Source organism: Coptis chinensis, chromosome 1 (genome assembly GCF_015680905.1).
Source record: "Coptis chinensis isolate HL-2020 chromosome 1, ASM1568090v1, whole genome shotgun sequence".
NCBI lineage: Eukaryota > Viridiplantae > Streptophyta > Magnoliopsida > Ranunculales > Ranunculaceae > Coptis > Coptis chinensis.
In genome coordinates, this window is record NC_141456.1 from 6116803 (window position 1) to 6188601 (window position 71799).

The 71799-nt window shown below is 37.6% G+C and overlaps 3 protein-coding genes, 1 long non-coding RNA gene, 1 other non-coding gene and 3 pseudogenes across 8 annotated transcripts; 4 read left to right on the forward strand and 4 right to left on the reverse strand.

Annotated features, from left to right (window-relative positions):
* The first annotated feature begins 806 nt into the window (after positions 1–806).
* On the forward strand, positions 807–878 carry TRNAH-GUG (transfer RNA histidin (anticodon GUG)). The gene has a single exon. It is a non-coding gene; the product is annotated as a tRNA-His (tRNA).
* Positions 879–9202: 8324 nt separating this feature from the next.
* LOC147521664 (H/ACA ribonucleoprotein complex subunit 2-like protein) lies at positions 9203–11572 on the forward strand. The gene is made up of 4 exons (XM_086579689.1): positions 9203–9443; positions 9977–10046; positions 10700–10805; positions 11271–11572. Exons 1-4 carry the CDS (start codon positions 9314–9316, stop codon positions 11430–11432), a joined length of 468 nt encoding a protein of 155 aa, XP_086435815.1. The 5' UTR covers positions 9203–9313; the 3' UTR covers positions 11433–11572.
* Positions 11573–18183: 6611 nt separating this feature from the next.
* On the forward strand, positions 18184–21794 carry LOC147521665 (protein CLAVATA3 INSENSITIVE RECEPTOR KINASE 5-like). The gene is made up of 11 exons (XM_086579751.1): positions 18184–18520; positions 18609–18741; positions 18883–18954; positions 19040–19183; positions 19326–19397; positions 19533–19592; positions 19697–19792; positions 19894–20045; positions 20135–20476; positions 20562–20941; positions 21184–21794. Exons 1-11 carry the CDS (start codon positions 18418–18420, stop codon positions 21505–21507), a joined length of 1878 nt encoding a protein of 625 aa, XP_086435877.1. The 5' UTR covers positions 18184–18417; the 3' UTR covers positions 21508–21794.
* Positions 21795–22347: 553 nt separating this feature from the next.
* On the reverse strand, positions 22348–24132 carry LOC147521666 (F-box/FBD/LRR-repeat protein At1g13570 pseudogene; annotated as a pseudogene). Its single transcript, XR_015198772.1, has 3 exons — positions 22891–24132; positions 22652–22810; positions 22348–22551 (listed from the first exon to the last, which is right to left on the reverse strand). The product of XR_015198772.1 is annotated as an F-box/FBD/LRR-repeat protein At1g13570 pseudogene (transcript).
* A 3081-nt stretch (positions 24133–27213) lies between these two features.
* Positions 27214–36159, reverse strand: LOC147521667 (inorganic pyrophosphatase TTM2-like; annotated as a pseudogene). Its single transcript, XR_015205563.1, has 11 exons — positions 35993–36159; positions 35723–35837; positions 34804–34999; positions 34580–34693; positions 34317–34492; positions 33541–33735; positions 32749–32856; positions 32530–32679; positions 28176–28296; positions 27822–28079; positions 27214–27644 (listed from the first exon to the last, which is right to left on the reverse strand). The product of XR_015205563.1 is annotated as an inorganic pyrophosphatase TTM2-like (transcript).
* Positions 36160–51875: 15716 nt separating this feature from the next.
* Positions 51876–58015, reverse strand: LOC147521668 (mediator of RNA polymerase II transcription subunit 18-like; annotated as a pseudogene). Its single transcript, XR_015205590.1, has 7 exons — positions 57833–58015; positions 57169–57323; positions 56415–56478; positions 56180–56279; positions 52986–53044; positions 52543–52898; positions 51876–52139 (listed from the first exon to the last, which is right to left on the reverse strand). The product of XR_015205590.1 is annotated as a mediator of RNA polymerase II transcription subunit 18-like (transcript).
* A 694-nt stretch (positions 58016–58709) lies between these two features.
* Positions 58710–61194, reverse strand: LOC147521669 (heparanase-like protein 3). The gene is made up of 8 exons (XM_086579961.1): positions 61053–61194; positions 60765–60948; positions 60496–60644; positions 59853–60083; positions 59579–59768; positions 59380–59505; positions 59197–59296; positions 58710–59111 (listed from the first exon to the last, which is right to left on the reverse strand). The coding sequence occupies exons 1-8, from the start codon at positions 61135–61137 to the stop codon at positions 58725–58727; spliced, it is 1452 nt and encodes a 483-aa protein (XP_086436087.1). The 5' UTR covers positions 61138–61194; the 3' UTR covers positions 58710–58724.
* Positions 61195–67665: 6471 nt separating this feature from the next.
* Positions 67666–69085, forward strand: LOC147521670 (uncharacterized). The gene is made up of 3 exons (XR_015205702.1): positions 67666–67723; positions 67827–68102; positions 68775–69085. It is a non-coding gene; the product is annotated as an uncharacterized LOC147521670 (long non-coding RNA).
* The last annotated feature ends 2714 nt before the right edge of the window (positions 69086–71799 follow it).

Consider the following 71799-nt stretch of genomic DNA (forward strand, 5'->3'; position numbering starts at 1 on the left):
GTTTTACATTACATGTATGTGTTATATTTTAATTATCTAAGTTGTATCAATTTGTTTTCATTAAATTAGTTTTCAATAGGGGATAGATTATAACATAATATATGTATATTTGTAATTGATTGAAGGATAGGTATATAAGTCATACATAAACACAAATCCAACCTAACAACATAATTAAATATAAAAAATATAAATGTTTTAAAAATATTATCTATTCCACCGTCTGTATCTCTCTTTTTCTAAGGGCATAAGAGTTTGTTTTGTATATTTAGTTAAAATTGATATATATAAAAGTATGATAAAGATAAATAAAAAATCACCAAAAAAATTAAGTAAACTAGTAACGTATAATTTGGCTCTCTCAAAAACGAGGGCCGAAGAGCGGGTTAAGGGCTTGAGTTTTCACGACCCTACTTAACCCGACCCATAATACAAAATAAGGACGGGCTAACCCGACCCTCAATCATAAAGACTTTTATGGTTTAAGGGCGCCCGGTCCAGCCCAACCCTTTTAACACCCATAAACCAAAGTAGTTTAGTTGTTTTAGATAGACACAAACCATTAAAAATGATCATATATTAATATATTAAAACTAAGATGATTGAGAAACTGCGGTCTTCCACCCCTTAATTAAGTAGGCATCAGCAAACACAACCTCCAATCAAGGGTGTGATGTAGTAGGTGCAGGACAAATTTGTGATGTTAGTGATTGGAGGTTGCATCCATGGCATAGCCTGTCCTCAGAGTGCATTTAGTACCTAAAACTAATAAATATATATAAAATAATTGTTGATACACAATGTGGGTGGCTGTAGTTTAGTGGTTAGAATTCCATGTTGTGGCCGTGGAGACCTGGGCTCGAATCCCAGCAGCCACATTTTATTTCCTTTTTCCAAAAAAATTCTCCACCATTCACATGACACTAATATATATTTCATTTTTCCAAAAAAATTCCCAACCATCTAGGTCACAAGACACTAATATAAACGAATTGTTTCCTTTTTCCAAAAAAATTCTCAACCATCTAGGTCACAAGACACTAATATAAACGAACGTTCCAGATCTCTTCACTTCCAATCGACATTTTATCTTATTTCAATTCTTCATTAAAAAGACCAATAAACCCTTTCTCATTACCTAAAACCTTCAACACCAAAAAATACAAAAATAATAAAAATAATAAAAATAAAAACTCTCCTTCATTAAACCTTTCGTTTTTTTCCCATCACTTTGCAGAGAAAGAGATGGGTAGTGATAGTGAAGCAGAGAAATCATCATAGAAAGAGAGAAAGAAGATAACAGCTTTAGCTCCTATAGCTACACCTTTGGCTGGAAAAAAAACTCTTAAACTTGTTAGAAAAAGTATAATTTAACCATTTCTTTTCACACTTTATCTTATTAAACATATTTTGATGTTGTGCTATCTTTTTTTCACGTATATATTTTTTTATATCATACTTGTATTTTATTGAGGTTGAGTGGATACTTGTTTTGAAGTTGAATTTAGTTTTTTTTAAGGTGGGTATTTTGTTTAACTTGTGTATATTGAGTCATTTGTTGAAATAAGAGCTGTGCTTCATTGTATAGTGGAAAATATCAAATTGCTTGGCATTGTTGGAATTATAAACTAGAGCACTACTTAATTTAGTGACATTTAAGTTGCAGCTAGAAAAGTGGTATTAGAAAGTTTGAACCTTGTTTCTAATTAGTGCGTGAATTTTTTTTTTTTTTAAACTTGTTGCGAAAAAAAATGCCAAATGTGGTAGGATGATGCTCATGTTCTGTTGTGTTTGATGCTTCTGCCCCTTTTTCGTGGTAGACGATTGTGTATATGGGTTTAAGTTTGCTTATTGTGTAACATTTTTTTGACATTGTTATTTTCCCGTTGGGTGTAGCTGCTGAATCGAAGTGCTTGAAGAGAGGAGTAAAGGAGGTGGTTAAGAGCATCCGACGTGGTAATAAAAGTATGATAAAGATAAATAAAAAATCACCGACAAAATTAAGTAAACTAGTAACGTATAATTTGGCTCCCTAAAAAACGAGGGTCGAAGAGCGGGTTAAGGGCTTGAGTTTTCACGACCCTACTTAACCCGACCCTTAATACAAAATAAGGACGAACTGACCCGACTCTCAATCATAAAGACTTTTATGGTTTAAGGGCGCCCGGTCCAGCCCGACCCTTTTAACACCCATAAACCAGAGTAGTTTAGTCTTTTTTGATAGACAACAACCATTAAAAATGATCATATACTAAAACTAAGATGATTGAGAAACTGGCGGTCATCCACCCCTTAATTAAGTAGGCATCAACAAACACAACCTCCAATCAAGGGTATGATGTAGTAGGTGCAGGACAAATTTGTGATGTTAGTGATTGGAGGTTGCATCCATGGCATAGTCTGTCCTCAGAGTGCATGTAGTACCTAAAACTAATAAATATATATAACATAAGTGGGTGTTTGGTTCTCATTTTTTCAAAAAATTATTTTTTCTTAAAAAAAATTTGTATGAAAAAATATTTAATCTAAAAACAGTTTTTGAATAAACATGTTTGGTTGTGATTTTTCTTAAAAACTATTTTATCAAATCAGATTTCGCATTATATTTCTCGATATATGTTGGCATATTGCGGCATAAAGTACTAAAGTCTAAAACATCGAGGCAATTCATCTGCTTTTAGAGCCCAAAGTGTTTCCCTCAAAGAAAGATAGTTTTTTAACTTGAAAAACAAGTTTTACCTAATTATCATAAAACTAGTTTTTGGGACCAAGACAAATAATAAACTCAAAAATATAATCATACTAATTAAATTCATGTAATTAAGTAAATCTTTGTTGCCCCCCCCTTAAAGACAAAACGTTGTTGTCTACTCTTATATCTCAAAGACATAAACTACTCTTATATCTCAAAGACATAAACAATGATTATATAATACAATCAAGGTGTCTCATGCCTAATAATGAACACTATACATATCCACATAATCGTATGACATGACATGCATTCTCATGGATAGAAAGTAGTTCAAGTAAATGGAATAAACAAATAGAACCTGAGGAGCAAATTGTTGTGAAACACGAGATGACAGAGCAACATTCCTTGCTTCGTCGCAATAGCTAGTTCTCAAGCAAAAATAAATTTGTAAATAAGTTAAATGAGTTAATTTAGTAGCATGCTTTTAAGTGATAGAAGGGTGATTAATTGCTAAGATCGAAAATCTATGGCGCAGTTATGCTATGTATCTAGTATGCTTTCATAAGCAACTCTGTCGAGTTATATAGCATTTAGACATATACTTCCATCCTAAGTTCGAAAATACAACAGGAAAAGAAGATGCACATACAATGATAAGGTGATTCTCCAGAAAGATGTCTCTATTAGTCATACCAACAATAAATACATCTGATTGGTGGGTTGTGTACTATGTTAACCCTTTATGGAATTGTAGAAGCCTCGTGGAAGAGACCAGTGACTTTACTCATCCATATGTGATTCATATAAAAGTACAACATCAAAACTACTCAAGTGTTTGTCGAGGATAATTTCCATTCAAAATAACCACAGTGGTTCACCAAAGGACAAAAGGTTACAAACAAAAATGCAGTTCTAGATGTTTCTTAGAAGTAAGAACTGATAGCGAAAATTGATAAAATTCTTTTTAATTCGACCACCTGCTGCCAAGTTGTATCTAGGGGAGGCTGCCTACTAGCATCACTTGCATCAAAATCCAGCACCCCATAATCTCTACTAATTCACTCCTGTCATCCATCTTGTCATTCTCTTTTATGGACACCATAAAAGATGTCCAGATATTTTAAGTGTGCACATAGTTGTAGGAATATGAAGAAGCACTACTACAAAAATGCACATTAGCCACGGTTGGTCATTTGCTATATACCACTGTTTCCCTAATAACAGTGGTTTATACTCATTTACCACGGTACAAAACAATTTCCTGGTTTTGGAACAAGTAAATACCACTGATGTTGTAAAACAGTGGGATATAATACACCATATACCACGGTGGCATGAAATATGTTTTTGTATTCGTATATCCCACTGTTTCCTTGAAAACAGTGGTTTATATTTTGGGCAAAATTACACCTACCGTGGATAAAGCAGATTTAGAGAAAAAAAAAATCAGAATAAGAAAAAAGAAAAGAAACCCACTTCTCCCACTCGCACTAGAACTCTTTGTTCCACTTCTTTCTCTCCTTAGTTTCTGTCCCCAGGGTTCGTAAGTTTCTTATAAAATAAAAACATAAAAAGGGTTCACAAGTTGAGAGAAATCAATCGTCCAACTGCAAGGTTTCTGCCTTTTCGTGTAAGTAGGTTCTTCTCAAAATGTGTTGACTAATCACTATTCGTGTAAGTAGGTTTTGTAATTCTTGAATTCGTTTTCTAGGGTTTATAAATTTCTTGTTGATTGAGTTTTAAATTTTATTGTTTTTACCAGCTATATCAGCCGTCATGGGGACTAAGCGATTACCGTATCCTGGCGTGGTCTTTGATCTTGTCCATCTTGCGCTTGTAGGGGTATCGTGGCACATTGAAGGTATTTCTATCTTGCAATGGCTTTCTCGGTGATGTTATTTAGCATAACCGCTCTTACGTTCGAACTCATTGGGATTTGAGTATGCACGGTGGCAAACTTCTTTTAGAGTTGAACTGGTTTTGCGACCGGTGGTTACTTCATGTGGTATGCTACTCCAAAGATACCGTCGGGCGTAAGATGTTGAAATTTGGACAGGTATATTACGTTACTAGTTGTCTGTTTTGAATAGGGAATTGATAGATCGCTAACTCTGTTCTGCAAAATTGATGCAGCCATGTCTGCACTAATGAAGATGTGTTGGGAACTAGTAGTGATTAAAAATGATACAGTAAACCAAGTAGGTGCTTCTATATTCAGGAAACCCACTTCAAATGATGCTTCCAGACCTGCTCAGGCTGGAGCCTAGGGCATTGGGCTAGCCTTGTTTTTTCAATTTTTCCCCAGCCTATACTATTTGAAAGAAATATTGGTATCCTACTTAGGTGGATATATTTGCTGTCTCCTGATATTCAATTCGGGCTTTTTCATTATCACTTTTAAAAACATGCTTGATAATTGACATGCTCTTATTTCCTCTCTAATTCTACTAATAATTGTTTGTTTAATGTGAGATATGTAGAGATGGACAATCATAAGGAAGCGTCAGGCTAGCTTGAATTCAAGGGGGGGTAATCCAACAAATCCACGACTTTCATCAAGCACAACTTGCAACTCGTCGAGGCGGTTTCACATGCACTTAATATGCCTTCGGGCTGCATGTTCGTAAGTATGTTACAAATGTTTTCTATTGTTCCATAGACTCGGCCAAATTCCACTAACTACACAACAACCCCCACACACACACACACAAAAGAAAAAGAGAGACAATTTATGCGGCATGTACATACGACTACATACTTGATACATTCGGGTTTAATGCCCAATGAATTATATGTACAAGATTCTACCCATTAATCTATATCGATGCACTCTAAATTTCATATGTTTATGACAAAATAAGGAAAAAAACTGTTTTTCACTTTTTCCCGCCACACAATACCAAGACCCCGTTGTTGAATGCGAAAAAGCCGATAATGGTGTTTGCTAAACAAAAGGGTCTTTAGATTTCTAGTTCATCCAACATGCTAATGATGCAAAAGCGTCGATCTTGGGGAATTCCATCAAGTTCGACTTTAGTTCCTTCGTTCACGAAGATATTTCACATGGATCTTAGATACAACAAGCTCCTCATAATAAAGTAACATCAAAACACAACACTGAAACCTAAAATAAATGTCGATTAAAGGATCACCAATGAAGTCCTCTTTGGCTCCAAATCCTATGATACGCTTAACCGCACTTGCGTCGGTGCTTGCATTGCCCCCTTCACCGCGGCTTCACCGCTTTAAAGCCGCACAATCAAAAGTGCTCTCCATATAATACGGACCAGGTTCCCCGATCAAAACGCGTCATTTGCGCCAGCGCTACTAGCCTTGCAGGTTCTCGCCCTAATGTACACTACATTCGACACGGCCGCCCTATCGTCAAGACTATATTGTAGCCGGGGCCAAGTATCCAAAGAACTGGCAAATGGGTAAGGTCAAGAAGAGCATGGGATTCCCACAAGAAGACCTCGGTTGGTGGCAAGTTCAGTCCTCTTAGCACCTCATCATCTAATTGTATGTCTCAACAAGTGATGCGATGTCGTCTTCTTCTCCGCTTTATATGGGGTGGACGGTAAAGAGCCCAAATGCTATCGTAGCATCCAAGGAAGGTGCTAAATCTGATGTAGAGATGAAAGATGTTGGTGCTGCAAATGTTCCCAATGAGTTTGGCCCTCGCCAAACAGAAATTTCAAATCCTGAGGTGCTTACAGAAAATCAGACAACTCCTGTGGAGAGTCTGAATCATTCACAAAAGGTGGGTGCTGGTGAAAATAAACAATTACCTCGAAATGAATTTTCTATACTCCTTTGACTTTTATGGTTTCATATTAGTTGTTATCATGTTGATGTCGCAAATAGTATGCATTGTATACTCACTTTCTTTGTTGACGTTTAATGGCTTTCAGAGGACATTAAATCCCAAAGCAGCCCAACCTCCATCAACACCCAAGTTAGGCAGCGCAACAATGCAAATAAGAAAACAGGAGATTAAGCAACAGGTATGTAAGTATTTTATTTACACGTGATATATAACTCAAATGTTACATTGTCCTAAGATTTACACTTTAGATTGTGGAAACAAAAAAATAAGTAAACAAATGTCAAGCGTCATTTGGGGGGCAACAATTGATTTAGGGCCGGTAAATTGTAGTTTACACATTATATATTATTAAAATGTCTGCTTGTGCTTATATTTCTTTAGCATTCTATTATTTTATGGTATTCTTCGTTAGTAAGTTATTATTTTATGGTATTGATCGTGCATATGACACTTAACACTCAAAGATACCTATGCACAAAATGAACTTGATGTTGTTCGACTTGAAATTCTGAAGTTCATCTAATGGAATGTTCGAGCCGGTCATAGTGTCTTAACTAGGTTTGGACCTTTCTAGTTAAGGTTTGGGGATTGATCTCAACATTTGTATTTTTCATTGTAAAACTCATTTGATGTATAGGTGGAACAAATATATTACTCCTTTGATATTTTAGAACGAAGAACAAGTTGGTCGTTATTTTTTTTTTATTGACGCGAAAATTATCAAATTCTTTTAGCAATTCACTGTTGTATGGTCTAAATTTGTTTCTTTTGTTTGTTGCACGATGAATATATTGTCTGAGCAATGTGTTTTTTAAGTTAGTGTGGATTCGGTGAAAATATATGCAGGTTGAAATTAAATAATCATGGGATTTAAAAAAAAAAAAAAAAAGTATAAACCACGGTTGTGTAAGAACAGTGGTTTAAGGGGATTATATAAGCCACAGTTTGAATCAAACAGTGGTAACGGTTGACATCACACACAGCGTACGTAAATACTATTAACCACGGTTTCTGATATCATAATACCTCGATTTTTTCAAAAACCGTGGTAAATAGAGGATACTTAATACCACGGTTCTGTTAGAAGTATTTGTCACGGTGGTTGTTACCACGGTATAAAAACAGTGGCTAAAGGCTTTTTACCACTATAAATAACAGTGGTATATGAGCTTTTCTGTAGTAGTGAAGCAAGATGCAGATGCATGATACTACTTCACCAAATCAAACAATTTTAATTGTTTTTGTAAATTACATGCATTCCAATCATTGTTCAGCTCATAATGGATTCACGTTGGCAATCACCAATTCTTTCACGAAATAAGTACCCAAAGTACTAGAACAAAATTGTTACCTGAGCAGGATGATTTTGGATTGTCTCGAGGATATGCTTCTCATGTCCCCATTCAAGTTGTCGCCTAGCACCGATTATTAATGACATTTTCCTTGAGATTTTCCTTGAACTAACAGAGTTTTCAGCCACTAATGTCTGCAAAGAATGTATTGTCAAAAGTCAAAGATATGAAATGGTATAACTACTACTAGAGGAAAACTTAAACAAGGGCAAAAAAGATGATAAGCTTTCCATGCCACTGCATCTGTCAGGAAGTGTACTTGAATTAGGTGCCATATTTTTTGCATGCTAATTGATTTGCCACCAGTACTGCTAATCAATCCCCTTGGTGTGCAAGAGTAAAGACGTAAATACCTTCATAAGGAGCAGAGCTTGCTAATCAGCCCATCTTTTTTATTTCATCTTTCATGTGAAGATGGAAGGGGTGATTAAAAACTTGCTCGAATTGTGTCGAATTTTGCATTAGATTGGATTATGGGTTATACAGGTCAAGAGATAATCATTGTTATACACTTATACATAACAGAGATTTTTCCTTTTTGGGTCAAATGAACAAGTAAATTTGACTTCCTCTGGGTTTTGTTTCCCCTTGTCAATTTAAATAAATTTAATAAAGTCTAGTCAGTTTCTTTAACCTACACTTTTAGATTTCTGATTTTGGCTCATTTCTTCAGTTTGATATAATGGTAGTCAAAAACATTTCGACCAGCTGATTTTTTTTTCATTAAGCTTATGTCCCGAATCATTTTGAACAGATGAGCTTCCCTTTTTTCCTATCAGTTATAACGAGGTAGATGGAATTTTTGTTTAATAAACTTTTCTAACTTGCAACTACCTAAATCTTTAAGAACAAACTTTACAATCATAGAGATAAGCAAAAAGAGAAGATACACTGTCATCAATATAAGATCAGCGATAAAGAAGCTCAAACGAGTGTTTTATGAAGCATTAAATTGGCAATCACTAGGATTTTGTGCAACCACAACTTCACCCGTGAGTTGTGGTGAAACTGGAGCATGGATTGCGGCATATTTTGGGACCAGATCAGGCTTTGCTCTTGCTTTATCATCACCATAAGCCTTTCTCCCAATTGTGGTGAAACTCTCCAGTTTCTTTCCCTCGCTGCCGCAGCCACCACCACCACCGCCAATTATATCCAAAAATATCGTTATTAAAACAAAAACTTTTTATATTATTGAAATATTGTGATATATCCACAAATATCGTTGATACTTACACTGGTATTTATCCAAATTAATATCACGATATTTATATACCCATTTCTGAAATCTCGATATTTATCGCGATATATATCGATATTTTGTATGACCTAAAACCCTCGACACCAAACAGAAGAAAGAAAAAAAAAAAAACCCTACAAACTCTCCTTCCTTAAACCTTTGTTTTTTTCCCATCACTTTGCAGAGAAAGAGAGAAAGAGATGGGTAGTGATAGTGAAGCAGAGAAATCATCACAGAAGGAGAGAAAGAAGATAACAGCTTTAGCTCCTATAGCTACACCTTTAGCTGGAAAAAAACTTTGCAAAAAAACTCTTAAACTTGTTAGAAAAGGTATAATTTAACCATTTCTTTTCACACTTCATCTTATTAAACATATTTTGATGCTGTGCTTTATTTTTTTCACATATATATATTTTTATATCATACTTGTATTTTATTGAGGTTGGGTGGATACTTGTTTTGAAGTTGAATTTATTTTTTTTTAAGGTGGGTATTTTGTTTAACTTGCGTATACTGAGTAATTTGTTGAAATAAGAGTTGTGCTTCATTGTATAGTGGAAAATATCAAATTGCTTGGCATTGTTGGAATTATAAACTAGAGCACTACTTAATTTAGTGACATTTAAGTTGCAGTTAGAAAAGTGGTATTAGAAAGTTTGAACCTTGCTTCTAATTAGTGTGTGAAAAAAAAAAAAGTTTGAAACTTGTTGCGAAAAAAAATGCCAAATGTGGTAGGATGATGCTCATGTTCTGTTGTTTTGATGCTTCTGCCCCTTTTCCGTGGTAGACGATTGTGTATATGGGTTTAGGTTTGCTTATTGTGTAACATTTTTTTGACACTGTTATTTTCCCGTTGGGTGTAGCTGCTGAATCGAAGTGTTTGAAGAGAGGAGTAAAGGAGGTGGTTAAGAGCATCCGACGTGGTAACAAAGGGTTAGTTTTCTTATTGTTTTTTTTGTAGAGTAATTAATTATCTAATTTTGTATCCTTATAGATGTTCGTATTGGAAATTCATGTATTATATTAATTGTATAAAAAGGCAATCTATTCATAATATATAAGAAATGTCCATACGGCCGTTTGAAGTGACATTTCTGCATAATCCCTAGCTACTCATTACAAACACCTGTTCAATATAGGTTTTGTAGGAGGTTTTAGCTCATGGTTAGATTTACCGGTTTCTGTTGTCATAATGTCATTATTTTTGGTTGATATCCTTTGGATGATGAAGCATAACAATTGCGTCTATAACATTTTTGCAAAACAGAACCATTATATTTGAAAGCCTATTATTATTGTTAAATATGGTATTGCACTTTCTTGATACAGTTTTGTTAAGCATTGTAGCGTATCCACCTATGATATGATGCTACTTTGTTCTCAAGGCTATTACTTTGGTAACCCTGTTTTTTAGCTGGTGTCATAGGAGTAAGTGTTTCTTTTATGCTTTCATGCTCCTAGTCAGTAGTCACACACATACGCTTATAAGTAATTTAGTATTGCTTTATTGTGATGTTTCAGTGGTTAGATTGAAACAGCTATTGGAGCTCTGTAAACTGATGTAGGTGTGTTTTTTCTTAATGCAGATTATGTATTATTGCTGGAAACATCTCCCCCATTGATGTCATCACGCATGTGCCCATTTTATGTGAGGAGGCTGGCATACCATATATTTATGTTCCCTCAAAAGAGGTAAAAATCGAGGTTTTAGTGACATTTTATATTATATCTCGATTTGCAGACTTCAGTTGTCCCTTTTCAATGTGTTATCATTATCTCACAGTAACCCAAGTTAGACTTCTATGTTTATATCATGATATTGAGTTTCTATCATCTCTCTGTGCTATATTAAACCTGTTATAGTTAGATCTTTAATTTTGGCGCATTTGACACTTCTTACCTTTCCGTGTGAGATACTGTATCTGCCTTCCTTTGCCATATCTATACGAGGAACAGCACTGCTACGTTTTACCCTCATCTTTTTCCCATTACAGCATTTATTCATGATTCTGCCGTTTTCAATCTTTCCTTCAGTCCCCCAGTATCATGATGTTTTTGCTATGCGATAATTGAACATGTAAAAATAGTATAATGGGCAACGTTGCTTGTCACCAGGCGTATCACTAATATATACTACGGTGTTTGGAACTTCTGTAGGATCTCGCAACAGCAGGATCCACCAAGAGGCCTACGTGCTGTGTGTTGGTGCTAACCAAGCCTACCAAGGGGGAAATGGGCGAGGAAGAGCAAGAGAAACTAAAGGCAGATTACGGTCAAGTTGTTTCAGATGTGACTGAACTGACAACTTCCCTATATTAAAGATGCAAAGAAGACCACCTATCTCATTTTCTTGCTTTATTTGATTTTTAGTTTTTGTAACATACAGTGTTCCATATTTGATCACTCTTGATGCTTCGATTGCTGCGACATTTCATCTATTTAAAGTTAAATTTTAGACTTTTCTAATGTGTACCTCGTCAAATTTAAATCCAGGCTGCACACTTCTCCTGAATTTAAAATTTATGTTCATCAGTCTGGAGTTGAAATTCTGCGTTCCCCTTGTCTTGTAAAGATGCTCTGATATTATTTTCCAAACTTTTGTAAACCGATGTCTGTTGGTTCAAGGAAAATGCCAAAAATAGCAAGAAACTGAAAGATGTAAACGTCTGGAATGAGTATCCCTTAAGATTATTACATTTATTAAAGCAAGCAAAACACAGAATCACGTGTTTGGTACTATACAAAGCCCATCGCCCACCTTCAAAGGCTGAGTACAATAATGGATCCTTATCCTTTTTGAAATTTAAAGTCAAAAAAGTTAAAATTTAAATTCAACATATTTTACTCTCTATCATTACTTTATTTTTCTATGTATATATACAAAGTATTCTACTCTCTATTTTTATTTTACTCTATATATAGAGAGTAAAATAAATATAGAGAGTAGAATCATTTGTATATATGAAAAGAAAATTAATGATAGAGAATAAAATCTGTTGATTTTAGCTCTATTTTGTTGACTTTAGCTCAACTTTTAAAGGGATAGGAAGCCATTGGACTCAACCTAAGCCGTGTGGACGGATGTGGCAATATTGCTGCGTACAGCACATGCTAGGCAGTCGTTGTACGCTCTCCATGGCCTCTTGCATCTGTTGTTGCCCACCCTGATAACCTCCCATATTTTGTAGAGCTTTTCTGACTGCATCACACCTTCATTTAGGATTAGCTTCTTCCAACTCTTCACAGCACTCTTGTGGTGTTCCTGTGTTTCCTACAAACAATTGCATAAATTGTTGTAAGTAGCTCCTGCATGCCTGCTGAGCTGCATACGGCACGTCTGGGATTCATCAGAATTTGGTTCACCAGCTTCAATACATTGAAGTCTGCTATAGATAATAAAAACATTAGAAGTGCCCTCATGATTGCAATACGAATCATCCTTCAATTAATATAGGGCTGTATGTGACGAAGGAAGTGAAATACTGTATTTTTAATTAGTAGAGAAAGGTGGTAAACGAAAGAGGGATTGTAGAAGTTCTCGACTCTTGAGAGTTGCATGGGGAGTACGAGGTGCGAGAAAGGTAGCACGTTGTAGTCGTAGTTGAGACAGCCAGGTTTGGTTAAAAAAGTGGATAATAGATGCAGGTGGTAGTTGCTGTCTTTGTCTGCATGATGAATCGTTACTACCACTTTAATTGAGAGAGAGGGGAGTAGTTTTCACTTCATACTGTATGGCAGATGCCACTGCACCTTATTTGCAATTCTTCATTTACTGATTTACAGAAAGCCTTATTCCATGGCGAGTGTATATATGGACCCAGACTGAACTCGTCTGTTTTCATCTTAATTAGTTTTTGTATCTTTCTTTTGGTGGATTTATCATGAGCGCCTGCGCTGGTCCAAGTGCCCATGAGTGTATCTCTTTCCTGCACAAGATTGCCAGATTGGTATTGGATATTGTCATCAAAACACCGGCAATAGGCCGCTAGTCAATGGAAATGAATAGGACCTGTCAGTGGGGATGAAGACAGGCGTGACTTTGATAGTTCATAACAGTTCAATTTGCAAATCGAATATCTCCAGGGAAGATGAATTCTTTTCACATCATGACATCTCTAATGAGCGTTAAGTATCAGTGATTACAGTTCTGTTTGTAGGCACTAAAAATAGAGAATTGTGACGCACTATCATCACCTTATGTTTCTTATCTTCGCAACGATTAGTTAGGCCATCTTCTAAGAATATAGTGGTAGGGGGGGACCAAGTATGTCATAAGGCCAAATAAGCACAGCTTAGACCCTCATGGATTCTTCTACCATGATCACCCCACACAAGTTCTGAAATGGACTATTATTGTTCTACTGTCTCTTTCTAGTATCCGCATTGGTCACAAATGTGCTCGACCATGATTTCCGCCTGTCTGGATAGTTCAGTTTAAGCGAATGCGTTCCAAGATTCCTCTGTAATTTGCACCGTTGTCATTCTTCAGCTAGCCTAGAAAAAATATGTACTAATTTGCAAAGTGCTTACCGTACTGCCTTTAATTAGGTTTTAACATTTTAGAAGCTAGCTTTAATGCGTGATAATCCTTATCAAATATTGAAGTACATATAATTTGGTGTTATAATGTATGCGTGTTGATGCCGTTATAGTCACATACATGTTGGTTAAACTTAAATAATGTCGACTATATATGATTGTTAATCAGTGTTTTGAAGAAATGCATATTAGTTAATTTGATGAACTTTGAAAGCGCAGAGAAGAAAAATAATTGGAAAGATCAAAGTTGATTTTATACGTAGTGCTCTTCTCAAGCAAAATGACAAATGAATAGAGAAACTAGGTATAGACATATATATGAACTGCAAAAAAGTAGTCACCGACCTAAAGGACCAAATTATTGAAATGTAGAGAGTGACTTGGTAGAATTCTGGGGGTCTGTTTTCAATTCATCTATGTGACAATGGAAAATGGCGCTTTCTGTTCCCTCAGATTGCCTTCTTTTATATCCACTAGCTAGTACAAATGATATGCATGATGTTTGTCTACATTTGGATCACGGAATCACCTTTAGCTTTGTGTTAAATCAATTTCTAGCTGTTGAGATATTTTCATATCACTTCAGTGACTCACTGATTCCACATCATTATAACTTATTTACGCCAATATGGTATGGGAGTTCGTCTACCTGAGGATATCCTCATAGGGACGAGATTCAAGACTATTGGATGTGTGATCCAACATTCCGAAAATAAAAAATGTTATTTTTTATTTTTTATTTTTAGACCGTTGGATCACACATCCAACGGTCTCGGAACCCTCATCCATATGAAGATATTCTCGTGGTAGCCCAGGCCTATGGTATTACCAGAAATCCATATAGAATGGTCAGTGTAGTAGACCTTTTACAAGGCAATATGTCAGTATGAACAAATCTATGACATAATTTATTTATATATAACAGCTGATATATTGGATTTAATGACAATCATTTAATTTGTTCCCAGTGAGGTTAAAATGCGAGAAATCTATGTGGATATCTTAGTTTAATCATTGTGGGATCAGATCCACTTAGTAATGATCTAATATTGCGAGATGGAGGTACAAAGGGGTCGAAGAGCCAATGCAATTTGTGTAGCCATGATGTTCATTATACATTAGGTGCAATGTCACAACATATGACGCAAATTTTAGTAATCCCCGAACAGAATAATCATCACAAACTCCTAAAAGAACGATAATTTCATTTTGTCCAAGTCATTTCATGATTTTCATCCCACTTACCTCGACTCATTTCTTCTCCTAGGCACTCAATTAACAGATAATCGTTCGTGTGCTATACTATATATATATATATATCTTCTGGAGATTCATGCAAACTGATTCTCCTTTGGGAGTTTTTATTATGTCATGTCAAAGGATGTTTCAAAATTTGTGTGATATGAGGGAACTTTCCGTATGGTTCTCTACACCACCAGATTGTATAAATGGTTCACTTTTTAGAGATGTAACTGCTACCTGTACTTATCGGCACTGTATAATAATAAAATTTCCAAATTACCGAAAAAAAACAAGTATAGACTTTTCAAACCTCCTCAAAAAATAACGAGCATAAATCTTACGTTGGAAAATGACATTTTTCAGTTTCAAGATCACAAAGTATTTTTCAACATGTGAAATTTGAAATATCATAGATCAAGTTACCAAACATATCAGAACATGTATAAAGACTTCAGCACTATAAAAAGCAGCATCCTATGGTACATTACTCAATTGCTTTGCTTTCTGACTTTCAGTTTCACAAAGCTTTTATTTGACTGAGAGTGAAAAGACAGGTTTCTGGTGGATGAAAAATCCCGTATCAAGATAAGTTCATTCTGGTCATTGTTTTATGAGAATGCTTGTACTCCTTGTAGTCATAGAACTAGTGCATGGTGATTCTCTTCATAATTGAGAAAGAGCCAGGGGAACCTTTGGCAGCTTTTGCATAGTCTTACTTTTGCTTTAATTTGTTTATTTGAAGGACTGTCTGCTGAGTGCTGACTGTGCAGGCCATGCAAGTGTCTGTATAATGGTGGCTCTGGAATAAAGATTAACAAACCAAACCCATGCTTAATCAATAACACAGCAACAAATATGAGGAGATATTGCGTACGATCATCCTCATGCTACATATCAATAATAGCCATAATATATATATATATACTAGCCTCTTTTTACGTGTCTCCGCCACATTAACAATTTCTGACTTTATTTTATTTTTCATTAATTTCTGGACATGAAACTACTATTTTACCCCTGCAAAAGACAAAATAAAAAAATAAACAAAAAAAATGGCATGAACTATAATATTCGTGTTTGGAAAGGGGCAAAATTGGAAAAAAATTAATGGAGTGATGAATTCAGTGTTGAAGCCCTCGAAAAAAAATTTCTTTAATTCTTTGTTTCGTTTTCATTTTAAAGGGTTAGATATATATATATACATTTCGGCTCTAAAAGGACCTTTAAATAAGTATCAAATCTAAAACACCCACAACTTCACTTTTACAAAATGATTTAAATCATAATCTTTTAAGATATGATCTACTAACCATAAAGTTAACATTTTACGAAAATTCAACTCGTTTGATATCCTCTAACTTAGATAAAATTGTTTTCCACTTTTGAATATATATATAAAGGTCCGTAAATGTCTAATTTTTGCATTCATCTTTTACCAGGTGTTAAAATTGTCAAACTAATTGAATTTTTGTAGAGATGTTCTTTTATAGTTACAGATCATATGCACAAAAGATTAGGGTTTAAATCATTTTTCAGAGAAGTTTCAGAAAAGGTTTTAGATTGATATTTATTTAAGGTCCTTTTTAAAAGTTGTGTATATATATATATAATATGATTCAATTACTCAAGGTAAACGTTTATTTTTATGCTAGAGGATTAACAGAATATTACGCCAAGTGTTTATGACTTAGTTCTAATTTAGATAAAGAAAGAGTATGGTTTTGGTTGATGAGAATGGTTGCCCTTTATGAGTAAGAAAATGTCTAGGTATCTAGTACTTTGGGGTGAAACTGAAATCAAGTGTGCTGGAATCATAGTTCGAGATTTTGAAATTATCGGAATTTCGACAAATCCAAAAACTGAAATTCATAATATTTCGACCAATGTTATATTTGGAATTTCAACTAATTTTGGAATTATCAATATTTCGACTCTATACTGTTTTTTTCCGGTTTTTTGAAAAACCAAAATATTGAGTAGAATTTCGATATTCCGTTCGGAATAATGAACATTGGCTGAAATCAAATCAACGTAGTTCTGGGGGTGACTTTTTTAGGGGTTATGAGTAAGTAGTTGGTGAGACAGATGTGGTGATATGGACAGGTGTGCTACTTGGATGAGCGACACGTTCTCACAAGTTGCACGTGTGTGATAGCTTTAGGTATTATGTTGTTTGAGCTGTCATAGAAAGAGTATGGTTAAAGATGTAATGATGATGATGAGAGTGTGGTTAAGGACTTGATGATGGTAATGACTTGAGTGTTGTATGTTGAATAAAAGACTGGACGACGCTTAATGAAGAATGATGAGAATGGCAGGCAATGACGTCACGAAATGAAGTCAAGTGTCGAGTCATTGATGTTGGACCGATCTTGACGAGTGAGCGAGTGCTTGTATTCTTAGATTCAACTCGAGGTGGCGGATTCATTGTGTGTGGACTATTTTCACATTACGTGCCAAATGGGATGTCCCTTACACTCTACATACACAAATCTGGTCCCATATGGCTCAATCTATCATCTATGTAAAACCGGCATCTACCAACTAACTTTGAGCACCAACTAACTTTGAGCAAGGAGTGTGTTTTGAAGGTCTTGGCTTTGGTCCTTCTAACTTATAAGAAAGTTCAAACTTCAAAATACTCTAGACCATTACGTACTATATCAGAGACTTAAGGGTTTTGATAAAAACAAACTTAAATGATAAATGATTATCTTGCAGTGGCTCAAGATATTTTTATTAATATTTGTTTTTGGCTGCAACCTGTGACTGTCCGGACAATGTCTGTGCCTCTGTGGTCAGGACTCAGGAGAGATAATGGAGGCACTCATGCTCAATAAACTACTTTAATAAATGGAACTTGGGGTTTTCAGGGAATTCCATTATGTTCTAGATTCTCACAACAATGCAAAGCAAAGCAGTTCCATTATATTCTCATCCTGCCTGCCAATTCTCTTCTAAAAGATCCAATAAATTCTTCTCAGAACAGCAATATATCTACAAATGGTTGACTTATATTCGACTAATTGCCTACCAAATGCCAACTGATACATACCCACTAAAGAAGAATTTTACTTTTTGATTTTTCAAATCTTTGTTTTTGTTGATCACTATCTCACTCTGCTTATAAACAAAAGAAAGAAGTGACTCGCAAAAGAAATTTGACACTAAAACTTTATTTTTAAAAAATGATTGGGCCACTAAGGTTCCTTTGTTGTCTTGTGAATTAATAAATTCGATATCCTTTACATTTGTATAAGTTTGTACAGACAGTATATATTGTTTTCTTGAGCCAGTTAAACAAATGGCGGACATGTTAGTTCTACCTTTTGCTACCAAACCTCTGATTTTGGTCTGACATTTCATGTTAAGCATGAGGAGTTATACATACTGAAATTCTTTTCCACTTGACAAGTTGGTGAACTGAGTCTATACAAATCACTCCTTGTAGTCCCCCATATCAATAGAAAATATTTTTGACACCTGGGTATATCTGGTTTTTGAACTGAAACTGTCTGTAACCATGGAAGCAATGAGAGTTAAAGATGTTATCTGTTCATTGGTATTCTTTTGGTTTTGGACTTCTATAGAAGGTTTGCTTTCTCCCAAAGGTGTCAACTTCGAAGGTACTTTGAGAATTCTCTTTGTTGCAACGTGATTTTTTTTTCTTGTGCTGAAGATAGATGGAAAATGAAGTCTTGCATTTTTTTCCAGTGCAAGCTTTAATGGGTGTGAAAGCTTCCTTAAAAGATCCTCATGGTGTTCTTGACAATTGGGATGGAGATTCTGTTGATCCATGTAGCTGGACTATGATCACTTGTTCTTCTGAGAGTCTAGTAATTGGCCTGTAAGTTAGAACTTTAAAAGAGAGATTCTGAATTTCTGCGTTATAATACTTAATTAAGAGTGACAGATGGTTTGCTTTTCAATATATCTGTTACTTACGAAAACTAAAACTGAAATGGTTTTGCTTATGGTGTTTTTGCAGAGGGTCACCAAGCCAGAGCTTATCTGGAACTCTTTCTCCAAGTATAGGCAGCTTAACATGTCTCCAAATTGTGTAAGAAGCCATAGGAAAATCTACTTTGTTTTTTTTTCCACAAAACAAGATTATTCATTGGTTTATTGATTTGGAGATTCTCCAGACTCTTGCAGAACAATAACATATCAGGAGCAATTCCACTAGAGATTGGAAATCTCTCAAAGCTTCAAACTCTTGATCTTTCTGATAACAAATTTACTGGTATAGTTCCTAGTACTCTAGGCAACCTCAAAAGCCTCCAATACCTGTGAGTACTGTTCTTAGTTAATTTGCACACACAGATTTTTTCCATATTGTTCATCATAACCCAAAGAGTTAAATATACACAATATTCTGAATTATATTCTTGCTTTAAACTTGATAATGTGTTCCTTCGGTATTTTGATCAGGCGGCTTAACAATAACAGTCTCTCTGGACCATTCCCTCTGTCTTTGGCTAATATGTCCCAGATTACATTGCTGTAAGCTCCTGTTTCCTACATTCTCATTTTCTGTAAACTCCTGCATGCCTATTTTCTTATTCATTACTCCATCAAGATTTCTTCCAATTCGCGATGTATCTCCAAACAAGATTGATGTCGGAATTCACACCCCAGGGACTTGTCATACAATAATTTGAGTGGTCCTGTACCGAAGTTTCCTGCAAAGACTTTCAGGTTAGTTTCTCATAAAAAATTCTCTCCCTCTGCCTGACAATTCATTGAGTAGTCCTGTAGCGAGATAGCTGATTTTCATATTCTTCTCTTTGTACATAATTCAGCATCATAGGAAACCCTCTTATCTGCGCAACAGGGACGGAGGAGGGTTGCTATGGAACTGTCCCAATGCCAAACCCTTCCACCACGAATAACTCACAAGGTACAACAACTTAATAAATTTTGAGTTTTATTGCATTGAAAACTAAATTGAATAACACTTGATACATAAAGCAAATGATCTCTACTTATAATTGTTAATGCGGTCAATCTTCAGGAAGAGAAAAAAAAGTCACAAGTTGGCCCTCGTCTTAGGCTCAGTACTTGGGTGTACCTGTCTACTCATTCTTGGGTTTGGGATCCTTCTTTGGTGGAAGCACAAAAGAATGAAGCAGATATTCTTTGACGTCAGTAGTGAGTAATTTGGCCTATACTTTACATAAGCATGACAATTAGGATCATAAAACCAAATCATAATGTATGCTTTCACATTGGATTTCCAGACCATCATCAGGAGGAGGTATGTCTTGGCAACTTGAGGAAGTTCCACTTCAGGGAGCTCCAGATTGCAACAGACAACTTTAGCGGCAAGAACATGATTGGGAAGGGAGGTTTTGGGAACGTGTATAAGGGTTATCTCCAAGATGGTACTGTTGTGGCGGTGAAGAGGCTCAATGATTGCAATGCCATTGGAGGGGAGAAACAATTTCAGACTGAAGTTGAGATGATCAGCCTTGCAGTGCACCGCAACCTCCTCAGGCTTTGGGGGTTTTGTACTACAGATGCCGAGAGACTTCTGGTTTACCCTTTCATGTCCAATGGAAGTGTTGCTTCCCGTCTTAAGGGTAATAATCCTTATCCCCATCTTGTTCATCAATTATTATGGGTACGCTGAAGATAACCATATATCATTATTTTTTTCTCTCTCAGGAGAGCCAGCATTGGAATGGAGTACTAGGAAGAGAATCGCCTTGGGAGCTGGGAGGGGATTGTTGTACCTCCATGAGCAATGCGACCCAAAGATTATTCACAGGGACGTCAAGGCAGCCAATATATTGCTTGATGACTACTGTGAAGCTGTTGTAGGAGACTTTGGTTTAGCAAGGCTCCTGGATCATCAGGACTCACACGTGACGACAGCAGTGTGGGGCACGGTGGGGCATATAGCACCTGAGTATCTCTCTACTGGCCAGTCATCAGAGAAGACTGATGTTTTTGGATTCGGGATCCTTCTCCTTGAATTGATCACAGGCCAGAAAGCCATAGAATTCGGAAAGGCAGCAAACCAGAAAGGAGCCATGCTTGATTGGGTAAGACAACTTTTTATATACTAGACTTCGTCTGAAGAGTATTATGCATAAATAGTCTGTACAACTAAGTTCTTGAGAAGATCTTGGTCACGTCATGAGAAACTCAAACGCTGTCCATGACTTGTGCATCATAATGTGATGACTCACTAGCTAATCACGAGTAAAGTCATTCTCATAAACTGATTCGACTGGAAAAAAGTTGCTCAGCTTAATTCTTTATCTGATGTAAGTCCCTGTCACAGGTGAAGAGAATTCAACAAGATAAAAACCTTGATACACTCGTTGATAAGGATCTCAAAAACAATTATGACAAGATTGAGCTTGAGGAAATGGTTCAAGTGGCACTGTTGTGCACCCAATATCTTCCAGGAAGACGACCAAAGATGTCCGAAGTTGTTAGGATGCTTGAAGGAGATGGCCTAGTTGAAAGGTGGGAAGCTTCTAAGAGAGATGAACCAACCAAGAGCACAGCTGCTCATGAATTCTCCTCGTCAGAGCGATTCTCAGATCTCACAGACGACTCTTCATTATTAGTCCAAGCAATGGAACTCTCTGGTCCAAGATGACATACTTCCACAAAAACAAAAGGAGTTGAAAATTTGAAATCAGTAAAAAGTAAATCCATGAATGAAGATGTTCCTAAGACACCCAAACTTCCAACATATAAGTTTGGAGACTTTGTGCCAAGTAAGAATTATCAAGCTCCAAATTGGTGGTCCATGGCGATGTCATATCAATGTACAGGAGGACCTAGCGAGAGTGGTCCATATTGTACTCTTTCTTCAGCGAGTAAAGAATGCTCTCGTATGTAATTTTCAAGAAACGATTTTGAGATGGATTTGGGTTGATTTAACCAACATGACCAATATAAAGGAGTTCAATAGAAAACTGTATGAACAGGAAAACTAGATAACCTCAACTTCACAAAATTGAAAAATATCGCAGGAAGGAAAACCCAATCTGAAAAAAAAAATTATGTCATTTCTTTCAAACCATCTACACGAAAATACTGCACGAGGAAAACTTCATATTAAGGAACCAAGATGTCTGACAGAGGGAGGAAAGTTTGGCACAGAGAAACGCTTTAGTAGAGGTCATATAGTTTGGCTAGAAGCAGAAGTGACTGACTATTGCATTGGTTAATTTGTGGGTTCTTAACAATCTTACTTTGAAACGTAACTTGTTTACAAATAGAAGACAGGAATCTGGAAAAATCAATGGGGTGGGGGTGGTAGTACTAGTTAACCCATAAAACAATAACAAACCGAGTTTAACAGAAGAACAAAAGAGTTCAGAAATAAGAATTCTATCAGGTCATTGTGTTATCTTGTATGTAAATGATTAAATATGGAGAAGCTCTTGAAATCCCAATAGCTCTATCAACATATCCCATGCTCCCTCAACTGTTAGATCGTGCTTGACTTTATACTCATCGTCTTCAGGACTGGTGACTTAGCAAGCAGAAACTTAGTGAATTCCATTTCATCTGGCACGCCTGACATATCTGTCATATTCACAATTTGCAGTCGCTTAAAGGAACAATCTATGGGGTGTTGTTTATCCCAGTAATCCATATCAGGTCCTATGCAAGCTTCATTGTCTGAGGAAGCCTAGACAAGCCAAGAAGATCCAAATATGGTTTACATTAGTGATAATATGAACTGTGCATACTCCTAAATTCAAAAGACAAACTAACAACCAATTTCATACCGAGAATAGGAGCTCTTCCAAATTAGGGGAGCATACAAGCAAGCAGATTGCAACAGAAATCTCATTTACATCTTCAAAACCTACTTGATATAATTCAAGCTTCTTCAAATGTTCATACTTGAGAGCAAGTTTGCTTGGTACACTTTTTACGCTCAAATACTGTACGGAGAAAAAGGAAGGATGACATAAGCATCTTCAAGGTAAAGAACCAAATATGCAATATTATTAGAATATGATACCTTTACAAAGTAACTCTCTGCAACAAGCCTTTCCAGAGCAGGTACATTACCAAGAGCTTTAATCAAATTACAAGTTAAGTAGTAGCCTCGAGGTGGTCTGCAATTTCCTCAGTCATGTATAAAGCAATGCATATAGTTTCTAGAAGTGGGGTATTTTCCAGACAAATATCTTTGAATTCACCTTCAAGACGCAAGTATTTGAGATTTGGAGCACATATATTCATACTCAAAGTGTCGAAATACGTTAACGTGAAGCTCTCTAGAATCGGGCAGCTGGACAAAATACTCTCAACCACACCATTTTCAAAGTAGGATTGTTGGAAACTGAGACTCTTCAAGTTACTAAAGCCTTTGAAAGTAGGAGGTGGATGCACTTCACACCGAAATAGCTCCAAGTGAGTCAAATATTGACATGAAAATAGACAAGAAGGGACCTTATACCACTCTTTCTCCTCTAATTCAAGGCTAATTTCCTTTACATTTCTCCATGATAGAAAAAGAATCCATTGATCTATGTCTGGACAACTTTGCAAGTATGAAATGGAAAGTTTAAATTTCTGAATGGGACCTCTATGAAGTAAAAGAGCTCGATCAACAAAGCTCACGAATTTAGTTTTAGTGACTGCAAGACTACTTGAAGTAACCGGGACGCATGTATCATCAAACACAAGTTGAGGAATAGTAGTCCACCTATACCTCCATTTTCTTGATAAAATGCTTGTTCTCACAGCATCCCTTAACGGCAAACACATAAGAATACCTTCTATGACATTCAAAGGAAGATTACTTATTATATCCGGAGCCCTATCACTACCCGTCTCCATTTCGACAATGCCAACAACAACTCACATAGAAATGACTTTCTTTCTGAAACCAAACAATACCCAAGTCACAAAAACCAATCATATTTCACATTTTCAAGGTGATTACTAACATAAAAAAAATCTGAAAAACCATTTATTTCTATTTCTTGACATATGCATTATACAGTACCCATCTGAATTTCACAATGATTACTAAAACCATCAAAAGATTGTAACTTTTCTTTACCAATTCAAAACACTCACTTGGGGAAAACATCACAGTATTCATTTTCACATAAATTATGAGAAACCCATTTGATAAAAGACAAAATGTAGATAAGATGATATTGGACACTGTTGAAAAGGAAAAGGAAAATGAAATACAATAAATCATTTACCTATTATTAATCATTAGTTAAATGAAGAAAATGAGGAATGAGACATACCCAAAGTTAAGAGAATGGGAAGATTTCAGGTTCAGTCTCGTTCTTGTGTCACCGTTCTTTCTGGTTTAAATGAGAAATGAGGAAACAGATGTAAGTACGTCAGGTGAAACTCGGGCGGGTTGAAGCATAACCCGAGCCCAATTCTAGTTTCATATGTTTCAACCCGAGTTCGGACCAAGTCCGGTCTTTAAATTTTCAGCCCAAGTCCTATCTGACAAATTCAGATTGGGTTGGGTTAGTTAAACTTCTCCGGTTTTTTTTTGGAATTATGAGATAAAAAACACTAAGGGGTCGTTTGTTTTTCTGAGCCTATGAATGCTGAATGGCTCATCCTCTGAATGCTAAATGCTGATTGCTGAATTCTAAAAAACATGTTTGTTTTCTGTTAGAATAACCCCCTTTCAAGGTGAATATAAATCATTCGGACAATTTTACTCATGCTATCTATTTTAAACACTAACTTGATTTCTTGTTAAACAAAATATATATTATATTTGAGGAGAAGAGATGGATTATCGAAAAAAATAAATGATAAATAAATTTATTTAAAATATGCTTTCACAAATATATTTTAACGGTTTATTTTCATATTTTGTTTATTTTCAGAATATATATATATGTAATTCTATTTTTAACAAAGTGGATATCATTCACCCAAAAAAATGAAAAAACCCGTGACGCCAACATCAAATTTTGAAGAACTTATTTTGAAGCCATAAAAATCAAGGTAGGAAAGTAGATGGGTTCTTAAGAAAAGGCAAGAAGGGACTTTCTTGTTTCAAGTATTAGAATTCAAAGATTCGTAAGAAATTTTGGTGTCAATGTAATGCTAAAAGTAACACCTAATGCTAAAAGTAATACCTTGAATGCTTAAACTACTTCAAAAAAAACAAACAAGTTTTGAACCCTGAATGCTTAAAACTTAAGTTTAAGAGGCTAAACGAATCGAACTCAAAAAACAAACAACCCCTAAGGTGTGTTTGTTAACCGCAAACTTCTAGTGGGAAAATATAAGATTTTGGGTGTTTTCCATTATAGATTTGCAATGCAAATTCTAGTGGGAAAATTTCCAAGTTTGCCGATGTTTGTTTGCAAAAAATTTATAGTGGGAAAATATAAAATTTGTCGGGATTTTTTTGTTAGTGTTTGTTTACATGGTTTTGTCCAATGGCAAATGATATTTCAACTTTTGTGAGATTTTTTTATTTATTTTCAAACTCAATGAAATATAACAAAGAAACAAAATATAAAATTAAAGACAATACAACTCAACTTTTTAATAGTATCCACAAGATGTCTTCTCAAATAACCATAAAATAAAGTGAAAGTGTAATGAACCATAACAACTATTATTATCCAAACACATATAAAATGTCATTGTGCCTTGGAAAAATTCTATTTTTGTACTTTCCCATACTCGGATTCCGTGATATTGTTTGATCCATCCCAAACATCGTTGCTAGCTATGATCTTCTGTTCTTCAGAACTCCATTAAAACCCTCATACATATTTACATTAGCAATATCACGTGCTATCCATCGTAAGGTCTTCACGTGTTATCCATCGTAGGGGTAGAGTTAAAATAGTTGTATGATCAGAAACGAGAAATATGCGAAGATCTGGCTGTTGCTCAAGTCCAGGAAAAGAAAACTTCTGAAGATCTTTGTCGCTCGGATTCAATCTCAAACACATTATTAGAGTAAACATACATGCTTTACAAATTTTAAGACAAAACTACTGATTTTATATGCTATGAACATGAAAAGTATCTAGAATCCTTTAAATGTAAAACTTTTACTCTTTTATCACACAAAGCTCCACACTACACACACACAAAATTGATCTGTTTTCCAAACTTGCATCTTAACCAAGCATGACCCTAATTACAAAGAAGTGCTAGCTAAAACAAACTACACACGCACAACAACACACACACACATTTCAAAGAAACACACACACACACACTAAATAAACCACCACAAAGAACAAGAAAAGAGAGACGAGAGTTTGAGAGAGAAAGAAAGATTGAGAGAAAGAGAGACCCATAGTTTGAAAGAGAAAGAGAAAAGAGAGATAAGAGATAAGAGATGAGAGATGAGAAATGAGACTCAGAGAGAGAGAATACGAAGAGAAGATAGCGAGTTGATCGAGGGAGAGAGGCACCAATGAGAGAGAGAGAAGAGAGATTGAGAGGGAGAGGTGTTTCTATTTTTCTATCCTAGTGGGAAAATAACGGGTGACTAATTCAACTTTGGGGGGAGGTGTTTTCTATTTTCCCACTTCTAGTGGGATAATTTGATTTGCCGGCTAATTCCAAATAGTATTTGTCAATGCCCTTAACTACACCCAAACACTGGCAAATGGTAATTCTAGTGGGAAAATGCAATTAGCCACTCCCATTTGCCAGTTAACAAACACACTCTAAAATTGAAATCAAAGAGATTTGATTGTTTGAAAAGGAAACTAATTTTGTTGATTACATTATTCTCTCTAAAATAGAGATTCTCAATCTTATTTTTTATAAAAATAGAATGATTGAAAGATATACGTACATATATGTACACGGGCTTGGGTTTTTCGGTTTTTTAATATTCTAATTTTAGCCCAACCCAAAACTGAGTCGGGTTTTGATTTTACAAAACCAAACCCAGACCACGGATCTAACATGTTAGTTAGTCAAGGACCAATAAAAATTGGGTTTTAGTCCATCGGACTTGAACTAACCCGACCCAAGTTCCACCCCTAGGTACGTGTCTGCGATTTGGAATTCTCGTAGTACCAAAATACGATATTTCGGATAATTTCAAACCGGGAAATGCATATGGAGTATGGCAGGCCCATTTGACCAGCAAAATTTGGCTAAGTCACTACATACATTCAGCAATATTTTTGTTGGATTGGAATTCTCAATTCTGCTCCACAAATTCATGACAATCAGCTGAATCCTAGTAGTTTGTGCGAGTACCTAGTGGCTAGTAGTTTATATTGTTAGCAAAGCCAAAAAAAAGAAATAGGAATTCGAATGGTAGGATGTTGCCCAGAGCACTAGAATAATGCCAGTCATCAAGAAAAGATGGTCTGTAACTTGCTTTCTTTAATGGATGAATTTACAGGGTTGCAAGAGATGTGATTTGCCTTCCAAAATCACAAACAATCGATATAGTTCCCAAGCAGAATTTGACTTGGGAAAAAAATATCTAAAATGAAATACAAAAACTACAAAAATGCAATTGAATACATTCTTCATTACAAGCGAAGAGATATTCAACTGCTATTGCAAGAGAGCTCAACTACGGGATGATAAACCCTTATATAGTAACATTCCCACCCCACCAAATGCTAATGTTAGAATAAAAGGAATTCCAATGAATTCAAAATCAGCTATTCTGCTTCTCCTGTCTGTTCTTACTTCCTGGTTTATTTCACCCCAGCTCTGGTGAACAAAATTGCTGAGATTATCTAACTGGTGCATAAGTTGACGTTGTCCTCGTGCAAGGACCATGATCTGTTTATGGCAGCAAAACACAGAACCAGTCATTAATTTTGGGCACCACACAGTACATATCAGTGTCTAAGCTCACAGAACCAATTTAAACGAATGGAATGATATCACCTTTACGGACTTTAAATTACTTAACAAGTCAACAACAAGGGAAAAAAAAATAGGAATACTTCAATGTACCTCTTCAATTAATGGAGATTCCTTTGCCAACTGAGACGAAGAGGAGGAACTGGGTAGAAGGGAACCATTGCCCAAACCTGCAATGAATAGGGATGTGGGCGCAGATCCATTGCACGCTTCAGCTTATGGAGCCAAATTTTGATGGCTAGTGGGTGTTTTTCTCACAAACTTGGAATTCAGTTCTTCGATCCAAGATGTAAACTCATCCATTCGCTCATTCAAAGTTGAAATTTGTTCAGAAAGTTGAGTAATGACTCCCTATAATAGATCAAGTAAGATGATAAGCAAAAGAGTAATTCTAGCAAAGCCTTCAACACAAACAAATCAGTTTCAAGAGAGACCAACAATACTCACCTGGTTTGCAAGAACAGCAGCTGATTCTATGTTTCTCTCGAATCTTCTATCATTGACAGCAAGTGCAGTCAGCTTGGATAAAGTCTTGTCACCCTGTGCTGCATAAGAGTGTGACAAACCGCTGCACCAAGAAACACCACAACCAACTCAAACATAAGAGAGCCGGTCATTACGGAACAATTATTTTAATTGTAGATGGTTTAGAAAAGAAAATGTGATTATAAAAGGTTGAAAATTTTATAATACTAAGGGAGCATTAATAAAATACACACCTCATAAGATTTTTTTTTTTTGCTGGAAAGAAGAATTTTGGAAGTTAAATTTTTAAAAATCATAAATCATACTAAGAAGACACCAATACATCTCTCCAACCATTATTTTCTGACGTATTACAAAGGTGGAAGCAACTTTAAATCAATAACACCAATGAATAAAATTGATAAACACCCAAAAACTAGGGTTTCAAAGGGAAAACAAATTTTCTTAATTCAATCTCTTAATTAAACAATCCAAAAACAACCGGCCTCACAACGAAGGCCTAGATGCCTTCATATAATAAAATCCTACTTTTAATTCTAATTATAGTCTTAATAGGAAACTACTACTAACATAACAAATAAAAATAGAAACTAACAAAACCAAATACTATTAATTCCATGCCCATGCATCAAACTCTCCGGCTTAAAGTCCTCGAGTTTAAGAAGAAGAAAAGACAAAACTTTGTGGCAGTCCTTGAACAGTAGGATATAGGAGGAAGTGGAGTCAATACAATCTGTTGGCCCTGAAAAATGAAAGAATAGGTACTGGCAACGCCATCATAAGCATAAGTTGTGTCTCGGTCATATTGCCATGGCCCCAATAATAGATGGCAAACAGTTAGTCATAGGAATCACAGTGCACCAAATTGCATCTTTGTACATGGAGTCAATGGAGAAAGAAACCAAGCATCGACGAGTAACCTCAATTTCACTACCCTTGCTTAAGCCTTGTATTTTGTATGGTTCTGGAAGCGGTTCAGTCTTCAATTAGAGCTTATCAACCATTTTTTGCGAGATAAGATTATCACTAGAACCACTATCAATAATGACATTACAAAGTTTGCCTCCTACAATACAATGAGTTTCAAAAATGGCAAAACGACACCAAGAAGGTTTTTCAGTAGAAGATGTAACCAAGGATCGACGGATCATCAAAGCAAGAACACCAGAATCAGGAGGTGTAACAATAACAGGCTGAGTCACACTATGATCATCATGGACTAACACCACTTTCTTTAACTGTGGACAATCACTTTTCTTATGTCCAACTTTGCCGCACTCAAAACGTGTAGCATCATAAGCCCTTTTGGAAACAATATCTGGAGGTGGTATAGCAGTAGATAAGAGATGTTTTATGCAGTTCTTCAGCCTTAAGAGCATATTTGATAGCATCAGACATATCAAAAATATCTTTAAATGCCAAATCTTTCTGTATTGATTGGTTCAAACCATTCAAATATCTTCCTACCTTCTGTTCCATAGTCTCAAATAAATCAGTCCTGATGGCCAATAAAAGAAATACCTCGGTATACTCGGTCACACTCTTAAGTTTTTGTTTTAAATTTTGGAGGTGCATAAATAAATCTCTCACATAATCATGAGGTATAAATTCTCTTTTCAGCTCTCAAGCGATCTTATCCGAGTGGTAATTTTTTCTCAGAACCTAATTTTGCACCTAATCAATCGCAACTCATCCCACCAAACAAGTGCATAGCCCGTTAATTTAGTTATGAACTAATTTAACACACTTAGGATCCTCCAAATTTTTATAATAAAAACCTTTTCAATCTTATTTAACCAAATCAACAAAAACATCATGCTGTAATTTTCCATCAAATTTAGGCACATCCAATTTAACATCACCCATTTGATTTTTCTCAAGAATACGCAAAAATCAATTATAATATCAACGTTACTTGCAATGTGCTGAAAATTTGGATGCCTTGGATATCTCCGATGTCTTCCATTGCGACGAGGTGGTGATGGACTAGAGGAGTAGTCTGATGGATCAGGTGGATTAAAATTAGGAGCAATGCGTCGTGGTTGTCGTCGATTTCGTCGTGGAGAATTAAGTGGTGAAACTCGTAGGGCATGGGCTATGGGAACACCCTGGTGGCATCTGAAATTCTGGTGGGCGTGACCATTAGGATTGGGCCTGAAAACATATTGTTCTTGGCCTTGGGCTGCATAAGCCCACGGTTGGAAATTTGGTGCAACACGATTATGACCCGGTCCGGTGCTAGTAGCATATTGGGCTTGGTCAGTAGAAGCCCAATGTGGGGTGTCAATTTCACGATCAAATATAGAAGGAAGAGGTCTTCTTCCCCGACGAACTTCTTGTTGAAGACGATCTGCCAGGGGAGCCAAAACTCGAACTATGTGGTAATCATGCTAATTTCCTTGTCGACCTCTTTGATTTCTCTGATGGTGGGTTGCCAACTTGATTTGGAGGAACCAAATTCTGAACTCGGCAGTGGAGAGTTCTTTTGTCTTCTCCAAAATCACTAGGGTCTGGAGTTCGCAATGTATGAACTGGACACAGTGAGTTTGATAAACTGCGATTGTGGGGGTCTGCGACAGCCACCCATTGTGCAATACGCTTCTTTGTATTGCGAGAGTTTGTTGGTGAATGTGGTCTAGAAGGCGTGGCTACTGGCGTGAGGTCTTTGGAGGTCGCGGTACTTCCGACATCGAATCGCAATGTTGTCAACTCGAATCGAAACGGAATCGTTTTCCATTTTACCGAATCAGAATCGATCGAAATTAAATCGTGAAGATTCAAGCCATAATATATATAGGGGTTGTAAATTTTTTACATATATGAATATACCATAAGAAAACTACTAATCACTTGGAGTTTGGAGTATAAGAAAGTAGAAATCCTAAGAAAAATCCCCAAATCTCTATTCTATGGTCGAAATTTATGAAAAATTACTGAAATTTAGATTTGAAAATGGGTGAAATTTGTCTAATTTTCGAAATAGAATATGGGCTTAAGTTATATGGACCTGACCCAAGTCTTATTAAGTTGGATTGGACCTAACCCAGGTCCATAACTCCAAAACTCTAATAACGCAGGTCCATAACTCTAACCATGGACCTGAACAACCTAACCCCAGGTCCATAACTCTAATAACCCTTCGTTCTCAAGAAAAAAAAAATTGAGGAGACCAGACCTCCAAAAAAAAAAAAAAAAAAAAGGAAATGAGAATAGAAGAAGAAGAAGAAGAATTAGAAGAAGAAGAAGAAGGTGAAGAAAAACGTACCTGGTAAGTTTTCTGATTTCTTTCTATCTTCTCTTTTTTTTTTTTTTTTTTTTTTCTCTTGATCTGTACCTGTTCCTGTTTTTTGGAATCGAAGGAATCGTTATTATTTCCGATTCCTACGATTTTGCGATTCGAATCCCGATTTTTGACCGATTCCTATCACTAACGATTTGTTGGTACGATTCTGATCTTTTGAATTACGACTCGACTCGAGTCGTACGATTCAAGTCGAGAATCGTACGACTTTGATAACTATGGGAACTGGAACTATGCAAACTGTGATCACTAGGGGCATTGTCTTCTTCCCTTCGCACGAGTTGCTCTTCAACAGTTGCGGTGCGTCGATAATTTGGTACGAATTTCGACAACATCTCCTTAATCTCTTGCAATTCCATCTTGCTACCTTGTAGTTCTTCTACACGGTGTAGTCGTGTATTTACTGCTGGTGGTTGTCCACGTCCTCTTCGTTGAGTGTCCATGACGAGCAAACCAGGAAAAAACCTAAAAATCTAGTACCAATTTGATGTATTACTTATATGAAGCAACTTGAATCAATAACACCAATGAATAAAATTGATAAACACCCAAAAAGTAGGGTTTTAAAGGAGAAACGAATTTTCTTAATTCAATCTCTTAATTAAACAATCCAAAAACAACCGACCTCACAATGAAAGCCTAGATGCCTTCATATAATAAAATCCTACTTCTAATTCTAATTATAATCCTAATAGGAAACTACTACTAACATAACAAATAAAAATAGAAACTAACTAAACCAAATACTATTAATTCCATGCCCATGCATCATTTTCCTATAATTATCAATTTCTAAGATGTCTTTTCTAGGACATTTAAATGTCATACAAGGATTCACAAATATGCTTAAATTTATATTTACAACACCTGATCTTACCAAAATAGTTGGGATCAGTACCCCTTTCCTTGGTAGGATCCAATCATCCAAACTTGGAACGCACATTTCTTACAGAAATTTAGCAGACAAAAATTCTATAGCAAAAAAAAAAGACAAAAGGGCACACAAGATATTACCTCTTAAGCTTATTTCTCACTGCAACTTTATCTGCTGAAGCTCTCGAGATAGTGCTTCCCTTGGGCTTGATGAAACCAGATCCTCATCTATGCTGAGCTTTGTCTTCAAATCATCTGGTAAAAGCCTATGAAAATTATAGATCAGTAATACTTGGAAACATGGCACATTACTAAAACTCAACTATATTCAGATTTATGTCATACCATGACTTCATCTACGAAGCTTTTCCAGCTGAATTTGTTCAATGTGTAAGTGCGAGGAACATATGACCCTTCCAAACCCAATTGTTCCACCGAATTTATATATAAACGATCTCTACCTTGCACCTTTACCAATATCAAAATACAACTTATTGTTAGGGCTTCACTTGGCAGATTTAAAATAAATATGACTAATAAAAGTAATTCTACCAAAGTACTTTTAATAAAAGTAACTATTTCTAGCTGGAGCCAATTGATAGAGAAGAATAAAAAGGAGGATCCCTTTGCATGCAAACATTGATATAAATAAGGCAACATATCACATCCTTTTCAAGTTAGTAATGAACTTATTCCTGTTTGGCTTCCATTTCATTTTCCATTTTTCAAAAAAATGCTTCCCTAGTTTGTGCAGACTACCTGACTTAAAACCTTAAATGATCTATCTCACCCCTCTTTATGCATGCGATCTTCATTATTTGTTTCTTCCCAAAGCATTATGACCCAAACACACTTTCAAATTGAGGTCTGTTTGTTCTTGCTCCTAATAGCAACTAATTTAACATGTTTAAATGACAGTTGAACTGTTTGTTCATTTTAGTATTCAAAACAAGTGCTCCTTTCTTAACAAATTCACTTCTGTTTGACATGAATTTGTATTGTCTTCTTGAAAAATACAATTCCACTTAGCGCCACAAAACACCACATATTTGGCTGTATGAGAATCAACTCATACATATCCTTTCTGTATCACACATTTCTTCAAGGGTATAGACTCAAAAATCTAAATTACTTCATGAATGATATTGATACCTGAACATAGTGACGATTTAGCTGTTCTAACCAATCAATTTTACAGAGACTTTTCTTCTTCAGAAAAGACATGGCTGCTTCGTTTCAGTATAGCAGCAATGGTGTAACCTAAAGCCATCAAGCCACCAAGAAGGCGACACTGACTTCAAAGGTGATTCTTGGTGATATTATGAAGGGACTGTCTGTAACCCATTCCTGTAGGAGAAAAAAAACCCGAGATGAGGACTAATAAAAGCTATTGACAAATAATAATCAAACAGACAAGTGAAAACAAATAGAATACTCCCAGACATACAGAAGACACCTAATTTAAAAAGAATATGATTAATTTCGAAAACACTACATTTAGGAAAGTCAAAACAACGAGAAATAATTAATAGAACTAACATTTAGTAGTTTCCAGTCTTTCCACCAAAAATTGATTAATATCATTTCCACCAAAAGAACTAGATAGACCATATTTACAACAAATAATAGTATCGGACCATTCTTTCTTAAGCATCAACTACTAACTATGCAGACGGTAAATTTCTACCCTAGGTGCTTCGTACAAGAGGTTTTGCCCACTTAGATCTCACAACCTATCTTATTCTAAATGATGCACTGATGAGTAGGTATAATGATCCAACCCATGCTGCCATGTACATACTGTCCCCTTTTTAGTCACCCTGGCTCAAGACCATGTCCTGCCGCCATTCATTGGTCGCGGGTCTTTCTCACAAGAACTTGACTATGATATCAGTACTGAAATTTGCCAAAGTTACTAAACGACAAACCTCAAACATAAGATTGTATTTTTCCATCCCTGTTCCAAGATCCAGAAATATGATTGGTAAGCTTCAGGATCTTCACCTGGCGGTAGTAGATATATATCATAAGTCTCCTCCATAGTTTCTTTATGTTCTTTTGATAAAACAGCTCTTATTTGATCCATTGTCAACGTCCTTGGAGACTGCAAAAGGAGAGACCCAGTGAAGATGTAAATAATAAAAAAAGTCGCTCGTAAATACAGATAAGATAAAAAGAAACCAAGGTCAACCTTTAAAATGTAAGTGGGATTCTGAAATCCCGTGAATGGATTGAACTTGTTGATGATTTTAATATGTGCAGTTCGTAGATCTGGCTCAATAAAAGCCTTATACATTGGATAAACCTGCACAGAAAAAAGTGTCTTATAGAAGCTAGAGATGCTTTAATAAACCTATACAAGCCATTCAAACTATTTTTAAAGAGCAAAATCTAACATGGGAAAAGTGAAAGAACCGTTTCAGAAATCTGATGAATAATTTCTTCAGGTTCTTGGCCAGCACGCTGTATATCCCGTAAAACCCTTTTTACGAGATCAAAGTGAACACCACCTGTGACAGATACACGGAGATCTAGTAATGGTCGCAATCTCTCACTCAAAGCGTGAGATACCTTCAATGATCACAACCGGGAGCTTGGGACTTCAACTGTCCTGATGGGATGATTGAGTTATGTAAGAAGTGCTGAATTAGAAATAGAATAAATTTTGTTTGAACTAGAATGCAGAAAGGGAATCATATATTGAGAGATACTTTATCAACCCACTTGTAAGAAAACAAAGAGCAGAGCATGAGGCAGTAACACTAACAATACAATCCTATCATTAGAAAGCATGTACAGCTAAGATTTCTGAACTATTGGAACTCAAAAATATGATGAAAAAACAAAACTATGACAAATGGAAACAACAGAATACAATAGAAAACATTAGGGACTGGTTTTAGTTCCTCCCCTTCTTAAAGAACCAAAATTAAGTATCTTCAATGTTGTAATGTGAAACCCCTAGGATATGTTTCCGGATGTGGAGGACGAGACATGACTTTAGTACACATCAGGCGGATTCATCCAAAACGTAGGGTTCTTAAGACAATTTATCTCTCGTTAGTGCTTAATCCCTTTCAAAAGGATCTTCAATCTCCATGAAGGGTTCTTATGTGGGTACCACGTGAAAGAATTAAGCCAGCTTGGCACAGAGTGGTATGCCGCCAAGGAAGTTCCTCCTAAAGGTGATACTCTCCCCGAGGGTATGGGAAGGTACCTAGAATCATTCAAGGATAGATCGGTGTGTTCCCATGAATCTGAAGACATTTATAAATCCCGTGTTTCCTACTGAAATCACTCACTCTATGATGTAGAAATTATAAAGATTTCTCACCTGTATCCTGTTCGACTGCTCGACTTGAAGTCATAAATTGGCACCTGCACTGATTTTCCCTCTTTGAGGCCATGAATATTATTGAGCAATGTATCATAGTCCGTCACGCGAGGATCTGTTTCCAAATAAACACATGTACCAGAATATAGGAAGCTTCACAAGTAATGTTTATAAAAACTAAGTAAAAGCAAATTTCTACTCAACATAAACAACTCAAGAAACCCAGACATCGCGAAAAGGAAGAAAAGACAGATAAGATGTAAAGAGTACCATCAAAGTTTCCGTCAATTATACGACTGGAATCGTTATAGTTGTCCATTGATAAGAAAGCAATGCTGGGCATGAAATTAAGCACCTTCTCCGTAAACACAGACTTCCCAGCTCCAGAGGGGCCTGCTATTCCTACCAATAGTATCCCATCGGTTTTGGGCTAGTAATTGGCATGCACGGATTACAATAAAGAAACCCTTCTCAAAGGACAATGGGTCTTGGATTGGGACAATCTCAGCAGCGACTAGAGTCTTTTCTCTTTGGTGTGGTTGTTTTAGGTGGTAAAGGTGATTTTTTAGAAGAAGTTATTCGTGGTGTGGTTTTTTGTGCAAAGGTGGTTTCTGGAGAAGACTTCTCTGTGGTGGGTTTGGAGTAGCGTATTCGATGGTGTGGGTGTTTTATGAAGGCTTGGAATTTGGCGCACATTCGATTATTGCGACGACCCACTCTTCATGCTCACGTTGGGAATGTTCAAAACCAGATGAATCTTGATTTGAAGAGTTCTCATCCTCTTGGAAGCTTTCTCTTGCGGCTACCCTTAAGCCTAACCTTTGGTTTCGCCTCCTCATGAGGTGGTTCTAGCCATGTACTTTTCGTGAGCAATCTCCATAAGTTTCCTAACCATAACCCTCTCGCTTCTTCTTGAAGCCATTTCATACCTTTTCATAAACATATCCATCGAAGGTCTATGTCGGGACCAACACCCACCGACATACTTGGAAAAACAGAGGCGAGTTTTCAAAAGCGGATCGATAGCATTCAAAGATATGGAACGTTCTTGCTTTTGAAGTTCAATGATTTCATGAGCACATGGCAATCCATGACCGGGCGCTAAATAACACCCACAAATGAACTCGGTCCTTAGCAAAGACGGCTTTACATGGGTATCTAGTTCTTCATAAAGCAAGTCCAAACATTTTCTTGAGACCAAGTTTCGAAGTTCACTAAATAAAGGAATTGTGGTGGTGGCCGGGTTACAATCGACTCTTCTCAAAAGTACCTCTAATCTCGGGCAATTTGGATCTCTAAAATCGGGTGGATCAAGTAAAACATACTTAGAAAATCATGTACGTTTGTGTTTCCTAGAACACGCTTCACCTCGAAAGCATGAGACCCTTCGACTTCTATTGGTCGTCAGACTCCAAAATGATTGTGTTGATCGTCTAACAACATCTGAATCGATCCTTGTAAGGCAACTAAGTCTCTCACGATAACTAACAAAATTGGAGTACTCAACCCTATATTGTTTTTCCAAAGCAGCAATTCTACGCTTAAAGATATCCTCATCCTCGATTTCACTACTGTTGTTCCACGAACCGCCTTTATCTACAAGTTCTGTGGTGGGAAAAATCATTGCATTTCCGAAAGACGACATGTAGAGATATGCCATCTAGAGAGATGCTTGGCGCCGGGGAAACACAATATCGCCGCACTCATCAAGGCCAAGTCCCGTCGGACACGATCACGGATGACCTTTCTTCACCCAAAGAAGTCGTTAAACCGACGCGAAAGCCCACTCATAGTCTAATAGGGGTGTAAAATGGGCGGTACGGCCCGACAAAATTTCTTTATGAGTGGTCGGGCCTGTGAGGGCCAACACTTGAATTATCGACCCTCGCCTTCACCGACCCTTTTAGAAAACTATGGTCGGCTACCGAGGGCCGGGTCTACCGGGCTGCATAACTTGTCAATTATTCAAAACTCTTGAATACAACTTGTTTAGACTTCATTAACATATTTGGTTTTATCAAATTTCATTAACCGATTAACATATTCATTACAAAAATTCTTTGAAAACTTATCAAACTTCATTAACATATACAATAGAATATATGAATATATTCTATGGGATGTAGATATATCCATATAATATACGGTATCCTATAGAATATATTCACATATTCTAACAATATATTCATTACAAAGAGAGAACCTTCATTACAAGACTTCATTATATCAACTACTATACTTGAAATTTACATTTCTACCCTATGTAATAATAAGTAAAACTTAAAACCCTAAGGGTATTATCGTAATTTTGTTTAGAAAATCTAAATATCAACGGTAGGCCTTAATAATGGGCTTTGTGAGGGCTTTAGAGGGTCGGGCCGAGGGCCGCCATCATGTTTCCATATCTAGGCCCTTACCCTCCCTCAAAACATGAGGGTCGGGCCCCCCGCCTCAAATTGCATCTTGAGGGCTTAAATTTGGGGCTTTTTGTCTACGGGGCGGGTCGGGTCGGGGGGGGGAGGGGAGGGCCGCTTTTACACCCCTATAGTCTATCATTTGTTCGGTTGGAGCAACACTTGATGATCGCGGAAAGACTTCGTGTTGAAGTCACCCTCACAAACCGCATAAAAAGGCCACCGACACTTATTGGTTTTGTAGGTTGCATCTATGATGAAAACTTTTGGAAAAGTCCGAGCCATTTTAACACCGTCGGGATGGGCCTATAACAATCCCGTTATCACATCCTCTTTCACCTCCTCGAAATAATGGTTTTTTGCTAACAACTCATAATCTGCATTTGCGAGCGATCGTTCATATCCAATGTCCTCACCTTGTGCCTGGCATTGTAGACTTGATATATGCTAGATAGGTTATCAAAAACCTATGTCTGATGGACTTCAAAACTTCTTTAGGCTTAACTCCATTTTGAGTCATCTCTGACAAGAACTCGAATTATGGAACAGTCAGTCGAGTAGCAAATGCATGTCCTTCAAGGGTCTTCGCCAATGGATGGTTGTGAACACCATTAAGAACGACAATTTTCCAACTATCGATAATGTCGCGTTGGAAAATACATCTTAACTTAAATGGACATCCATGTTTCTTGGTTCCCGTATTTCTCTTATTAGCTTTATCTGCTTTTTGTGAACGATACACTAACTCTCGTAATCTAAATCCAGCCTTGGTAATTTTCGGTTCAGATTAGCATTCTGCGACTTCCCAATTACCACAACCACATTACATTGTTTTCCCCGAGAAGTTGCCCAACCAATTACGTCATTACGTGTATGAAATACCTAAAGATATGAAAGAAAGCAACAATCAATAAACTAATATAATTTCATTTAGAAAATAAAAACAAGTGAAAACAATGCCTACTATGTACCTCTTCCGTACTAAATATTTCTGTTGTATCCATTGAAAGTGGTTGAACATCATCCATGTCATTCGAGTTTCCAGAGTTCTCGAAACAAACCGAAGGATCCTAAATAAAGAACAGTTGTTAATTGATGTTTGGCTTAAGTACCAAATGCCACAAACACACCGTTTACCACTGTTTGTGTTTTTCTATGTTCAAATCCTAAAACAACATGGCCACACCGTTAGAGATTCCAAAAAACATAACTTTATATTTTTTCAAAGTTCTAATCCCAAACGACTTAACCACACAGTTTGGACTGAGTCCCAACGGTGTGGCCAAGTCGTTTGGGACTTATTCCAAACGGTGTGGCCATACCGTTCAAGAGGCAAAAAAACAGACAAGTCATTTTTTCCAAATTCAAATCCCAAACGACATGGCCATACCGTTTGGGACTAAGTCCAAACGGTGTGGCCATGCCGTTTGAGACTAAGTCCAAACGGTGTGGACACACCATTCAAGAGGCAAAAAAATAGACAAGTCATTTTTTCCAAGTTCAAATCCCAAACGACATGGCCATACCGTTTGGGACTAAGTCCAAACGGTGTGGCCATGCCGTTTGAGACTAAGTCCAAACGGTGTGGACACACCGTTCAAGAGGCAAAAAGCGGACAAGTCATTTTTTCCAAGTTCAATTAACGACATGGCTACACCGTTTGGGACCTACTTCAACCAAACGGTGGCCATGCCGTTTGGGACTAAGTCCAAACGGTGTGGACACACCGGCAAGTTTTTTTGGTCCATATGTCAAACGACATGGCCACATCGTTTTGGACTCAGTCCAGTCGGTGTGACCAGACCATTTGATGTGAAATACAAACGACCTAGCCGGGTCGTTTAAGCCTCGAATTTTCTCTTTCAACCACGTTATACATCAATAATTACTACATGCATAATTATTACATGTATAATTACTACATGCATAATTACGTTTAATTTAGATTTACCTTATTCTTATTAAATGCATCATCATCCATTTCTCTATTTTCTTCACTTCGAACTTGTTCTACATTTTCTTCTTGAATGGGGTTATGATGCATTACATTTTCTTCGTCATCTTCATGTTCTAAAATGGGGTTGGACTCTTCCATTAGTGTTTAGTGTTAGTGTTAGGGTTTAAGGGTTTTTGGTTTTTTTATTGTGGAAGAGAAGAGAATATAAGAGAATATAAGAGAATGGCTGAAAAGGTTGCAACAAGTCAAATTCACTTTGGTTTGGGAGGTGCCCAACACAAAACAACTTTTGGAACCAATGGCAAATTTGTAATAAGTGTTTTAGTTTTTGGGATCTGCCCAACACAATATGGGGTCCGACAGTAACAAACACCTTTTTATAGTGTTTTGGAAGGATAATTTTATTTTTATAAGAAGGTAATTGTATTAATAGCCAAAAGAAATAAAAAAAGTTTCATGTATCACTTTTTTCATTAATTTATAAATCTGTAATTTCCATTTTGATCTTGAGCCACCCTATATATGGCCTATGTTATGGGAGGCGATCAAATAAGGTAACTATTAATTTTTGGCTAAATCTACTGTGCGCGAGATGTATCGTGCGTCCTCACATCTGGGCCACTCACACACAGAGATGAGGGTGTATTTCACAAAAGAAGTACTAATCCAAAGGCTCATACATCTTGCGTACCATACAGCATGCGCACTGAAGACATGCTCTTAATTTTTAGCCTACATATACAAAAATAGAACTTTCGGGGATTCTGGCAGTGTATAGTAGGTTTTTGCAGTGTAGATTGGTTCATCGGTTCATCCAAATCATAAGCATGTTGACTGATTTATTTCACGAGTTGAAACTTTCTAATTAGCTTGAAAAGATAGAGATTAAATATTAGGAAGGAAAAATCATCATGCCGCCCATTTTCTCTATATTAACTTATAAATTGAAAAGTAGTAAGTTAGTAACTAGCATTCTGACGACTATGGAAATTCTAATTCGAGATGTAAAATAATATAAACCAACCCGGCTGTATGAACTAATATTACAACCTCCAATCTCACTCGTCTCTCTCTCGATTCTTTTCTCCTTCTCTTTTCTTTCTCTCTCCATCTCTCTTTTATATCTTTTCTCTTCCATGATCTCTCCTCTTTCCACGTGTCGCGGCAGTTACCCTGCAGTTAAGGTTCCGCCTCCATCACTCCATGTCTCGCAAAGATTCTGAACGGTTGAGATACCGCTGGATCCGATGCGTGCGACTGCTCTCCCGGCCTATACCAGATCCGGGTCCCATTGTGTCCACTAACATCCTATGTCATGTATACGCCCTATACAGATGCCCTCTCGGTCAGATTGATGGTCCGCGAACCACAATGTGGCCGAGAACTACCCGGTCTCGGGCCATACCCCTTTCTTGGAATACTTCTCTTCGGCCCCATCTACTCTGTCCCTTTATCCTCTTTCCATTAGCACGCGGCTCCACGGTTTCCTCAGATCGCTAATCGAAATCACGGGCGCGCGCTTTCGTTTCTTGTTTCTTCGAAAATCGAGACCAACTGGCGTCCCCATTTCCTTGGTCCTCTGGCGGTTAATTCCATTGTCCCTGCCCCTTCAAATCCCGCCAAATCTCTTCTCTTAAAACCCTCAACACCCTCAAAACCCTCATAACCAGCAAACCCCTTATTACCTCTTCAAATTCCCTTTCAAACTCTTTCCTCATCGTTCCCCATTGTTTTCTTCAATAGCTCTCCGGCTCCGTGTTCTACTCCATAGCTTTGGTCCTCTCTCGTTCTGGGTTTGTCTTCCCCTTTACAATCGTTTTTCTTTTTCCTCTCATTATTTGGTATTCACTATTTTTGGACGATTTGCTTCCATCGGTTTCTTCTTTTCTAAGATTAAGCGCTTCTATCTTTTTGTAAACTTCCTCCTTAAGATCTTGTTTCCATTATGTCTTCATCGGAATGTGAGGCTATCCGCTTCCACCCAATCCTCCGCACCAAATCCGCGAATCCGGACCTCTACCCATAGATCAAGTCGACCTCCGCGGACCGATCCGAGTCCGCGGACCGATCCGATTCTACCCGATCCCACCGGGCCGTTCCATCTACTTACGGAAGGAAACCTTCCCGCCACCTCCGCTTCTTACTACCGTAGACCAATCTAGACGCCGTTAAAGCCGCGGCTTATGGCATACCTAGTGACGTAATTCGAACATGTGTCCGTGTCACACATTTTTCACTTGGTACCACCGCTGGTCCGGTTATCTCTCGCCGCCATTGTAGACGACGCGGCCGGTTTCGCGTTTCCCTTGACTCTCCTTGATGTCGAGGTCTCAGAACCATTTCAACATTCCTCCCTCGCCAAGGCATAGGTAACTTTTGGCGTGTTATGTATGCCGCCAATCACTACAATTTGACTCACTCCCCAAAATCCAACTCCGCGATATCCTTTCCCACTTCTATATATAAAAAGCACTAAACCGGGAGTGTGGGATATCAATCCTTCCGCGACTCGCCCACAAAAGAAGTCTTTCCTTCTTCACATCACCGACAAGGTGTGGCACCGCACCTTCGATTGTATGTGTCAGGTAGTTTTTATCCGCGGACCTCCCTCCGAAGTTTCTTTGAGGCATCTCCATTTCCTAACAAGCGGTAAGTAAGCGGTTTTTGAGTCGCGGTATGTAGATTTCACTTGTCATTAACTTGTCCTTATTCTTGGTGATGTAGGTTGGAGACCCGATTCAGCGATCCCGTGTATACAACGGTGTTTACTCGAAATTTTCCAATCCTCCGCTGAACTAGGGAGTGCACAAGGTGTGAAGTCCTTGGTATCGATCGAGGAAAAAGCCACTCCTCTTACTTGACCCTTTCTAAAAGACATTGGCAAATACCAAGGCCCTCTATCGCCTCTCGCCCCCAAAGAAAGAAAGCCCAAACCATCCCTTTCCAAAAGAAAGCGCCCCGCCTACAAGTCATTCAACTATACAACCAAAATCTCATTCACGAAAGCCGTTCAACGCAACGCTGCCGCCAAAAAATAAGACCAATACCGCCAGACGCTTAACCCTTTCAGACTTCGGTGGCCGATGGGAGGACGAAATTGTTCCTACGCTCCCTCTTACGCCTCAAATGGACGCGGAACAAGTATAAGCTTTGGGGCCGGGACTCGATGAAGACGCTCCAATCGAGGTGTCCCACAAGAGCCCTCCCACCAAAAGGGCTAAAGTTTCTTCCACCGCCTCCTCCACCTACCGGGCCGCGAATGAACCACCACGATTCCGCTATATCTTCGCCGCATGTGACAGAGTCTTCTTCAATTTGGTCCTTTAACGCCCCGCCTGTTGAAGTGTGGCATCCCAAGTTCAAGGCTAGGGACCGCGATGTTACTACGCTGAGACTTCGACTTTGGACAATCCAAATGTCGCCGCCTCCCCTATTCTTTCAAATCTTCATCTTCCGGGATCAAGCTTTACGGAGATTCCGCACCGTTGCTTCCCATAGGGCGCCCATTTTTAATCGGATGGGGATGGCGTTTTTGACAATATCGACCACTATCTTTTGTGTTCTTACTTCATAGGCTTATATTTTTGGTGTTACCCTTTAACCCAGTATGTCTCCGCAGTTAAGCCTAGATATCGGCTATGTGCTTCGCGGCCTTACCAGCACAGTGGAGAACTTGGAGGCGGCTAAGCTGGAGATTAATGGTCCTGATGGCTGGAAAGCAAAGTATGCCCAGCTGGAGAAGGAAAGGGATGACTTACGGATCAAGCGATCCAAGATCCATAAGGAGCTTCAGCGGCCGAGGACAAGCACCGCGATCACGTAGCGGGGTCAATTCTAAAATGGACAAAATTTCAAAGAGAAGGGAGAAGCTTCGCCATCCAATCCGCTGTAGACAAGGCAGGCCCAAGAGGCCGCAGATCGATTCGAAACCTCGCTACCAAGAAAATTGCACGGGAATTAAAACAACAACTTGATCAACTTAGCGGCTGCAGCCGCCTTCTCCCAGCCCATTCCCCGCGGTCGATCCCTCCTTGGTATTACCGGCATGCATCCCGGCGGCCGAGACGCTTCACCGACGACGTGGCGACACCTATGACTAGCCGACCCCCTCACCAATGGAAATGAATGAAAACCCAAAGATGGCACATTGGTGAAAATGAACATACTTCGTTGAAGAGTCGCGACTAATCCTCAACAATGATTTATGTCGATTTCTTTCTTTGTTGATGCCTTTGGATTTGTTTATTTTGAACCATTTCTTTACGCGCGGTAAGAAAACAATGTCCTTTCAGGTTAATGCGGATGAACAATGTCTTTGTGCTTGATCGAGATATCATTATTGTGTAGTATTTATCAATTGATTTTCCTTGTATCCATTTTTTATTTGCATTTGTATACGATAAGCGTAACATTCGCATAAGGGTTGCCCCAGTTTGATTCGGACACGAAGTCCGAAGGGCTCTCCCGATCCTTCAATTGTATAGCGGGTGAAGCTACTTAGGGTTGCCCCAAGTTGATTAGGACACTAAGTCCGCCGGGGGCTCTTCCCCCGCCTCCTCAATTGTATAGTTGAAGCTAATTAGGGTTGCCCCCAGTTTGATTCGGACACGAAGTCCTGGCGGCTCTTCCCCGGGCCTCTTCATATAGTCATGAAGCCAGTTAGGGTTGCCCCGGTTTGATTCGGACACGAAGTCCACGGCGGCTTTTCCCCCCGCTTTCTTCATATAGTTGTGAAGCTAGTGGTTGCCCCGGTTTGATTCGGACACTAAGTCCGCTGGCGGCTCTTCCCCGCCTCTCTTATATAGAAGTTGTGAAGCTAGTTGGGTGCCCCCGTTTGATTAGGACACGGTCCGCCGGGCGGCTCTTCCCCGCTTCTTCCTATAGCCGGAAGCTAGTTGGGTTGCCCCCGATTTGATTCGGACACTAAGTCCGCCGGGCGGCTCTTCCCCCGCCTCTTCATATAGTCTTGGAAGCTACTTGTGGTTGCCCCAGTTTTGATTCGACACGAAGTCCGCTGGGCGGCTCTTCCCCGCTTCAAGTGTATAGCAGTTGAAGCTACTTTGTGGTTGCCCCCGGTTTGATTTGGACATTTAGTCCGCTGGGCGGCTCTTCCCCGCCTCTTCAATTGGATAGCCGCGGCCGCTTTGTCCGACAGGTTATATTCACCTTTTATTTCAATCTATTATCTATTTCTAACTCATTTAGAAGAATGCTTGTTTATATCATAGTCAAAAAGTAAACAATACAAATAAAGTACTATCACATACGAAAAAAGATTAAAGAAAGGTCCTAGACATGGAACTCTTTTCAAAGATTTTCGATATTCCACTGTCTCTCTATCTTTTCTCCCCTCAGCATACCGCAATCCATAAGTTCCGGATGTAAACCCTTTTTATCGATGACATATGGACCTTCCCGGTTTGGCCTTTAACTTTCCTTCCGTTTCTATTTTGGTGGCCGGAGTAACACGCCGCAAAGACATAGTCACCCACATTGAAATTCGTGGCTTCACTCGTTTATCATATTGTCTCGCAGAGTCCGATGGTATTCCTCCAACCGAATCCGGGCTATGTCTCTTTTTCTTCAACAACATTCAAATTCGCGGCTAATATTCTCTCATTCGGGCCACTTTCCACGCCTTTGTTCTTGTTGTGGATTCTATCATCTCTATTGGTATGACCGCTACTACCCATATGCCATTCGCGAACGGTGATTCATTAGTAGATGTTCGTGGTGTAGTTCGGTATGCCCACAAAGACATGAGGTAAGTGTTCAGCCCATGCTCCCTTCCGGCTCCTCTAGTTTTTTCTTAAGGTTATCCATGATAACTTTGTTTGAGGCCTCGCCTCGGCCCATTCCTTCCGGATTGTGGGCTGAGAACCCCCGCTTCACTTTGAACGCCAAGGAATTTCCGAACTTTCTTCCTCAGAATTGCGGCCCCATTATCCGCTATGATCAGATGCGGCAATCCAAACCCGCAAGAAATGATATTCTCCCAGGAATTTGATCACATTTTCTTCCTTCGACTGTTGCAATGCCACGCCTCAACCCACTTGGTAAAGTAACCATTGCCGCTAACATGAACCTTCTTTTACCGCCGCCATGGGAAGCGCCCAACTATATCCATTGCCCACATTGCGAACGGCCAAGCGGTCGAGTACACCGTGTAACATCTCACCGGGCGATGAATCGGCCGTGCAAACCCGCATTTTTGCGATTTTTGGCATACTGTGGCATCTCTTCATGTGTGGCCAAAAGTATCCCCGGGAGAGCAATCGGTGTGTGGTTGTTCGTCCCGCTGAATGACTTCCACAATCTCCTTCATGCACTTCGCCGGCAGGTTCACGAACATCGCACCGCCCTATGCATTTTAGCATAGGTCCTCCAAACTTCTCTTATATAGGCCCCGCCTAATAGAGTGTATCTTTGGCTCATCCGTTCCATTCACGCCTTTCCCGTGTGTTTTCAATTTCCATCCCCGCCAGAAAGTTTTGATGGGCGCTTATCGGGCCAAGATCAATCTCGTGGTGAGACAAACATAGTCTTCTTCCGCGGTAATCGGGCTTGTCCAACACCCTTATTTCAATTGATCGCCCCTCGATCGATCCCCGTAATACCGGCCAAGAACATAAGCTAATGCATCGGCATGTCGATTTTCTCCGCTGATTCAAATGAGTAAATTTGATTTATTGAATTTGCTCGCTTTCCTTTGTAAGACCTCCGTGTATCTTGCCATCCCTCGCAAATGAGCCACAAAACCCTCGCTCACCGCACACCACCAGGGTTAGAATCCGAGTAAATAGATAATTCTCTCGCCGAGGTCCACGCGGCTAAATCTAATCTCGCTATCACGCCTTCATACTGATTCATTGTTTGAAGCCGCGAACCCTAGTTTCATTGACAATTCCGGCCTAGTATTCTCCCGGGGTCACCTGTGACTACGCTTTATTCCGTTTCCTCAGATCCCAGTAGTGAGCCATCTGCGAAAACTCTCCATCCATTCCGTTCATCCCATGGGTCCAAGGGGTCGTGGGTAATCTCTCCTTCGCGGATCCATTACCATCTCCTCACCCCACGTTGGGTCCTCGGCGGGAACTCGCGCCAATACCTCCCGGCCATTGCTTGTGCTTTTTTCAGCAGCCTCGACTTGGTAATGAATTTCATAGCAACTCAAAGATTACCCGCCCATTTTAGCATTCTTCCCGACTTCTCCGCCTCAAGGCTTGCTTTGAGAGGCAAATTTGTTACGACAACCACCGAAAGGTGTGCCTCAAAATAAGGCTTTAACTTTGGGGCGTAAAATACCAAAGCCAAAGATGTTTTTCAATTCTACCAGATCGGTCTCGCTTTAACATGGTCTTACTTTGAAAATACACTAGCTTTTCTACTTTGTCAACCACGCCGCATTCAAGACCGAACTCACCGTGCAGACCAAACTCCCAAGTACGATATAGTTTTTCCCCCGCTCCGGGTCGCGATAATAAAGGTGCTTTCCCTAGATAACTCTTCAACTCTTGGAAGGCTTCTTCACATTCCGCGGTCCAATCAAGTCTTCAGGATTTCCTTAATAATCGAGCATAGAGGTCGACATTTATCCGAGGGACTTCGAAATGAATCGATTAAGTGCCGCTTACTCTCCCCGCTAAGCTTTGCACCTCTTTCACATTCCGAGGGGACGCATTTCTATCGCTGATCCGACTGCTCAGGATTTGCCTATATACCGCGTGTAACTATATAACCTAAGAACTTTCCGTGGTTACCCCAAAAGTACACTTCTCGGGGTTGAGTTCGGTTTTTATGTGGATCAGAGTATATGAAAAGTTTCCGCAGACCTTCCAAGTGTTCCTCTTCCCCGGACATACTCTTTTCCACCATATCATCAATATATATCTCCATCCCTTCCTAATCTTCCCTTGAAACATTCTTTCTCCTAATCTCCGGAAAGTCGCCTTTTGATTTTAAACCAAAGGGCATCCCGGTGTACAAAGATGTGCCCCCCTCTACCACGAAAAGTGGTCTTTTCCTCGATCCGGGCCGTGCATCGCGACCGATTATATCCCATGGACGGCCCATGAAAGAGAACACTTTGAACCCCGCCGTTTCGTCCACCCATTTCGCCCACTCGCGATCGGGTAACAACAACTTTGGGCACACCTTTGTTCACATCCGCGGAAGTCAACACACATCCCCGACCTTACCATTCTTTTTCGCGGACCGAATTACTCACGTTAGACAACCATTCGCGGTATTCGACCTCCCCTTATTATTCCCGCCCCTTTCAATCGTGCTACTTCTTCGCTAATAGCCTCAAAGATATTTGGGGACGAACTTCTCATTTTCGCCTAACCGCTTGGCATTTTCATTCATATGTAAATGGTGGCATGCAAACTCGGGTCTAAACCCTCGATATCCTCAATCGCCCACGCCAACACACTTGAATTTTCGTCAAGAACCGCACTAGTTTCTTTTTCCATTCTTCGGGCAACGTCGGCCCCTATGGATGTAAATTTCTCTTCAACTTCGAATTCTAAGTTCACTACTTCAATCGCGATCCAATGTCTTTGGTCCCAACGGCGATTCACACCCTTTTGTCATCGCCGCTTCAGAATCGCTATGAAAATCCTTGTTCCCCCGCGGCCGACCCCTTTCATCAGTACCTCGAACTAAACTCTTCACCCGGATCCGTTGATGTCTCATACGCCACTTGATCCCCCGATTTCATATGTTCCCCATTGGTAGGGAAGCGGATCACTTGGTAATATGACGATGGAATGGCTTTCATTTCGCGGAATCCATTTTCTTCCTAAAATCGCATTATATCTTTGACGCAGTTGTCTACCACCATGAATCTAGTGAATACCGCCGACGGGCCTGGTAGCCATCGGCGGCAGAACTTCCCACATGGGCTACGTCACCGCCGTTGAACCCATACAAGTTGGTTTGGGGAACTTTTCAATCGGGTCCGCCGCCGATGTTCATCTCCTCCATGGCCCCTTTTAAATAATAAATCAACCGAATCGCCACAGTCTATTAACACCCTCGAACTAGATAATTCCCCATTGCTATGGTGATTACCGCGCGCCCTCACGCGGTGTAATTATCGGCTCCAAATCTTTTGGGGTGAACATAATGATCCTTCGCCATCGCGCTCCACTAACTAACCGCGTACACTCACCACCTCATTAACCCATTTGAGACTTGTCGCCTTTCCTTACCTTGTCCCCGTGGGCATTCCTCCCCGCAGTCTCTCCACTAAAGATGACATTGATCGTATCCCAAAATTCTGGCCTTAAAGGCGGCACTCTATCGCTTGACGCGACCTCCGCGACAAACTCTCGAAAGCATTCCTTTTTCAATCATCCTCTACTAACCATTTCAAGGCATAACATTCGCTTAGGTGGCATGGTTTCGATTTGATGATACCGCAAAATGGTTTCCCTTCTATCTCTCTTGGGATGCTTGGCCCCCTCAAAATTTTGGTGCTCCTTAATGAGAGTCAAGATCTCCTCTAATGGTCGGTTAAGAGGAGTCCGCTCCATTTCGCGGTATGGCCTTCTCTCGCACCTCTCTTTTGCCCCCGACAAGTGTTCTCCGCCCTCGTTTCTCCCCTCAGAAGATCCTCTTTCTATGTCCTCTACTCTACCTTTACCCCTTCGATCATCTTTTCAACCTCCCGTGACCGCCTTTCCCCGACCTCTTTCTTTCCTTAGCGGTTCTCCGTGATTATATCCTCATATCGTGATATACTTCTCTACCTTCGGTATAGGGCATGTAATGTAGTAATTTCAATCTTAGACCACCACTCATGAACTCCGGTCCCCCGATCTCAAACCATCTTTGCCGGAAGGCTATGACCGCCCGATGTTCATCATCGGTTTTCCACTCTCGCCTCCTCCTTGAATCTGCATAAAACTCCCTCAATGACTCCACGGCTCTTTTTGCTTTATGTTAAAGAGGGTCGCTGATATCAACCACTCTTCTCTTTCCGTGAATGAAGTGATCAACGGCGCTGCTGCCAGCCTCTTGAACCCTTTTTATGCTTCGCTGGAAACCAACCGATAATACCAAATCAGGCTCCTCCCGCCCAGTTTGGCGGGAACATCATACAACGTAGTCCATCATACTTATTCTCTTGCCATAACGGCATCATTTTGCGAAAATGATGCGGATGATCGATTGGGGTCTCCTTTCCCATCATACCGTTCAAACCTAGGCCGAGAAAACCTCTTAGGAACTTGAATTCCATATTGAATGGCAGGCCGATTTTTGTCGAGGCTAGCCACCTCTTTCTCGCGGCCGCGGCTCTGGATCACTCTTTCGCTACCCGATTCACTTCCCGATCTTTTCGATCATAGCTTTGAACCACCCCCTAAAGTAATGCCCATCGTTGGTTCGGGACGGTGAGTGGGCACTCTATATTCCCCTTCCGCTTCGCGCCCCTGGGTTCCCCCCGCCCGTTCCACCCCGCGGTAATCTCCCTCTCCTTTCTCAACTCATCATTCTCCTCTCTTAACCTAACTATCTCCTCCTCAGAAAGAGTCCGGGTGGCGCCTGCCACATTTGATACTTCTTCTTCTCCTACCACTCCCATCCCAAAGACTCTCTACTTCCTCAATGGTTTCTCCGATTGGTCCTTTTCTTAGGTCTTCCTACTCCTCTCTTTATTACGAGTAGCCATTTTCTTCTCTCCCCACGGGCAGCTAGCCAAAATGTATGAACTAATATTACAACCTCCAATCTCACTCGCCTCTCTCGATTCTTTTCTCCTTCTCTTTCTTTCTTTTTCCATCTCCATCTTTTATATCTTTTCTCTTCCATGATCTCTCCTCTTTCCATTGTCGGCAGTTACCCCGCAGTTAAGGTTCCCCTCCATCACTCCATGTCTCGCAGCGATTCTGAACGGTTGAGATACCGCTGGATCGATCAGTGCGACACGGCTCCCCAGCCTATACCAAGATCCGTCCCATTGTGTCCACTAACATCCTATGTCATGTATACGTCCTATACACCGGCAACGACCAGATTGTGAGTGGTATTAAATTGTATATAATGAGGTTGAATGGTATTGTTCAAACTAAACGTTTGTCATGTCCGCCACTAAGCTTAGATCCACCTAATATTTCTTTCACATTTTCAAAATCTAACATTATCAAAACAATTTTATCAGAATATAGGTTTAACTGTTTAAGAAAATTTGTCCAAAATCATGAATGCTTAGAGAATTTTATTTCTTCTTCTTTTCCTTTCGTTTTCTTGAAGGCTTTCAGGCAGACTCGTGTCAAACTCGTTGAGGTTTACAATTGGCAGTTGTGGAATTGATCATTTTGCATCCACCGACTCTGAAGTCAGAACTACTCTTTCGACATGTTGTAGGGCTGAGAAAATTCTTGTGGGCAAAGAATTTTTAAGAGCAATTGTAGTTTGTTGGGACCAAAACAAGAAGTCCATGGATTTCCACTTAAATATCATATCAGTCAAAGATTCTGAACCCTTTTTAAAGCTCAAATGCAAATAGAATATTATGTAAAACATACCAAAACAACGAGACAAGAAATATTACACCAAGTTGTGCTTGCGCAACTGGAATAGGGTGATTTTGAAGTAGAATAGGGGTGATTTTGAAGTGTTCCACCTCCAAACACCCTGGCAAAGTTTTCACTAAATTTACATCCTTTTTCTAAGTTTTTTAGTGGTGGAAACATCTACTCTGTTTAGTCCAAAACTATTTTATTCTAGCCGAAGTTCTAACTGACTCTGCTAGAAAGAAATGGGAATACCGGAGTGCCCAATAAAACCCGAGTTGCAAGGGATATATTGTTTTTCTCAAGTTTCCAATAGCATTTTAACATTATAATACATCCATGGCACATTTCGGAGTGAACTTTGAAAGGATCATTCAACATTTTGCGAACCACCTCACCTTTAGCAGGACACAAAACGGTGCTACAAGTTCTTACCACCACGATCTGACATGAGTGATGCAGCAGCGGCAGCAGCAGTGGGAACAACCCCAGCAGAAACACCCGGTTTGGACAAGTGCAGAAGCCTACAATACATATAAAAATCGGTCCAGTACCAAAAAAAATGTTAGTATTAAAGAAGAGGAATCTATATTTTGTATTCCAAAAATAGATAAATTCAATCTCTATTCTATTTTAATCTTGCTCTTTAAAGACGTAAACAATGCAATGACCATCCAACTGATGAAACATTCTTCGTTCTAAGACCAAATGTGACCAAGCAGGGTGTTCTAACCAACAGTGTTAGCTAGCTCTAACTGTGACTATGATTAGATTTCTCATGATTAACCATTTTCGACAAGCATCCTCGTGTTATGTTGAAAATTTATACGTGCAAAACACATTATGCAAGCACATATGGGACTGCTAGCAATTAAATATGTCAAATTGCTTAGTAATTACTCATTTTAAGGGACACGAGATTCTTACGGTGCAAGATATTCAAGAAAAGGATGAAACAGCTGCAGCGACTTCATTGTAGTTATCAGCAGCTGCAGGACGGTCACTTCAACCAATTGTATACCAGGTGTCACTGGAATGGCCTCCTCAACAGCATGGAGCTTTGGCATTTTATGAACTGATGTCACAGAAACCTTGAGCTGGGCACTCTTTTGGAAATGGAAAGAAAATCCCACCTTGAGAAGCTCGTGGATCTAATTTGTAACCAAGTGAATAGAAGCTTTAAGCACGTTCTTGCTTGCTTTGCTTTCTACCATGGCTCTCACCACAACAGAAAGCTGCTCAGCACCAGCACCTCTCATGGCACCCCAACATGTCGAACAGTCCTACACATTACATAATATGAATTCTTACCTAATTCACATGCTTTGATCAGATGCTACAGTAATATTCCAACAACAAATGGCCTTTACCAAGTCGGTACAGATTGTTCAAGGTCACACAAAAAGTCGAACTTCTGACGATACGGAACCTGGAAAGAAATTACCTTTGTCTTAAACACGACTATTTTAACATTAGTATAAAATAGGCATAAAACATATAGAAAAACTCATTACCGCGTTTAGAGCTAGTATAACACAGAGATGAAGTACATTTAAAGATATTAGCCTTACAGTGAGTGAAAAAGAGATACAAAATCTAGTCATAAAGCCATTCATAACAATCACCAGATGCTCCAAAAATGAACATTGCAAAGGAAATGCTTGTTTCTGCGGCATGTAAACATAAATGGATATAACTAGAGACACAGCCAAACCTTAACCTTTCAAAATAGTCATTCTTTCGGTGTGTAGACATAACAGACCACTCACAACCAACCTCCTAGTGTTCGCTAAATCATTGACAGTCACCTTATATTGGAATATAAGATGTATAAAGGTGCATGGAATCACTAGGTCGAGTGTTATCTTAGTAGATTCAGGATAAGACTCCTACAGTAAGCTCAATCAGATATTATTAGGAATTGATTTGATATGATTGGCAAAAAAGTATTTAGTTTCAATGTCGAGTCTTTGTGATATCTATTTAAAGTTAGTTACATGATCCTCATATACAAGGTGCCACACCCGCTCCGGAACCTCGATTCTGCGCTCCCCACTAGGATCCTCCTTGGAACCTCACTCCTAACTAGTTGGGATCTCACTCCTTACCAGTTGGGATCTCACTCCTTACCACATCCGAACCCGCACTCGCTCCTGCTCCGTGCAACTAAAATTTAAACTGATTGAAGTTATTCAATAAGTCATCCAATTGTCAATGAATTATTCCTTTATCCAAATTGATATTGGTATCAAGAGCTTAGGTTTAGAATCATGGGTTTAGTATTCATATTTTGTTTGGTTTAACTTTTAGTAGCAATAATGTTGATTTCCATGCATCCTCAATCCCATGATTATGTTTGAATCAAAAGTAATTATCCTCAATCCCATCACCATCACCATTTTAGTCATGGTGACGACTTATCCTCCAATTAAGACTTTGCTAAACCTATCATGCTAAATGGAACACTCAAACCAGGTTATGATTTTTTATGAATTTTTTTTGTCGTCGTTTTTTGTTTGGTGGGTTTAGTGCTGATTCTGGATATGCAAGCCTCCTTATGGTTTGATATACTCCGTTGATAATGCAACCTCACAAAGAGGAGCTTTTTTGTTGTTGTACGTTATGAAGAGGAGTCCATCGTTGTTGGTGCTATCTCAAAAAGAGCTTTCTCTAAGGGCTTGCTTGATAAATTTTCCCACTTGTTGGGCAAATAAATAATGGGAAAATAATTTCCCACTTAAAAATTTGCCAGACAAATATCTAGTGGGAAAATTTATTTTGTTTTGTCGTTGCTTGTTTGCACAATTGCATCAACTGGCAAATGAGAAACAAATGCCCAAATACATTCTAATTTTGTAACTTTGTAACTCGATGCTTTTATCAAACAACTCTAGAACTCATCATTCAAATAAATTATTCGAATATCCCCAGCTAATATGATACCTTCAATACAATTGTTTTCACTGAAAAAACATAAATTCTCATCAATTAAGGCTAGAAAACCAATCACCTTGATTGCATTCTTGATTTGAGAAGAATTAGGTTTGAACCCCATCATTCTTAAGTTGGAAAACCATAGACTTCATTTGCTTCAAAAGGGAATCAACATCTTGTTTATTAAAATAAAACAAGCCCAATGATTTCCCAATAGAAACACCATAAATCAACACAAACTCTTCATTAGAATTACTAAGAGCATAAACGGGTACACCAGCAAGACGCTCTTCAATATCTTCAGTAGCTAATGCGAGGTCGAAACAATGAATAGGCAAGGATTGGGTATGGTTAAAAGAAAGATTAGCCCAAAGGAGTTTCTTCTTGTGTTTGAGTAAATGAAGTAGAAGTGAAATTGGAAATGGTTGTTTAAAGGGTATGTTTAGTTTGGTGGATAATGGTTTGGAAGTGTGGGTTTTGGAGGAAAGAAGAACATTGGTTTTGGATATGATGAATGGAGTTTTGAGAGAGAGAGAGAGAGAGAGCGGAAGAGAGAACTAGTATAGCAAATGATTTGCCAAATTATGGATGAAGTTTCTGGCAAAATATATCCACCCTCAACTTGGATTTATTTTTCCCGCATCAAATCAAGTGGGAAAACTAAGTCACGTGATGAGTTTGCCGACAAATGACAAAAGAGTTTGCCGAGTCCTAAAAATGGTACCAAGCAGTGGCAAATGCCCTTTCAAATGGGAAAATAAAATTTGCCAGCGGGAAAATACTGTTATCAAGCAGGCCCTAAATACATAGTCGATTTGATTAAATCAGTTTCCATATTATAAGTTTCCAGTTCATCATTGTAATCTTTATATAAACCCAAAGGGTCAAGTGTATTATGTATCTGGATATACAAACATACTATTAAAAAACTAAACATTAACCTCAATGGGTGCATACAGATATTACAGTGACTCAACATATAAACAAAACCCTTGATTTGTACCACTCGAATCAAATCAAATCAATTCCTAATAATATCAGAATCTACTAAGATAAATCTAAACCTAGTGATTCCATGCACCTTTATACATCTTATATTCCAGTACCCTACAAACAACCTCCTAGCATCGCTCTCGGTCATTGAAAGTCCTTTATGTCCGACAAGCAACGGTAATACTGAAGCCATTGGATACCTATTATGGTATTGTCCTTTTGCACTTATCCAGAAAGGGACTGTATGGACAGTGGTTTTACTAGTAACAGAGAACAGACCTTCTATACTGTCCACACCTTGGTCCTATGTTTTTGGTTCAGATGGAAGCATAGAGATATTTGACCATAACCTCCACCCAAAAGTGCAAAACCATCAAGTATGAGAATTACAAACATTTCTAGAAACCTCCTCCACCCTAACTTAAAGAGCATATCTTTAAGGAAACCAACGCGGTGGCGGACTGATTGGCTTTTTGAATGGGGCGAATTAAGTAGAGTCGATGGTATTTGAAATCACTCCTTTTCAGTAGCTTAAATAGTTTATTATTGATTCATTGATGATGTTTTGGCTTGAGATGTAACTGAACTCGTAGTTATTATATAAGTAAATAAACAAAGAAAGAAAGTTGATACTTACCAAGATTCGGTCCACTTTTTAAGCATAACTCGTGAATCCTAAACCGTTCCTTAGGAACTCCACAAAGGCCTTGAAGAAGAATCTCAAGGGCTTCTACATGCTGCAAGAATCACTTAAATCAAGACGGTCATCAACAAGAACTAGTTCAGCGTCAAACCAGTAAAACTAATTTTGTTCGGTAATAAAATTTAACAAGAATAAATATGATATGGTTGGAGTAAACTTAAAATTATACCTGTGTCTCTATAATTCCTTCAACAGCACACTCCATGCGGCTCTCCATTGTTCTAGTTCGCACTCTACAAAAAAGAATATTTTAAAATAAATGATACAGTAGAAACAATTGGGTAAATTTTGTTAAAACACATTTCAGTAATTAATGGAGAGTAAATATTACTTAAATATTTTGCTAGTGTCAAAACATTTGAGTATAAATTTACCTCGCACTTGCGAAATTACGGATGCCGAAAATTAGACCAAAATCGAAGGATATAAAAGTGTAATTAAGAGACTGCGTAGGGAATAATTAGGGATTCCATTTTCGTGTCTACCTTACATTTGCACGCTCACGTTACTTTTTTATTTTCCTGGCAGGTCTTTTTGTTTGTTGTGTACAAGAATGAGGAGGTGGACTACTTAAAAAGTGTAATTAAGAGACTGCGTAGGGAATAATTAGACCAAAATCGAAGGATATAAAAGTGTAATTAAGAGCTAGCACGGAAGGAGCTAAACCATCAGCAAACCCTTGCACTACAGTAAGTATACTTGATGTTTAAGATGATGATCCACAGCCTGAATCTACAGCTTATAGGTCTACTGATAAGAGCACTTCAATATCTTACTTGGACACGCTCACATGCCCTGATCTATCTCATGCATTTAACAAAATATGCCTCCTAGGGTCCTTCATTGAAATGAGATGCAAGGATTTTATGATCTGTTACAGGCACACTTCAACATGATGTTTCTTTTACCAAAGGGACTCTTACTTTTTCAACATATACTGATGCTGACTGGGCTGGATTTCCGTCAGATAAAAGATCTACCGGTGGTTTATGCAAACGTGGGCAACAATCCAATTTCCAGGTCAGGGAAGAAAGAAATCAACAGTTGCACGATCACCAACTGAAGCTGAGTATCGCTCCTGAGCTCACACAGCAGTAGAGCTATCATGGCTATGTACATTACAACTAGTCTTATCATCGACACTATATGTCAATAAATACCTAGTACTCCCTTACTAATAACAACTTAATGCATGAATTCACTCTGAGAATTAGTTGTCCCACTAACCAGTAAGCATCAACATACTGAAATAGCAAAAGCATAAACTAACAAACAAATAGAAGCTAGCCATTTCTTACGGGCATTAAAAATGTTACGTATATATAGCAGCGACAGCAACCACAACGGTTTTGAAATCACTTTTGCTCTTTCTTAAAGCCACCTATAAAGACTAGCCCAAGCCCCACCCCCACTACATATCACGAATGAACTGGAAAAACAGACGTAGCAATTGCTAGCTAGACACCATAATTTCATGAGTTACAACTACTGCTGAAGTTAAAATAACTACTGCTAGTGATAAAGTACACACATTCGGGAAAGATTCAAACAAACAAACAAACAAAAAATGCGTTTTTAGGATCTTACCTTTAGAAATCGAGTGAGAGATGCTATTCAAGTGAGAGATCGAGATCGAATAGCACTTACTAATGAGACAGAACTTTTTATTCCATCTCACGTTTTCGATTCGTTTTTTTAGACGGGAATATTTTATTCCGTCCTGCAAGTTTTCGACTTTTTTCGTTTTTTTAAACGGGATGTTTTATTCCATCCGTTATCCGTTGTGTTTTTTTTTTTTTTTTTTTCAATATTTTTACCGGCTTTTTGAAAAACGTTTAGATTTTTTTTAGAAAATTGAGACCCGTTTTAATTTTCTAACAAATAGTTTTTAATAAAATTTTAATTAAGTTTTAAAAACCCATTTTTTCAATTGGGAGAGAGATTTTGTTTTAATAGGAGAAAAATTCCCGCTTTAATTAGAAGTGCTAGAATTTGTTCTAATAGAAAAATAATTCCTGTTATAATAGGAAAGGAATTCCCGTTATAAAAAAAGATTTATATTTTTCAAATAGAAGAGAAATTTATGTTTTAATAAGAGATGACGTGAAATTTTAGTAGAGCTCGAAAAATATCATTGTGGGAGCTTTAATATTAAGATATAGATACATTTGCATTGGGCAACCTTGAGTAGCTTCTCACCGAGTATGTAACTATGAGGGGAAAATAGTTTTATGTGGAGATAACAAGTTGTTGCTTAGGGGGGTTCTGTGGTTGTCCGATAGGCTTCAATTTTTAGTTTCATTTTTATTTTATGCTTTTTTACTTTAATTATTTATTTTTTCATAATTTTATAGGTTGTAGGAAGAACTATCATGCACATGAACAAGAAGCATCCTTTTCAAAAACTTTGCATTTTATATCATTACTCTGTTGATCAGATTAAATCGAACAGAATGAATTATGGTACATTATGGCCTCCCTAAATGCAAGCAGGGACTCGAATGCTAGGAATATGAGCAAACACTACTGAAAATGGAGCAACTCTTATTGGCTCCACATGGTTTACACTTATTGGTTCTAAGAGAGGGATATTCCCAGATGAATTTACAGCCAGTATCCTGCCATTCAGCAGCATCGTCTGGCTGTGTAAGTCTCCGTCCTTTGCTGTAAGGTGGTACTCTTCCCTTGTGCTTTGTGTGCCTACAGTTTGTCTTGATCCTCTAGGTATTCGAGCAAATCTTGTTCTTGGAGATTTGTGTTCGTGATTCAAAGTCCATGTTCTCTTCGAGGCAGTGGTTTCAGTTGTAAGGTGTACGTTAACCGTTGTGTTGCCATCAAGATTGATCAGTAGCACAACAATTCCTTCCTATAAGATTTTCAAATTAGATTAATCAATCAGAAAGCAAACCTTCAACAATGGAAGTGTACCAAGTACGTTATGTTCAACTTACTGATTCTTTGGCACAGTGCCCATAAGCACGGATTTTCTTTGTCCCTGTGAAATTTGTTGACAAGACATTTCTTCCCATAAGTTGGTTCCAGAGAAGAGCACTGCAGACAATAAAAAAAGTTCAGTGAATGGGATTTATAACTGTGTATATATATGAGAACAGACGGTACAGTGCAACAAGAACCTGTAGTAATCGGGGTTTGGTACAAAAGTTGTAGTATCCAGTAAGCCATAATTCCCGCCAATTAGTGTTTGCCGGCAGTATGTTTTCGTACCATACTTGGATGCCATACCAAGCTGATCCAAGTACCTAGAATGACATTCAGAGAATCAACCCTTGAAAATAGAAAGTACACGATTTCCAAATAATTCCGTGTGCTTACCAGAAACTAAACACAAATGCATTCGTTACATGATTATGGCCACTGTTATAAGCTCCTCCAGCTTCACCAACCCATGCAGTAGCAGAGGTTGCAGACCTATCAAGAATATTCTTGAGGTCGCTGAATGTGTTCATCTCACCATCTAGATAGCTTGGATTAAGAATCTTTTCAACCAGGTGTGAATCTACACCTGCATCAACAAATAAAATGATCAATGACTCCAACTATACGAGAGTTCAACGCACCAAAATAAACTTTTGTAAAATAAACATACCAGGACCAAGATTGTATATGTGGTGAGTGACTATATCCAGCGAACCTGATGTTTTGTCTACGAGTTCTTTGTACCATTTCCCGTCAAAGAACCCACCTGGTGCTATTATTTGAGGTTTAGATTTGAAGCCCCTGTATATATCTTGTACAACTGAGTGGAGCTCGATCACATCAGAGGCGTACTGCGCTGCTGCAACCCTTGTCCCAACTCCATCACCACTCAATTCATTTCCTAACAAGCGAAAAAGGGGTTCCAAAAAGACTAAGAAACTAAATTTCTCATCGTAAAGAGTAGACTCCCGTTGACATATATACATTGAGAAAATAGAATCATCACTACATCTAAATCTAAGTATATAAATGTTCAAGTGGTTAGCCTTCAAGAACATTGGAGAGCTGGACAAGAACCAGAAAGTATCACTAAGCAATGTTATGATATGCAAGGTACAATCTCATTACAGAATTTTTTTACCTAGAATTGTGAAAATATTTATAAAAGCTGTCCTAAACATGCTGTAAATTTCAAACTGGCAAGAATCTTCAAATAGAATAACTAAGTACGTAGGTATTTGTCCTTGTGTGTCAGTTTTAGCTAGTTTTAAGTTCCCTCTACAGCTTTATGCAACAACGAGAGAAGTTCATACCAAGCTCCCAAGCGTAGATATTATAGCCTTTGTTGACGCTATAACGAATAAGAGACGCAGCATTTGTGGAATTCCAAGCTCCTACTGCAGACCCATCAGAAGCAATGGTTCTTCCGTCCAGTGCATTTAATCCAAAAATGATCACAGCCCTGAACCACAATTAACGATTTAGTTAAATGCATTATGTAGAATGTGTTATATATTAGATAGTAGTACAAAGTGACACACTACATCAAGAGAAGTGAGACATTTTACAGAAAACTTGTTACCCTGCTTGTTTGAAGAATCTGTTTAGCTCATCCCATCTAGGCATAGGGAGGCATCCTTGACTGAAGCTGAACAATTGCGAGTCATTTTTAATAAATTGGGTACATGGATGATTAGAATCCCCAACGTCATATATCACCTTATCTTGCAAGGTACCTCCCAACCTTAGCTTCAATGGTGAAAAAGCTGTAGAGAATTTGAGCACAAGAGAGAAGTTTATCCGCTTAAATGTCCAAGAAATTTGAGTAACAGAGTTATTTCAGACTATATATTGTTGAAGAAACACTGACCTTTGACGGCATTCAACAAAATATTGTTGTTGATATCCTGCATGGCGAAAGAATAAGAATTCAGAAACTGAAAATAACACCCCATGCCCTCTACCACAGTTAGTTGTTTTTCTTTTGATTGATAAAATGCAATTTCATTGCCATCAAAAGAAGTTTTACAAGTACACCAAAATGGATTACCCTTAGCAAGATACTAAGAGTCAATACCGCCTAACCCTCTAAGCAATAGTTTGATAGGGATCCTAAACGGTTTAACTCTCATTCTTTCGATCACGCTTATTGGTTCTTCGATTTATTTACGTGTACATGGACACACCGAGTGTGAAAAATTCTTGCAAGACACTCTCTTAATAATTGGACTAGTTTTGTTGGCGTTGTCTTTACTGGGATTTTTAGGTGCTTGTTGTCGGGCCTCCACGCTTCTATGGATTTATCTATTTATTCTGTCATTGTTGATATTAGGACTATTTTGTTTTATGATATTCGCGTTTATTGTGACTAATCATGGAGCTGGGAAAGCTATTTCTGGAAGAGGGTTTAAGGAGTATAGGCTTGGTGATTACTCAAATTGGTTGCAGAATCATGTTGTGAATGGCAAACATTGGGGTAAGTTCAGGAGTTGTTTGATTGCATCAAAGCTTTGCATGCGTCTTGGTGACAATGCTGGGAAAGCTAGTGAATTTAACATGAAGGACTTGTCGCCAATTGAGGTATATTAATTTGCCTACTCTTTTCTTGTATACTTTGTAAATTTCTAATACATTACATCCATCCCTAAATTTAGCCTCTTGCTTGTTATTAAGAATGTTTTGTATCGTCACTATGTAGTTTTGGTCACTGATAAATGTAAAAGTTTATTTTATTTGAATTTTTAATATTGAGAGAAATGTGAAATTGACTCGACCTGTTTTAGACCTCTAGTTCGCATATACACCATTATCGAACATTATATGATTCCTCGTTCAATTACTGTGATGATATTGTAAGAGTATCTTTATATATATATTATAGCTCTCCCCTCATCAATTGAGGGAGAGTTTTGAGAGTGTCCACGTGTTCATAAGTAATTACGATAAAATAGGGAACCAAAGCTAATTACGACTTACGAAAATACAGGCCAAAATTTAGGAAATTATACCGACAAAATAGGTATGCTAATTATAGCTCTCCCCTCATCAATTGAGGGAGAGTTTTGAGAGTGTCCACGTGTCTATAAGTAATTACGATAAAATAGGGAACCAAAGCTAATTACGACTTACGAAAATATAGGAAATAAAATCTTAAGGGTGCTATTAGGGTGGACATAAAATAAAAGATTCTCTTGACGGCTTAATCCAACAATTGTTTCATCTTCAACCAAAACCCGCCAAACCCCTTTTTGTTCAATCACTCTCTCTCCATTCTCCATTGCCCTTTTTTGATGCCTTGCGAAAATCTATCTAGCCATCCTGCATCTTCGGTATCTGCTCAAGTCAATATATTTCACTTTCCATTGAAAAATAATGGATATGTTTTTTAATTGGAATAATTTCTTGGTTTTGTGTATTCGTTCACTTAAGTTACTTCAGTTATGAATTTGTATATATTTTAAAGTTCTAAATTTTTTTGTTCCACCTAATTGATTTGATTTGTTGCATGTTTGATTCTTTGAGAAACTATTAATTCTACTAAGCAATGATTAATAGGTTCAAATGATGTTTTACTATCTATGTGCGCAAATATTTCATTGAATTAGTATATATATAAGGTAATGGGGATAGTGAACTATGACTGGTAGAATCTTTTTCACGTAAAGTAAATTGATTGAGTCTTAGACTTGGCATTAGGTGAAGCTTTTTTAATTTTTGTAGAATTGAAGTATTTTTTAAGCCATTTTGTTTATAACTCATGTTGCGTCAAATGGATCTTCAAAGAGAACTTGGTGAATCGGGTTGGCCCTTTGTAGAAGCTTGTGAGGAATGAATCTTTGCGATATTTGGCCAGCGTGAGCTACTAATTTATCAAACTTAAATATTAATTTTATGCTTTATTGTGTAATGCCTTGGCCCATATTATTTGATCATCCAAGCTATTAATAGAGTTTGAATTATAACATTGGCTTATTGATTTTGCTTTTAACAAGTCACGTATTTGAACATGCTCATTGTTGTCCGTGTCTAATGTATCTCTTTGGAGGAATTCTATTGTTAACGCTTGGTTGTGGTACTAAGACGAGGTTGGAATATCAATATTACTCTTCTTCTTAGGCATGTGCTCACGGAGAAGAAAATAATACGAAGCAAGAAGGCATATTTTGAATAGAAAATTGATTTTTTGTCTTAAGGGAAGTGTTTCTATTGGGTTTTGCATAACCGGGACCAAGTAAAAGTTTCAGTATATTTGATCAACGTAACAACTCTCTTTTATTTGGAGCCCTTTTTTTTGGTTATCCCTTAAGTGAGTTGCTTTCTCATTTCAGAAGGCAACGTCATAGTTTAATTGGTTGAGAGTTTTTAATCTTAAATATGTGTGAACCATAAGAAATCTTGCCTAGCTTTTGGAAAATGATAAATATTCAGGCCATCCTATTAAGCTATGCTCATAGTTTGAGGTTATAATTGCATCTTATTGTATTAATGGTGTGCATGTACAAAATTGTGGTGATGTACAAAACTAAGGCTAACCAAAAGGGTTGTTCTTACCTAATATCGGAATTTGTTAAGAGAGCTTAAAAAAAATGAAGCCATATATAGGTTAACATTTTATGTTCTCTACCGGAGAGTTGGGCGGTGTCAGTGTCAGAAGACTGGGTACATGAGACATATTACTGGGATTTTGTTGTTCATAGTGGGAGTCATGTTGTCAAGCTTAGAAACCATCATTACTTCTCTATCATTACCTCATTTATTTATTTTTCGATGAATTCACTAACTCATTTAGATGGATGATTATCTATGTTATTTGTTTGGTTTTAGTTTGTGTGCTGTGAATTTTGTTGTTGGCTTGATATATATTGTAATTAATCTTGATGCCATGGGAAAGTCTATAGAGCGGATAATGGAAATTGTGACGTAACGTCAGAGGCAGGTTAAAACACATGTGCAGATTGAGCTTTGAAATATCACCAACCATAGTGCCTTTGGCCTTAGAATTACACTTAATTTTTCAAGCATTAGAATAAAATACAATAAGTTTTTTTTTCCCTGGAGTTCTTGCTTATTTGAAATTTCAGGTAGGAAGCTAACCTCACAGGGAAATTTCCAGCAGCTTGAAATGGAAAACATGTGAAGTAGTACATTATACAGAATGGCATTTTATAATTTGATATCATTGTTTACCCTAAGGATTTGCCTTTTCCTTTCTAACTCTTGAACTTCTTTCATTTCATTTGCTATATATAATGGGTCTGGAATTATGTATAATTGAGTATATAATGCTAGAAATTGGTTAAGAAAGTGTGTTAAATGAATGAGGATATATTGTCCTTCTTAGTTCTTACACCTTTTACCGATGAGCAATTATTAGGAAGTAGGTAATAGCCTACCAAAACTTTTGTTTTAACAGAAAAAATGGATGTATTCATAGTTTGACATTTTGCCACGCACTATCATAAAACTCATATATTTAAGTGGGTGCAGACATGAGTCCAAAACCGGAAAGTAAGCAACTGGCAATATTATGAAATATTAATTGCTCAAAAGTTTACAACGTTGTTGCTACAAAAGGTTGAGAAATGCCCTATACGGATTCCCAAAAGTCAGTGATTTATTATTTCTACTAAAGTTGATACTATACATTGTTAAGAATCGGAAGTTCATACAATAGAGTTCTGTTAGAGTTAACAATAAATGTTTTTTCCAACTATAATAATGATGCTTACAATTTTTCTACATAGTTCAGAGGCATTTAGATCCTGCAAAAAGAGATTGAATGGAGTATTTGGCTTATTGATCCGACAAGTAGACAGTATCTAAGTTTCACATTACTTAAAGTTGGTAAGACATTTTGAATATTGAGTCTTAGCTTATTTTTCGTAAGTTTCACATTACATTGACAATTGATTATGTGTGATTTTGATATTTATATGGTTTACCGAACCGTAGTTCTTTTTTACCACTATTTACTAAGCTTATGGTTCTGTTTAGCAGCTAATGTGATTGAATGATGGATTCAACATGGAGACAACAATAACACTCACAAAGGAGGTAAGAATTTATGTGACTCATTTGATGCCAGTATATTTTGAATTGGAAATGAAGGAATGACCTTCTTATAACTCGCATATGCATTACTATTTGGTGGCCTTCTAAAACTACCCATTGTGTTGATTTAGTTATGTATCCACTGGAACAAAATAAAAGGAAGTCCTCTAGCTCATATCCGACTTACCTCATACCTACTCTAGAGAATCATATTGTTGCATACATCATTCGACATGCTCTAATTAAATAATCTGATTTAGTTCAGGTAGTATTGTTTTTTCTATATTTATGTAATCTCTATTAAAATATTTGTTTGAAAAAAGCCTCAAGTTAGAGCTTCCGCCTAAGGCCTCGCCTTGGGTTGAGTCGGCCCTGCGCATATGCATATTTACTTGCCTTTCATCCTTAAGGTATTGCAACCGTTTTTTTTTACATGCACGACACCATTTTTTTTCTTTTATTATTTATTAATATTAATCCTCTTTTTCCCTGTTATTTTTATATTTTTTTTAAAAACAAGTCCTTCAGAGTTTACATTACTCGCTTATTTTGTCCCTTTACTAATCTTATTTTTGTCACTGAAATAAATGTTGTCACTCCACTCTAGAAGGTCAAGTACGTACCTATTATTTGCTCATTTTGTAGTTATTTTTATTCTTGAGTTACTCCATGTTCTACACCTTTAAATTGCGGTCACTACTCACCTTTGGACTTTATGACCAGTGAATATTTGACCCTCAATTGGACTTGCCTACATATTAGTTGATTAGTTTAACTACTTTTTGAGATTGCTTATTTTAGTTACTTTTAAGAGCTGATGCATGGTCTTGTTCTGCCTATGGTTGTAGTGTATTATATTTGCTTGAGTCAAGTCTTTGTTGATTTCAAGTGTGCAGATCCCACAAATGTTGGGCAGTTGGGCTAAATACTTATGTATGTATTGTGTAGTGACTTGAAATAGGTTATCAATCACTTAAAATAGATTTGGGACCCTTATTTATGCCTCATATTTGGATCAGGAGATTTGAACATAGACTAATAACCCATGGTGTGGTAGAGATGTATCTTGAGCCCCATTGTAATGCTTCACTTTATATGGATTTTTGTTCGTAACACCTTACTTGAGACAACTTTTTGTGTTTTACACTCCTCTCCAAACAACGTTTTCTCTCATTTTTGTGTCTTATTCAGTTGTACAATGTTTCTATTGCTTTTTTGAAGATTTCTTTTAACTATTTTATCATTTGAGGTTATGCTCAAATCAGGAGACCCACAAACTAAAAACTGGATGCAAGCAACCGAGTTTTAATGTTCCTATTTCTCATAAGATAACTGCTAGCTTGCTGTTTCTTCTTCAGCTCGTTAACGTAGTTTTGAATGATTTATTTTTATAACTGGATTTATTTGATGACTGTTTTTTGTTTGTTGGTTTTTTTTTTTGTAGCTGACGTTGGGGCAAGTAGTGAGGCAGAAATTGTGTGAAGAAAGAAAGGTAATTTGGTTTTTGGTTCGATTTAGTTTATTTTGGATATTGCATTGAAGAGTTAGATTATTTTTTGCCTTAATGGATGTAGAAAGCAAAGAGAAATGGGTTAGTTTAGTAAGTCTAGACTGTTTTTCATTTTTGACTTCTTGATTTAAATGGATTATGTAGATTAGTCAATGCTTAAAGGAAATATGTTAGTATCATGTAAGTGTTTAATAGTGTTTGATATAGCTCAGAAACTTGGGTTACAACATTGTGTTCTCATATGAGAACAAACTAGAAAAGGAAGCTTCCACTGTGAGATTGTGATATATGAGTCATTTACAAGTTTATTTGTCTTAGGTCCTTGGCTTAAATTGTGAGATACGTATTCTCTTAAATGCAGTGGATTTCCAATTTGGCTCAAATTCATTCCTGGTATCAGTTTCAAGACAATGAGCCTTTCAAGATTAGGTGTTTAAAACTTTAAGTTCCTTTCCCTCTCTATATACTGCTCTTTTCCCCCTTTTTAATTTGGTTAACTTATATGCAGTTTTACGATTATACGATAGGTTGCAATGGTCAAATTTACCAAAAAAAATGCAAACGTGGTGAAGGCAGAAAAGATGTTTGAATCTCAGGGGAGAAACATCATATTTTTAAAAACCTCTTAAACTCAGCCATGCCTCTGAGTGTGTATCTATAGTTAGAGGTTTTGGAACAGTGTCTTCATTAGCAATGTTTGGAATAGAGTTATTAATATTCACGTAGACAAAGCGCTGCAAGGAGATACACTTCATTTGGCATATAGGTGTGAATGTTGCAACACTCCTAACTATATATGAAAGGTACTATTCAGTGTTTCTTTAGGGCTTGGGATATATGATATATGAGTCATTTACAAGTTTATTTGTCTTAGGTCCTTGGCTTAAATTGTGAGATACGTATTCTCTTAAATGCAGTGGATTTCCAATTTGGCTCAAATTCATTCCTGGTATCAGTTTTAAGACAATGAACCTTTCAAGGTTAGGTGTTTAAAACTTTAAGTTCCTTTCCCTCTCTATATACTGCTCTTTTCCCCCTTTTTAATTTGGTTAACTTATATGCGGTTTTACGATTATATGATAGGTTGCAATGGTCAAATTTACAAAAAAAAAATGCAACATGGTGAAGGCAGAAAAGCTATTTGAATCTCAGGGGAGAAACATCATATTTTTAAAAACCTCTTAAACTCAGCCATGCCTCTGAGTGTGTATCTATAGTTAGAGGTTTTGGAACAGTGTCTTCATTAGCAATGTTTGGAATAAAGTTATTAATATTCACGTAGACAAAGCGCTGCAAGGAGATACACTTCATTTGGCATATAGGTGTGAATGTTGCAACACTCCTAACTATATATGAAAGGTACTATTCAGTGTTTCTTTAGGGCTTGGGGAAACAAGTATGGATATATATGTTTTATTGCAATTTTTATGTTGTTGCTACATAGATCCTGTGATGTAACATTGTTTTCCCAACACTTGCTTTTACAACAGATCGGAAAGTTGTTTTTTCATTTAGCTTAAAAGATGTTATTAGTGGCTCTAGGTATGAAAGATACAATAGCAAACCTATAGTCCTGTCTCAGTTAAATGACATAAACACCACTACCACCCTATCTTAGTTATATTGCAATCAATTTTATAAATGTTGTTTTCCTTTTTAACAATCACTACTACAATCCTCTATTTCCTATTTCTATTTTATTTAATGTCTCCCTTTTTGAGTTCTTTGTTGGTGCTTTGATTATCGGCTTCCTTAATATTTTCGTAGATCAAACCGTTCAAGACCGTTAATGAATATAGTATACCATCACACACACACACACACACACACACACACACACACACACACATATGCATGCCTAATACATTATTTACTAGCTTGCTTATCTACTGTTGGTTACTTTTTTTATGCTATTATGTAGTGCGGTTTTAGACTTCTATAGTGTTTGCATACAAATACCCATATTCACCTACTATTGTTTTTTCTTTTATTTATTTTCTTCAATATCACAATTGTCTATACTGACTGCAGGTGTACATCAACTGCTATTGCTACTGATTTGTCCCTTGGATCTAATGCTACTAGAAGTCTAGATGGATTCATTTCTTGGAAGTGCATGGTCTCGACCATCTTGGCAACATCATTAAGTATTTTATGCTAAGTTTCTACATTAGTCACTTCCCATTAGAAGGCAGATACGGGGAAGCTCACGGGAGTGTATAGGCAATACAGTTTGTCAAAAGTCGAGTCAGCAATAAGATCTAAGTCAACACTACTTTTATTAACTATACTAATATTATGTGATATGGATTTAGGCTTCTAAGCTCCAACTCATATTCTACTTTAACTATACGATTACGTAATAGTGTTTTGATATTTCTTTCTGATGAATAAGAAGAAATTTTTTTTTTGCTAATTCATAGATTTTCATTTCAGTTCAGAAAGTTTTGCTCTGTCTATTAATTTATCGCTATTAGTCTGTATGTAAACAACAATTAATGCAGGTGTAGGGCGTGCCATTCTTTTAGCTACTCAGGCGTCTCCCATTTCAGAATCATGGTGGGTATTGTTTATATTTTGATTCTTAGATTCTTATATCAAATTGTTTCAGAAGCTATGTGGATTTACTTATTCTATAGTTAGAAATTGATTTTCATATGTCAATTAATGAGGTGAATTAAGAATGCAGGCCATTCTATTTTGAAATATATGTATATGCAAGTCACTTCGAGAATAAAAAATTCCAAAGTGTGGAAAGAACCTATTGGTTTAGGATCCTTTGGTAATGGGAAAAAAATTTGTGAAATTGAGCCATTTATATCGAGATGTTGGGGTTTGGAGCTTCAATTGCTTTCAGGTCTTTCCATAGTACCATTGGTTATAGGTTGCTATTATCTATAGAACTATTGCAATTGTGTACATGCCAATTGTTGTTTTGTGCAAATTCATTGGACTAACCTCAAAGAATAGTTAACCGAAAATTAGATAATCTTTAATGATGGCACATAGTGAATCATGTATAATTATTTTTTAGGTCATATTTGCATAGACACAATAGAAGAATTAATAAAAGTTGGTATTGGATAATTAACAGAAAATCGAAAATTTGATGTAAATGCATTGAACTAAAGTCAAAAAATAATAATTAGCGGGAAATCGAAAACTGGTTGCACCTGCAGTTGAACTAACCTCAAAGAATAATTGACGGGAAATCAGGAATTGGAAGCAAATACATTGAACTAACATTAAAGAATTATTAACGGAAAATCGATGCTTGGATGCAAATGCATTGAACTCACATCAAAAGAATAATTAAGCGGAAATCGAAACAAGCTGTATTGAATTAATCTAAAAAGAATAATTAATAGGAAATCAAAAAGTGGATGCAAATGAATGAAACTAACCTTAAAGAATAATTACGGAAAATTAAACTGGATGCAAATGCATCGAACTAACCTCAAAGAATAATACACGGAAATCAAGCTGCGTCTAAATACATTGAACTAACCTAAAAAAAATTATAATTAATGTAAAAATCGAAAATCGGATGCAATTGAATGGAACTAACATCAAATAATGATTAACGAGAAATCGAAATGGATGCAATTGCATCGAACTAATCTCGTGAATATTTAGCAGGAAATTAGAAACTAGATGGAATTGCATTTAAATAACCTCAAAGAATAATTAACGAGATATTGAAAGCATGATACAACTGCATTGAACTACTATCAAAGAATAATTAACAGGAAATCGAAAACTTTATGCAAATGCATAGAACTAATCTCAAAGAATAATTAACGGGAAATCAAAAACTGGAAACAAATTCATATATTGAAATAACCTCAAAAATAATTGCGATAATCTAAACTGGATAATCTTTGATGATCCCACATAGTGAATCATGTATAAATTTTTTATGTCATGTTTGCAAAAGACTTCTGAAGGATAAATAGAAGTTGGTATTACATACCACCTTGGATAATTAACAGAAAATTAGAAACTGGATGCAAATGCATTGAACTAACCTCAAAAAAATATTTAGGGAAATCGTGAAACCTGGATGCAAATGCATTGAGCTAACCACAAAGAATAATTAGCGTGAAATTAGGAAACTAAATGCAAATGCATTGATCAAACTGAAAAGAATAATTAACGGAAATTGGATACTTGATACAAAATGCAATCGACGAACTCGAAAAATAATTAACGAGAAATTGAAAACTAGATGCAAATGCAACAAACTAACCTCAAAACATTATTGTATTATATGTAGTGAGAATGTCTCGACAAATATAATTTTGCGTTAAAAATAGTGTTTATCATATCTCTTTTCGTATGATTGGGATTATTGCATTGTTATTCAAGTTGTTTCAATATGATATTCGTCTCATTGGGCATTCTCACAAAACTTCAATCAATCTTATATTATTAAACAACAAAAGTCGAAAGATTTTATCAAGTGCAGGTTCTTTTTTTTTATGGAGAGTACAAGAATTTTGAATGGGTGATCAATATAATATTTATATAGTTGTTAATATTTTTTAGAATAATTTAATATAGCAGCACCCGTTCGTAGGACGGGTTCGAAAGCTAGTTATTTCTTGGTAACCATTACATGAGTTTATATAGACTAATTGTTACAAGTAAATCCCATAATTCTAGGAGAAGAATAAGGGATTGATACCATTCTATGAGAAGTTTCCTATCACGAGGAAACTTGATATATATCCTAACAGATATTGTTGACATGTTTCTGTTTTTCAGTCTGGCTGCTGCATGCCTCCTACCTATTGTGGATTCACATTCAAGAATGCAACATTTTGGGAAGTCCCGAAATCAGGTCCAGCAGCTCCGGATCTCGACTGCTTGACATGGAGCAACCACCAGGAGACATTGTGCTATGACAGCAAATCATGCAAAGCTGGAATTCTTGACAACGTTAAGAACGACTCGAAGAAGCTTGCTGCTATCAATTTCTGTGTCCTAAACTCCTAATATTCTTTTCCTTTCTTTAGTTCATTGCATTGGTTCGTGCGCCTACAAGGCCTTTCCT

What these genes read in the sequence shown, in the direction of transcription:
- LOC147521664 (XM_086579689.1), top strand. Translation starts at nt 9,314, where the DNA reads ATGGGTAGTGATAGTGAAGCAGAGAAATCATCACAGAAGGAGAGAAAG. An exon ending in TCTTAAACTTGTTAGAAAAG is followed by an intron (nt 9,444 to 9,976) that starts GTATAATTTAAC and finishes CGTTGGGTGTAG; the next exon opens with CTGCTGAATCGAAGTGTTTG. An exon ending in TTTATGTTCCCTCAAAAGAG is followed by an intron (nt 10,806 to 11,270) that starts GTAAAAATCGAG and finishes GAACTTCTGTAG; the next exon opens with GATCTCGCAACAGCAGGATC.
- LOC147521665 (XM_086579751.1), top strand. Translation starts at nt 18,418, where the DNA reads ATGGAAGCAATGAGAGTTAAAGATGTTATCTGTTCATTGGTATTCTTT. An exon ending in GAGAGTCTAGTAATTGGCCT is followed by an intron (nt 18,742 to 18,882) that starts GTAAGTTAGAAC and finishes GTGTTTTTGCAG; the next exon opens with AGGGTCACCAAGCCAGAGCT. An exon ending in ATGTCCCAGATTACATTGCT is followed by an intron (nt 19,398 to 19,532) that starts GTAAGCTCCTGT and finishes TTCACACCCCAG; the next exon opens with GGACTTGTCATACAATAATT.
- LOC147521669 (XM_086579961.1), bottom strand. Translation starts at nt 61,137, where the DNA reads ATGGGGTGTTATTTTCAGTTTCTGAATTCTTATTCTTTCGCCATGCAG. An exon ending in AGATTCTTCAAACAAGCAGG is followed by an intron (nt 60,645 to 60,764) that starts GTAACAAGTTTT and finishes ATTGTGGTTCAG; the next exon opens with GGCTGTGATCATTTTTGGAT. An exon ending in GGCACTGTGCCAAAGAATCA is followed by an intron (nt 59,112 to 59,196) that starts GTAAGTTGAACA and finishes AAAATCTTATAG; the next exon opens with GAAGGAATTGTTGTGCTACT.